Source organism: Primulina eburnea, chromosome 10 (assembly GCF_022965805.1).
Source record: "Primulina eburnea isolate SZY01 chromosome 10, ASM2296580v1, whole genome shotgun sequence".
Classification (NCBI taxonomy): domain Eukaryota; kingdom Viridiplantae; phylum Streptophyta; class Magnoliopsida; order Lamiales; family Gesneriaceae; genus Primulina; species Primulina eburnea.
Genome location: NC_133110.1, coordinates 8,515,794 through 8,587,882, shown reverse-complemented (window position 1 = coordinate 8,587,882; position 72,089 = coordinate 8,515,794). Strand labels below are relative to the sequence as shown.

The window sequence follows — 72,089 nt, the reverse complement described above, 5'->3', positions numbered from 1 at the left end:
TGAAATTTGTTTGGAGCGAGGAGTGTCAGAAGAGCTTCGATACTTTGAAGCAAGCTCTTATCTCAGCACCCGTTTTGGCTGTACCGTCAGGATCTGGTGAGTTTGTCCTTTATACCGATGCTTCGAAGCTTGGTTTAGGTGCAGTTCTGATGCAGCATGGGAGAGTGATAGCGTATGCTTCTCGACAGCTAAAGATCCATGAGAAGAACTACCCTACCCATGATCTGGAGTTAGCAGCAGTAGTTTTTGCTTTGAAGATTTGGAGGCATTATCTGTATGGAGAGAAATGCCAGATCTTTACCGACCACAAGAGCCTCAAGTATTTCTTTACGCAGAAGGAGCTGAACATGCGTCAGAGGCGTTGGTTGGATCTTGTGAAAGACTACGATTGTGACATTAGCTACCACCCGGGTAAAGCTAATGTAGTTGCGGATGCTTTGAGCAGGAAAGTCGCAGTGATGGCTCATTTGATGATGCAGAAACCTCTTCAGATTGAGATGCAGATGTTCGATCTTGAGACTTATCCTCGAGGTAGAGTTCCTCGTCTATCTGCCTTGACCATTCAGTCTTCTCTTTTGGACCGTATTCGCAGTGGTCAGGCCGCAGATGATCAGTTGGCACAGTGGAAGAAGAGAGATGAAGCCAAGGGCAGTGTTTTGTATTCAGTCAGCGACGGTATTGTGAGATACCGAGTGTAATGCCCGAGAATTATAGAATTGTTAAACCAAGATTATTAATCTTCATTAACGGGAGACTCGGAAGATATGAGGATGCATGACATGCAATGCGGGAAGGAAAGACTTGAGAAACCAGGTGTGGCATGATCAGAAAACTAGAATTTAGAAGTTTGCACAACCGCACCCGCGGTGCTAGCACGACCGCCCCCGCGGTGCGTGTGCAGAAAATGTAGTGTAAAGCCGTAGCCACACCGCACATGCGGTATTAGATGGAGCGCACCCGCGCTGATGACACCGCACCCGCGGTCTTGTAGGCAGCGCACCCGCGGTCTTTGCTTCGAACATTTTGGATATAGATCACCGCTTGAGCGCACCCGCGCTGCTACTCTCACCGCACCCGCGGTCATGCGTGTTGAATGAAGAAATAAGCCACGTTTCCCAGCTTTTGCATGCAGTATATATAGACGAAGGACGCGTTGTTTACCTCAGAAAAATCAGAAAAAGGGTCGAGGCTTTGGAGAGAAATATCCTTACGCCTTTTGTGAGAAATCCGTGTATTAGAATTCGAAGCTGAACGCAGCAGCGTGTTCCTCTCGACTAGAGCTACACAAGGACGTAAGTTTTATTACGTTTTGCAGTGTTTTGAAAATATGATGTTGCTAGAATTGCATGGGATTCAGATATGGTGTTTCTACTACCGTAGACAATGTAGAATTGAAGACAGATTAAAGAACAGACTGTTTCTATAATGTTATGATTTTCAGAAGATATTGATTTAGATTAAACACTAGATTTGTACTGTTCTTGCTTGAGGAATAGAGAGATGATTATTTTATGTGTTCTGGATAGATTATTCAGTATATATGTGAAGTCAGATCGAAGAAATCATACCGTATGCCTATGTTATGAATCTCAGCATATCTTGAGTTGCATTTGATAGATATTCATATGCTGGAATTAGAAGAATGATAATATGGTATTGATTACGAGTTCTGATAGGATATTTTTGATGTTGACATCGACGGATTTATCAAGACTATATTGTTGTACCGTTGAAACATCAGTTGATTCAGATTGATTAGATTCAGAAATGATTTCGATTATATCGTGATATTGTTGATATGAATCAGATTGTATTTTGTTCAGATATTGATCAGATTTTGTACTGAGTTGAGTATTGATCAGAACAGATTGTGTTTTGAGTTACACATTGATACAGTGTATTTATATTGTCATGTCAGATCGGATATGGACAGACTGAACTTCGAGACTTCGTCTTCCTCAGACGGGGACGACAAAGGTATAATTCATGTGATATTCGGGAAGAAACAACTCAATTGAGATCACAATTGAGTTGCCCAATAAAATCACATACTTGTTCATTGTTTTATTTTGAGATGATTATGATATATCTTGACATGATTAGATTTGTTTATAGATCTGGTATGCAAATTATGTTAAGATGATTATGCTTTGTTTACAGATCATGTTACATCGCATTAAGATGATTATGCTTGTTTACAGATTTTGTATTCATGCATTAAGATAGGACAGTCTGGAGATCAGGCAGACTTCTAGACGTTCGGCGATATCACAGCTTAGGGGAAGATCACCGCCCCTATTGTAGATGCGGATACAGATCAGGCCGAAGTCTAGGAATAAGACGTACCGTCACCCCGATTGGAGAGTAGGTGATAGATCGTCTTATTCACCCCGGGATCCCTAGAGTTATAGATCGAGTCAAGTCTAGACATGATTTGATTAGGACTTCATGCTTATATGGATGTGGCTCCTAGATCATGGGACCCATCGTTATTGCTTTCAGTTGTGCTAGCATGTTTTATGATTTAGATTGTTTATATGCATGTTTATCTGATTTGAGCTGCATGCTTAATTTCATAGATTATGAAATATATTTTGTTTATACATGATAGCATGTTTTATGAATTAGTTTGTTTATATACATGCTTACATGATTTATACTGGGATTTATTCTCACCGGAGTTATCCGGCTGTTGTCGTGTTTTGTATGTGTGCATGACAACAGGTGGGGCTGGATCAGGGTCGAGAAGATGACGAGAGAAGACGAGTTTAGCGTGGTGATTCCGGACTTATAGTAGATTGGATTTTACTACTAGAACTTTAGTAGTGAACCCTAGGTTAGAAGGTGGTACATTATTGTATTTTAATACTGAATTTGTAATTTTATTTACAGACATGTATAGTATTTAGAGTCCATTACCTTTCGCAGTTATAATTTAAAAAGAAAAAATTTTTAGACCCTGTTTTATCTTAATTGATAATTAAATCCCAAAAAGATGATTAAGAAGATGATTAACGTCCGGGTCCCCACAACAGGTGGTATCAGAGCCATAGATCTTTTAGATTGAGATAGTCAGAGTTGATAGATTCTTTAGACTGAGATAGAAGAGAATGAGCGGGGTAGATTGAATTTTCTTTCCTTGCATGTGATTGCTAGCATGAGAGTTATTGCAATGTTGATTTACATTGTGTGTGCTAGCATGATTTGTTGCTTTTCCTATTACATGTTGTTTGTTATCTGAGTTGATTGCAGCATGTAATTAATAAGCCTGAATCAGAACCGAGTCTGGATCAGAGGTATATGATCAGAGGAGGGCTGAGACAGATTATACAGATTGTGTATTGATTTGTTTGACATTCAGATATACCGCCTCGGAGATTTCCAGAAAGGGGTAGTACTTCGTCTGAACAGCTAGATGCATCAGAAGCTCAGCTAGAAGAAAAGATGAAAGAATTTGAGTTATTACAACCGCCGATTCTGAGTGGTACCGAGACATCTGAAGACTGTCAGAACTGGTTTGATGATATAGAAATCTTGTTTGATTTACTTGATTTTACAGATGAACAGAGAGTTAAAATGGTGCCTTACCAGTTACGAGAAGCCGCCAGGAGTTGGTGGATTACCAGTACAAGAATGTGGGCACAGAGAGGTACAGTGATGTCGTGGGAAATATTCAGAACTAAATTCTATCGAAGATTTTTCTCAGCTTCATACCGAGAGGACAAGAAATTAGAGTTTGAGAATTTGAGCCAAGGGCAGCTAAATATTGACGCATATATTGCTAAATTCTCGACTCTAATGCGTTTTGCTCCTCATTTAGCTGGAAATGATGAAGCTATAGTAAATCAATTTATCAGAGGGTTGAATTCAGAGGTAGTTGCATTCATGAATTTGCAACGACCTTACCATTTTGCTGACATCCTGAGTAGAGAGAAGAGAGCGGAGGCGAGCCTGATTAGACAATTGACAAGGTTGTGTGTGAAGTCACCCTAGACACAGCAATCCCCTCTTCGATATGAGCGTGGCAGAACGAGTGGGAAACAAGAGTTTTTGAAAACTCGTAAGAAGCCATTCAAGAAGTTGGGAAGTGGCTCCTCTAGCTCAAGTGGTTCGAGTCCAAGCCATACTGATGTCTATTGTAGGACTTGCGGAGGGAGAATTCCTCAGAGCAATGCCAAGGAGTGCTTGGTAGATGCAATATCTGTAAACAGCTGGGGCATTTTACTAAAGTTTGTCCCCAGAGATGGTCTCGAAGATCTTAGGGAACATCGTTTATTTGAGAAACAGACCCAGAATCCACAACAGGTACTATTCTTTATAATTCGATTGCATAGGTATTGATATATACTACTGCATTCCCTACGATTATCTTAGACTAAATTGCATTGATATATGATGTATCTGTTGGGTCTAGTGGTACTGTAGTATTGATTTCCTAGCTTGTTGAGGAAATGTTGATATCAGAGATTTCTGTGACATATTATATACTACAGTAAGATAAGAATGAAATCGAGTTAGATTATGATGTACTTGTGTTTTCTGATTTGAACGCATTATTGATATGTATATGTTGCACAAGTACAGACATATTGTAGAATTTTTCCAAAAATGGTAAGAGTAAGACCAGAAAGGAATGATCAGTGGAGATACCACGATAAGGATTCTAGATTTAGAATTCCTTTGATATATGTATTGTATATGACTCGATTAGTACAGAAAGGAGCAGATTGCATCCTTATGTATTCAGTAGATCCACTGAAATCGAGTTTAGTATTGACAGATTGGTCAATATTATACAAGTTGGCTGATGTTTGCCTAGATCAGATTTCAGAATTGTGTTATATCAGAAAGATAGAGTTCAGAATTGAATTGAGATCAGGCATTGTTTGTATAGTAGATTTAGTACAGAATGGTATTGACTATACAGAATGATACAAAATGAATTGAAGGAATATTTGAAAGATCATACTAAATATTCTGAGAATTATGATTCTTGTATACAGAAATTATTCAGATATGTATTTCGTTTGAAACAGATTGTATTCAGAATATGTGATATCTGTAGTTTGTATACCGATTTATTTGTACAGTTGAGACAGAAATCAGTGACTGTAACCGACACAGGTAACAGATATATCAGAATTAGCAGAAATGTCAGAAAGTCAGAATCGCTGGGTTTTACAGATTTTCTTATTCTCTTATTCCCTTATTAGGTTATATCTGCTTGCGTATTGTGATTACTATAAATCAGTATTTGAGATATCTTATATTGTTTGGGAGCATATTCTATTTGCAGATGAGATATGGCAGATGATGTGGGCACTGTGAAGATTGATCAGTAGTCGGAATTATCAGTATTGCCAGCAATCGTTATTTTATGAGTTTTATTAACCTCACTAGATCTGTATAGGTTGTTTTTATCTCGAATCTGATTGATATTATTGTGGTTTGCATGTATGTTTGATACAGAATATTGTAAACAGTTGAGAGCTGCAACAGTTCAGAAATGTGATCAGAATGCTCAGAATTGTATTTCGATAATCAGAACAGAGTTTCGATTAGAGCAACCGATATGTGATTTGTGGTTGTATAAGATTGATTATCTTGTGATATCAGAATGTTTCAGAATTATATAACAAAATTGATATTTATAATCAGAGCCGAATACCAGGTAGGTATTTCTTCTTTACTTTATATTATTAACTGATTGTTTATATAGAATAGTTCGAATCTGAAAGCACAGATAGTGTCAGAAATGCACAGTAGTGAGTTCAGTTTCATTCAAGTGATTGTGAATGTATAATATTCGAACAGATAGTTATGATATAGACAGATTAAATCAGTTGTAGCAGAAATTGTACAGCAAGGTTGACAGAAAGGGTACTGAATTGTATGAATTGTCAATAGAAGAAGACAGAAAGATAGGAATCAGAAGATTTATTACAGAACTGTATAGTTTTAAATAGAGATGAGAGTACATTTCTATGGCTTTCGTAATGAAATTACCGCCATTTTCTTTAGATTATGATATGATATGATTATGATTGACAGATTACTAAATCTATATCTATCAGTTTGTACCAGATTACGTACAAACAGAACCAGATGGCATAGATCAATGTCAAAGAAATAGTCAGATTGACGAGAATGTAATGATATCAGATTGTGATTTCGATGGAGTTGTACTTGTGATAGAGTATATCATAAGCTCTCTTGTGCAGATTGTTTTACAGATTGACAGATAGTCAGAATGTAGTAGCCAAATATTAGAAGATTTTGTTACAGCTTTAGTGCTGGATATTAGCACTAGTTACGATGACAGATTGTTACTATCTGAGTTATAAGATGTTAGTATTTGTCAGGATACCCGAGGGGTACTGAGATAAGTACAGTGAGTACGATAGATTCTTTGAAACAGAATAATATCTCAGAGATATGACAATGAAAAGAGAGTTAGTTCAGAACAGAATAAAGACAGCTCAGATCAGACAGACTTATCAGACCAACGTCGGATGGTGACGATTGGTAGTTGAAGACAAAGACGGAGTATACCCTTGACCGGGATAAACAGATTTAATAACAGTAGATGATACTAATAGGTTGTTATGAACTGTGATTGGTTTATACGGATGTTGTATGACCAACATGGCAAGATTGATTTTGTCAGAGTTAATTTAAGAAATATTATGATAGGATACTTCATAAATTCTTGTTCCAGACTGGAATCGGAGAGTTGAGTTTGAGTTCGAGTTTAACTCTAGTATACATTTCTTCTCGTACAGCTGAATTGATTACTTAAGAGTTCGAGGACGAACTCAGATCTAAGAGGGGGAGAAATGTAATGCCCGAGAATTATAGAATTGTTAAACCAAGATTATTAATCTTCATTAACGGGAGACTCGGAAGATATGAGGATGCATGACATGCAATGAGGGAAGGAAAGACTTGAGAAACCAGGTGTGGCATGATCAGAAAACTAGAATTTAGAAGTTTGCACAACCGCACCCGCGGTGCTAGCACGACCGCCCCCGCGGTGCGTGTGCAGAAAATGTAGTGTAAAGCCGTAGCCACACCGCACCTGCGGTATTAGATGGAGCGCACCCGCGCTGATGACACCGCACCCGCGGTCTTGTAGGCAGCGCACCCGCGGTCTTTGCTTCGAACATTTTGGATATAGATCACCGCTTGAGCGCACCTGCGCTGATACTCTCACCGCACTCGCGGTCATGCGTGTTGCATGAAGAAATAAGCCACGTTTCCCAGCTTTTGCATGCAGTATATATAGACGAAGGACGCGTTGTTTACCTCAGAAAATTCAAAAAAAGGGGCGAGGCTTTGGAGAGAAATATCCTTACACCTTTTGTGATAAATCCGTGTATTAGAATTCGAAGCTGAACGCAGTAGCGTGTTCCTCTCGACTAGAGCTACACAAGGACGTAAGTTTTATTACGTTTTGCAGTGTTTTGAAAATATGATGTTGCTAGAATTGCATGGGATTCAGATATGGTGTTTCTACTACCGTAGACAATGTAGAATTGAAGACAGATTAAAGAACAGACTGTTTCTATAATTGTTATGATTTTCAGAAGATATTGATTTAGATTAAACACTAGATTTGTACTGTTCTTGCTTGAGGAATAGAGAGATGATTATTTTATGTGTTCTGGATAGATTATTCAGTATATATGTGAAGTCAGATCGAAGAAATCATACCGTATGCCTATGTTATGAATCTCAGCATATGTTGAGTTGCATTTGATAGATATTGATATGCTGGAATTAGAAGAATGATAATATGGTATTGATTACGAGTTCTGATAGGATATTTTTGATGTTGACATCGACGGATTTATCAAGACTATATTGTTGTACCATTGAAACATCAGTTGATTCAGATTGATTAGATTCAGAAATGATTTCGATTATATCGTGATATTGTTGATATGAATCAGATTGTATTTTGTTCAGATATTGATCAGATTTTGTACTGAGTTGAGTATTGATCAGAACAGATTGTGTTTTGAGTTACACATTGATACAGTGTATTTATATTGTCATGTCAGATCGGATATGGACAGACTGAACTTCGAGACTTCGTCTTCCTCAGACGGGGACGACAAAGGTATAATTCATGTGATATTCGGGAAGAAACAACTCAATTGAGATCACAATTGAGTTGCCCAATAAAATCACATACTTGTTCATTGTTTTATTTTGAGATGATTATGATATATCTTGACATGATTAGATTTGTTTATAGATCTGGTATGCAAATTATGTTAAGATGATTATGCTTTGTTTACAGATCATGTTACATCGCATTAAGATGATTATGCTTGTTTACATATTTTGTATTCATGCATTAAGATAGGACAGTCTGGAGATCAGGCAGACTTCTAGACGTTCGGCGATATCACAGCTTAGGGGAAGATCACCGCCCCTATTGTAGATGCGGATACAGATCAGGCCGAAGTCTAGGAATAAGACGTACTGTCACCCCGATTGGAGAGTAGGTGATAGATCGTCTTATTCACCCCGGGATCCCTAGAGTTATAGATCGAGTCAAGTCTAGACATGATTTGATTAGGACTTCATGCTTATATGGATGTGGCTCCTAGATCATGGGACCCATCGTTATTGCTTTCAGTTGTGCTAGCATGTTTTATGATTTAGATTGTTTATATGCATGTTTATCTGCTTTGAGCTGCATGCTTAATTTCATAGATTATGAAATATATTGTGTTTATACATGATAGCATGTTTTATGAATTAGTTTGTTTATATACATGCTTACCATGTTTTATACTGGGATTTATTATCACCGGAGTTATCCGGCTGTTGTCGTGTTTTGTATGTGTGCATGACAACAGGTGGGGCTGGATCAGGGTCGAGAAGATGACGAGAGAAGACGAGTTTAGCGTGGTGATTCCGGACTTACAGTAGATTGGATTTTACTACGAGAACTTTAGTAGTGAACCCTAGATTAGAAGGTGGTACATTATTGTATTTTAATACTGAATTTGTAATTTTATTTACAGACATGTATAGTATTTAGAGTCCATTACCTTTCGCAGTTATAATTTAAAAAGAAAAAATTTTTAGACCCTATTTTATCTTAATTGATAATTAAATCCCAAAAAGATGATTAAGAAGATGATTAGCGTCCGGGTCACCACACCGAGGCAGGATATGGGTTCCTAGTAGTGATTCTATCCGAGCAGACATCTTATCAGAGGCCCATACGTCCCCGTACTCCATTCACCCTTGGAGTACGAAGATGTACAAGGATCTACAGCTATTGTATTGGTGGCCTGGTATGAAGAAGGACATCAGACGATTTGTGTCCGAGTGTCTGACCTGTCAGTTAGTGAAGGCCGAGCATCAGAGACCAGCAGGGTTGCTCAAGCCTCTTCCTATTCCTGAGTGGAAGTGGGAGAACGTCACCATGGATTTTGTGACCGGTTTGCCGAGGTCAGCTAGAGGATCGAATGCCATATGGGTGATTGTAGACCGTCTTACCAAATCAGCGCACTTCTTGCCTATTAAGACGAAATTCACCATGAATCAGTATGCAGAGCTGTATATCCGAGAGATAGTCCAACTCCATGGCATTCCCGTTTCTATCGTATCCGACAGAGATCCCAGATTTACTTCCTCATTTTGGAAGAGTTTGCATTCGACTGTGGGTACGAAGTTGCTGTTTAGCACAGCCTTTCATCCGCAGACAGATGGGCAGTCGGAGCGAGTTATTCAGATTTTGGAGGATCTTCTCCGTGCTTGCGTCATTGATTTCTCAGGGAGTTGGGAGTCTCACTTGCCACTAGTTGAATTCACCTACAACAACAGCTTCCAGTCTTCCATTGGTATGGCTCCATTTGAAGCACTGTATGGTCGTAAGTGTAGATCTCCTGTTCATTGGGATGAAGTAGGAGAGAGAGCAGAGTTGGGTCCAGAGATTGTTCAGCAGGCAGCAGAGGTAGTAGTAAAGATCCGTGATAGGATGAGGACTGCTCAGAGCCGACAGAAGAGTTATGCCGATCAGCGGAGGAGAGACCTAGAGTTCGCAGTAGGCGACCATGTTTTTGTGAAGGTGGCACCTATTAAGGGTGTCAAGCGATTCGGGAAGAAAGGGAAGCTCAGTCCGAGATTCATTGGACCATTTGAGATCCTCGACAGAGTTGGGACGCTAGCTTATCGTGTTGCTCTTCCGTCGAATCTGGCCGGAGTACACAATGTGTTTCACGTCTCTATGCTGAGGAAGTATATGGAAAATCCCTCGCATGTTCTGAACTTCGAGCCGTTGCAGCTTACTCCAAACCTGTCTTATGAGGAGAGACCAGTGCAGATCTTAGACAGACATGAAAGGAAGCTTCGGAACAAATTGGTACAGCGAGTCAAAGTCAAATGGCTCAACCATTCAGAGGAGGAAGCTACATGGGAGTCTGAGCCAGAGATGAGAAGTCGGTATCCCGAATTATTTGGTGAGTTTTAATTTCGAGGACGGAATTTTTTTTAAGGGGGGAAGGATTGTAGAACCCGTAAATTGGACTGCGTATAAGCCATGCATAATTCCTAGTAATTTAATTGCATGAGTATTTAAATTCTTTTCTTTAAATTTATTTATTTTACGCAGTAGTAATTGTTATCTTTTCAGTATATAAGCGATGCCGGACTGGAGATGGAGTATTGAGATAAATTATTAAAGTCATGTTTAATTATTTTATGCATTCTATGCATAATTCATGCATGATAGGATTTGCTTCACGAAATTTTAAAAGTTCGTGCATTAGAATTTTAAGTTGCATTTCACGTTCGAGCGAGGATCAGAGACCGGAGAATTTTCAGAAAATTATTTTATTACATGATTTGTTTTTATAAATTAAGTTAAAGCAATTTTAGAGTATTTTTCAAAAATGAGAATTTTTGGGTATTTTAACCCGCAGGATTTTTATTTTTATCGGTACGCTAATTTTATCGAATCGGAGGACTTTTTTAAGGGTTCGACTAATATTTTCAAAATCTTTTCAACTTGAAATATTTTTCGGGAGCGTGTTTAGATTTAATGAGCCTATTTTAAGCTTATTGGGCTTAGATTTTTTTAAAAACTTTTAATTGATAAATTAAGGCCCATTAACATTGTGTTTATTATATAATTGAGCACCTAAAGTATTTTAACCTAAACCTAATTACTTGCTCAGCCGACACCCCCTCCCCCAGCTTATATCTCCCTCGATTTCAGAGCACACCAACAAAGAAGCCTCGGTTTTGGCTTGTCTTTGCAAAGGAAAAATCCATCCGAGTCCCTTGTCTCGTTCGTGCTATTCAAAACATCATGCATGCCATGTTTCGTTTTCTTTCTGCATCATTCACGCCGTTAATAAGCTGTATGTGTGTGTGTTCGGTTCAAATAAATTCAGATCTTGCATATACCACGTTTATGTCTTCGGGTAGCATGGTTTCATTTCATAACCTTTCACCACTCACGTTTTTCTATATATTGATGCAAGGGACTGCCGCTTTTGGTTGGTAAGGAGCTGTCTAGATCGTGTCTGATAGGGCTTAAGTACTAGTGAGCAGATCCGATCGAGTTATAGCGGGTGAGGGTTGTACGGGTTAGATCGAGTCGTGAGGGAGAGCCGGCCGTACATGGCTTGATCCCAGCCTTGAAGCTGACCCTCCTGGGTCCGTGGAAGGTCTGGTAGATGGCTGGAAGCGGTTGGTCTCGTCCTGCAAGAAAAATTGAGAGGCTTGGTTTGATAGAGGGTAGCCGCAGATTTTGGAGAGATTGCATCCTCTCGTTTGTGCGCACGTTCGAGCTGCATGGAGTTGGTTTCACGGTTTGGAGAGGACCAGTAGGAGGCTAGGGTGATTTGCGAGGGCTCGAGTCGTGGCTGGAACCATGGGTGTTGGGGCTAAGAGTAGAGCGTGACCGGTAGTGCAATAGTTTGCTCGGTTTTCTTTCTTTTCGCATTATTCGTACAGCAGCTTCTCGCATTGGTTTGGCATAGTTTAAGTGATCACTTACGGCTTTAAGAATGAGATATAAAGGAGGGATAGGTGTTGAGATTAGAGGGGACCGAATGGTTGGGAGATGGAAGCCATGTGTTGCAATGTAAAGATAGAAGATAGGACCGAGAGTTAGTACATTTCTGGAAATAATTAGCCGTGTGTTAAGGGGGCTGATGTCATGGTTTTAGGAGCATTTTAATATGTTTAAGCTATGATAAAAAGTTGGGAATGTTTTGGTTAAGTTTCGGTTCGATTCGGGTTAAACCGGGACCCAGGTCCAAGTTTTAAAACAAATAGACTAAGTTGGTTTTTGGGCTCGGATTTATGTCTAGGAATACTTTTAATAAAGTTTTGGGATATTTTAAGGAGTTCGGTAAGCTTCGGGTCATTTTTAGAGGTCCAGGGGTAAAATGGTAATTTTTGGGTTTCCAGGGGCAAAATGGTCATTTTGCACCCGGGGTGAGATTTTAGTCCTAGCAGCGCCCCGAGCACAAATCATAATATTTTTAAATGTTCATGCATCACGTTTACGATTTTTTCGCTATTATAGTAATTATGGCGCATGTTTAATTTAAAGGAATTAAGTGAAGAAGTGAAGAGCACTCCGTCTCCGCCGCGCCGCGTCATTATTTTGTTTGTTTTCAGTCAAAACAAACCAAGACATGTTTATATCTTCTTTTACTCTGCAATCAAGTCATATAGGTATTTTTTAAATATCGCAAGTACATGATTTTAATGCAAGAAAATCGAAGTTGTTCATATTTAATTATGTTATTTAATTATATTACGTGCATGAAAACAGAAAATGATTATTTTTTAGATTTATGCGATATGGTTTGTGGTTCATTCACTATGTGGGAGTGATATTATTTATACGGTCGCCAGTGACCGCTCAGTTCAGGTTGGTACCACTCGGTCGCCAGTGACCGATCAGTTCAGGATGGTACCATCGGGTCTTCAGTGACCGCCAGCAAAGTTCCAGACTCCCCGGTAGTCAGTTACCGATCAGTTCAGCTTAGTGCAGTGGACACAGGCGTAAAACATAATCTCAACAGAAAATTTTATCAGTTATTTCAGTACAGGGCTCCAAGGAGCAAATATTTTTACTGTGATTATCAGTTCAGTTATGCACGTATTATAATTGCTCAATACAGATTATTTCCAGTATGCCTCATGACATGATATTTTACCCCATGCATATTTTTACTCAGATTTTACTCGTTACCTGCGATATATGCATGCTGAGTCTTTAGGCTCACTAGACTTGATTGTTGTAGGTACTGATGAGGTCAGGGCCGAGGGCGGGGACCAGTGAGCCAGCTTGGGTCGGCAGTGGTGGCACCCGAGGACCTCAGTGCAGCAGTGTTATTTTATTCCGCAAACATTTTATCAGTCATTGAACATTTTTAAATTGTTATTGTTGGCAAATAATTATTTCCTTCCGCTGCTTTACTTTTAAACATCGAACTTGATTCATCAGTGATTTTATGAATGAGGCCAGTGAAGTTCTTTTAAAAAGAAAAATTTTTAATTTTCCGCAAATTTTCAAACAAGCAGTTTTAGGGCCTTTACAGTTCTGATTTATGTTTTATATTCCGCTGCATCTGTTCAGACATTGTAATTTTATGGTTTTACATTTCCGCTGTAAAACATTTATCCTTGAGTTGTAACAGACAACGATTATTATGAATAAAAGACTGGTTTCTGAAATTCTGTACTTCTGAGGCTGGTTGTTTTCGAATGAATATTTGAGAGCAACGCCGGTGTCAACCAACCCCCCGTCCCGGGGCGTGAAATTGAAGTGGTATCAAAGCAGAACCGGGTTTCATAATCTGGGGAGGAGGAACTAGAAATAATAAGTTCTTATAGACTTCTGAAAATAAGTCCTGAAAGTTACTGAAATAAGCTACTGAAATAAACTACTGAAAGGATAGACTAACTACGTACAGTTAGGAAAATCAGTAGGGAAGTAAATCAGAATACAGTAGCATATAAAAAAAATTAGATGGAAACCAGTAGCCGAAACCAGAACCAGTAGATGGAAACCAGTAGCCGAAACCAGAATCAGTAGATGGGAACCAGTAGATCTGAATGCAGAAGACTGAGTCGGTAGACTTGGAATGCAACAGACAATGCTGGAAAAGCAGCAGACTGATTGCATAAACATCAGAGTTGCAGTAGACAGTGTATTCCAGCAAGTGAATTTAGTAGACCTTGTTAATGGCACGGAAGTTGATGTGTTTTTCGCTCAAAATTCAAACGGTCATAACTTTTGATCCAGGAGGAATTTTTACTATTAAAAGTAGGCGTTGGAATGCTCTTGACGAGGATAACCCAACCTAGTACCACTTATCATTCTAGCACCACCGACGAACCCCAAAATCTATCGTTTAGATAGTGATATCATCATTTCCGTAAAAATTTCCAAAATTTTGAAACTTTGAGGAATTTTCATTTTCAAATGGCTTAGTAATTTTGCACCAAATTTGGTACCATTCATGTTCTTGATGTCAAGAATTTTTAGTAAATTTTTCACGTAATTCTGAGATCGAAAATTTTTGAGCTATTCTGCTGTTAATTGTATAGGCAGTACTGATTCTGTTCATTCCAGTATTTGTCTATAACTCGACCTATATTCTTGAGATCATTTCTGAACCTTTACCCTTATGTTTTTGGATGTAGGATATGGCAGACCAAAGTAGCTACATTAAGAGCTTATAGAGGAAGCTAGAAAAAATAAAAGGGAATAACTACTACCTAAAGTTGGACAAAGATGAGTTAGAGCGTCAAGCAGAACATTTGAGGTGTGATGTTCAACGTTATGCTCATTATCTGCATGAGGCAGAAGAGAGGAGTAGGAAGGCTCAAGAAGAGTTTGAAACCTCCCAAGAGACTGTGGTAGAATTCATCGAGTTAAGTGATACACTACTTGAGAAGATCCAAATACTCAAGGATCAGAATCACCAACTCGTGCACCAGCATAATCAGTATAGTGAACAGACTGATGCACATAGTCATGAGTTGCAGAGTACTGTTGAAGTTCTTAGCGACCAGAATGCAGTTCTGCATGGGCATATTGAATATCTAGAAGCAGTAATAGCAAACCATGAAGATGAACCTGAGGAGGATCCCGAAGAAGAAGAAGAAGTGGAAGAGGATCATATGGATTTAGATTTGGGAGAAGTGATAGATTAGAACACCAATAGTAGTAGTTTGTAATAACATTTGTCCCATTTGTATTTCTGTTTTCGTTTCGAAGTTCAGTTGTAATTGCACTTTCTTGGGAAATCAATAAAAGTTATTTTATCCATTGGTTTCATATTTAAGTTTCAAGCAGTTACTCAATCATTTTGTTTCTTTCTTGAGTCCATATTCTGCCATCAACCTTAGAATTTTCGTATTTGTAGGAAATGGACGGAAGACCAGTAAGGAGCAATCGCAACCCTCGTTACAATAACCGCAACAATAACCGCAATGATGAGGATGCTCAACAACAACAACAACCACCAGCAGTTGGCCTCAGTCAGGTGGACTTTATGGCTATAGCCACAATCGTGGCAACTACGCTACAAGAGTTAGTGAACCCTACTGTTAATCAACCACCGCCACCACCTCCAGCTCAGAACAACGGGACTAAGCAGCACTACGAGGCTCTCCGAAGAGCAAGAGTCTCTAACTTCGATGGAAGCACCGATCCAGAGGTCGGACAGAATTGGATGAAAGAGGTGGAAAATCATCTTCGACTATTTGAGGTTCCCCAAAGGATCAGAGTAGAAGTGATTACACCTTTTCTTGTGGATAAAGCTGCCAAATGGTGGGAAGGAGTCTCACCAGCTATGATAGAGGCGAGACCTATCACTTGGCAAAGGTTTTGAGAGGCATTCCTGAGGCAGTACTTTCCGACAGCAGTTCGAGTGCAAAAGCTGTTAGAATTTGAAAGCTTGGTTCAAGAACCACACATGACTGTGGTGGAGTATTCATCTAAGTTCCACTCATTGGGAACTTACTCCCCAACCATAATGGGAGACGAGGCCTTGAAGATGCATCGCTTCAAGAAGGGATTGAACAGCCGTATTCAATCTGCCCTTGCCGTTATCGAGCCCAACAATTTTGATGAATTGATGGGAGCCGCCATCAGGGTTGAGAATGACATTAAGAGGCGTGAAGGTGAGAATAAACTCAAACGTCCTCAGTCAAGCCAGTACCAATCGGGCCAACAATTCTAGAGGCCTAAGTTTTCAAGCAACCAGTTCACCAGTGCCCCAACTAACCGAACCGCTTCTTCTCAATCAAGCAAAGAAGGAGTCAAGTGCCAAACTTGCGGATTCACACACACTGGTGAATGTCGTAGGAATTCTGGAGCTTTTTTCCGTTGTGTAAAGATGGACCATCGCATTGCTCAATGTCCTATGCTAGATCCAAGGAATGGTCCAGCAGGTGGAACAACTCCAAATAAACCTAAGGAGAACGAGCCCAATGCTCGAGTCTATGCTATCACTCAAAAAGAGGCGGACAACTCAAATGATGTCGTAGCTGGTACCATTCTAATCCATAATATACCTGTTTATATGTTATTTGATTGTGGTGCTACGCATTCATTCATGTATAAGAGATTTGCCAAGAAGTTAGGAGCTAAGACTGATAACTTAGAAGAACCATATAGAGTAGCCACTCCTGCAAATCGAATTCTAGAAACTCGCACCCTATATCGGGATATTAGTGTTCTCATAGAAGATCAGAATTTCAAGACAAACCTGATTCAACTAAACATGGTGGAATTCAACGTAATTCTGGGAATGGATTGGTTAGCCAAGAATCATGCCTTAGTAGACTGTCATGGAAAGACGGTAACCATCCAAAACCCACACCAAGAGAAACTTTTATTTCATGGCAAAACCAAAGAACGAAAGACTCTTCTTTCTGCTTCTCAAACTTGGACAGCCATGAAAAGTGGAGAAGAAGTTTACCTAGCTATGTTAAGCGAGGTAAAGAAAGAAACCACACTGACACTAGAAGAGATTCCGATAGTACAAGAGTTTCCGGATGTCTTCCCTGAATAACTCCCTGGCGAACTTCCCGATCGCGAAGTGGAATTTGAGATTAATTTAGTGCCCAATGTTGCACCAATCTCAAAAGCACCATACCGAATGGCTCCAGCAGAGTTGAAAGAACTCAAAGAGCAACTTCAAGAGTTGTTGGACAAGAAGCAAATCCGACCAAGCGCGTCTCCGTGGGGAGCTCCTGTCCTATTTGTAAAGAAGAAGGACGGAAGTATGAGGATGTGTATCGATTACAGAGAGCTGAACAAGATCACAATCAAAAACAAGTATCCGCTTCCAAGGATAGATGACTTGTTTGACCAGCTCAAAGGAGCTTCTGTCTTTTCCAAGCTCGACTTAAGGTCAGGCTACCATCAACTCAAGGTCAAGACGGACGATATTCCGAAGACAGCCTTCAGAACAAGATATGGACATTATGAGTTCATGGTGATGCCGTTCGGATTAACCAACGCTCCAGCAGTATTCATGGATCTCATGAATAGAATGTTTAAACCATTTCTTGACAAGTTTGTTGTGGTATTCATCGACGACATTCTAGTATATTCGTCAAGTGAAGAAGACCACAAAGAACATCTTCGTTTCACCCTCCAGAAGCTGAGAGAAAAGGGCCAAGTTCAAGAAATGCGAATTCTGGCTAGAGAGCGTCGCATTCTTGGGACAAATAATATCAGCAGCAGGAGTCTCTGTGGACCCAAAGAAAGTAGAGGCAATCTCAGATTGGCCCAGACCAAAGAATGCGACCGAAATTCGAAGTTTCTTGGGACTAGAAGGCTATTACCGAAAATTTGTTGAAGGTTTCTCTTCAATAGCCATACCCCTCACCAAACTCACACAGAAGAACTCTAAATTTCAATGGAGTGAAAAATGTGAGCAAAGCTTCGAGACTTTGAAGAAGAAGCTTACATCCACACCAGTGTTAGTGTTACCTATGGAAGGTAAGGACTACACCGTATACAGTGATGCATCTAAAGAAGGTTTAGGATGTGTACTCATGCAAGAGGGAAGGGTGATTGCATACGCATCAAGGCAGTTAAAGCCGTATGAACAGAATTACCCAACGCATGATCTCGAACTAGCTGCAGTGGTGTTCGCACTAAAGATTTGGAGACACTATTTATATGGTGTTAAGTGTGAGATTTTCACCGATCATCAAAGCCTCAAGTACTTGTTCACTCAGAAAGAGTTAAACATGAGACAGAGACGATGGATTGAACTCTTGAAGGACTACGATTTGACGATAAGCTACCACCCAGGCAAAGCAAATAAGGTAGCCGATGCTTTGAGTAGGAAGGATATGAACAAAGTAATCCTAGCGTCACTTTCAGCACAACCATGCCTTCGAGAGGCCATCAAAATGAGTCAAGATAGAGACTCCGCTTTAGTGAAGCTGAAAGAGCAAGCTAAAGAAGCGAAATCACCAGAATTCGAGACGGATAACAAAGGAATATTGTGGATGAAAGGACGATTGTGCGTACCAGACATTGATGACCTTCGACAAGAAGTAATGTCTGAAGCACATAAGTCAAAATTTTCAGTTCATCCTGGCATTACCAAGATGTACAGAGACTTGAAGAAAAATTTCTGGTAGGAGTGGAATGAAGAGGGACATGGCAACGTTTGTTTCTAAATGTCACGTGTGCCAACAAGTCAAAGCAGAGCACCAGAGACCTGGTGGACTTCTTCAACCTCTAGAAATTCCAGAATGAAATGGGAACATATCTCCATGGACTTTGTTGTCGGGTTACCAAAGTCTAGACAAAGTCATGACGGCATCTGGGTAATTGTTGATAGACTCACAAAATATGCACATTTCTTACCTGTCCGCATGAATTATAATTTGGACAAGCTAGCCACATAGTACATGAATGAGATCGTACGATTGCATGGAGTTCCAGCTAGCATACTGTCAGACAGAGATCCGAGGTTTACATCCCTCTTTTGGAAGAGCTTTCAACAAGCTATGGGGACCAAAACTACTCTTCGCACGACCTATCATCCTCAGACCGATGGACCAAACAGAGAGGACCATACAAACTCTAGAAGATATGCTGAGAGCATGTGTCTTGGACTTCAGTTGTAATTGGAGCGAACATCTGCCCTTAATCGAGTTCGCATACAATAATAGTTACCACAGCAGCATTGGAATGGCACCATACGAAGCTTTGTATGGACGAAAATGTCGATCACCACTATATTGGGATGAAGTCGGGGAAAAAGCTATCGTGGGACCCGAACTGATCCAAGAAACAGTGGATAAAGTTGCTTTGATCAAAGAAAGATTAAAGCTGCACAAGATCGACAGAAAAGTTGGGCTGACTTGAAGAGAAGACCCGTGGAATTCGAAATTGGAGAGAAGGCATATGTGAAAGTGTCACCCATGAAGGGTGTAATCCGATTCAATACGATGGGTAAACTAAATCCCAGATATGTCGGACCATTTGAAATTCTTGAGAAAGTGGGAACACTTGCTTATAGATTAGCACTCCCACCCGACATGTCAAGAATTCACAATGTATTCCATGTCTCGCAGCTGAGGAGCTATATTTCTGATCCAAGTCATGTTCTGGAAGCTGGACCACTTTTGGTTGAGAGCAACCTAAATGAAGAACTGAAGTATGAATAAATCCCGATTCGAATTGTGGATAACAAAGACCAAGTACTGAGGAGACGAACTATTCCATATGTCAAAGTACAATGGTCCAACCACATCGAAAGAGAAGCTACTTGGGAGTTGGAAGAAAAGATGCGAGATCAATACCCTTATCTCTTTGAGGAGCATGTGCAACCAAGTTTCGAGGACGAAACTTCTCATAAGGAGGGAAGGATGTGAGAACTCGAATTTTCAGCAGCTAGCAATTTCAGTAGCAAATGAAAATTCCAGCAGAATGCTAACAATTCCAGCATCAAGCTAATATTTCAGAAGTTGATATTTTCCAGCAGACATGTATTTTCCAGTAGACAGAATCCAGTAGCAGAAGAGCGAGAAAGCAGCAGCAGCAGAAGAGCGAAGAAGCAGCAGACAGTTACTGATTCAGCTTAGACTTGTAACTGAAGCATTAACATGGAATAAAGGCTGTTAATGGCAGATTATGGCCATTTATTTGGGAGGCTAACAGTCAGATTTTTGGCCTATAAATAGCACACTCAACTTCTGAATTGGTGTTACACAAATCTTGAAATTATAAATTGAAATTAGAGCTAAGAGAGTGCATTTTCGAAGCTGTAAAATCCAGTAAGCGAGGCAAGCAGATTTCCAGACTTCAACCGAAAAACTCTAGCAAATTACAGTAAGTGGGCTTATATATAAATATCTTGAAATCTGTTTGATAATTTTGTTTTAAAGATCAGTTTATGTATGTTGATTTCTGATATATGGTTTTGAAGCACTGAAACTCCCTAGTGAACTAATGGTAGGAATATATATTCTGAACTATTTCTGAATTCTGAATTCTGATTCTGGCCTCACCTCTTAAAGGAGAGAACATATAGGGGACTGATATCAGTTTAGTCATGAAATTCAGCTAACGTGCTCAGTGCTTACTAATTCTGATTTCTGTTCTGAAACCTGCAAATTCTGAATTCTGATTTCTGTTATGAAATACGAGTTTCTGTATATTATTGTATTAATGTTTCTGTATTAAAATGATTTTCGAAAACTGGGAGTTAATCCCGCCCTGCTTACTGAGTGACAATCATATCACTCACCCACCAAACCCATCCCAGATAAGAACGAGGAAGAGTTGATAGAAGAAGAGGAGCAACGTCAGTTTTGGGGCTGGTGATGAAGATCGTTGTTCTTAGTTCTGATTTATGTTTTATATTCCGCTGCATCTGTCCAGACATTGTAATTTTATGTTTTTACATTTCCGCTGTAAAACATTTATCCTTGAGTTGTAACAGACAACGATTATTATGAATAAAAGACTGGTTTCTGAAATTCTGTACTTCTGAGGCTGGTTGTTTTCGAATGAATATTTGAGAGCAACGCCGGTGTCAACCAACCTCCCGTCCCGGGGCGTGACACATGTGGGCCAAGAATTGATGCATGTCCCGATATGCTCGGGCACTGGTCATGATGTGAGAATACAAAGGTCCCTGATCCATTATACTATTCTTCTTATACCGTCTGGGCTAAGCTGGGAGCCCGGGTTTGCTTGAGTATGTATTGGTCTAATCAGTTTCCGGCCTAGTTGCTGCATATTCAGGATGGCTTATATAAAAGCACTTTCTTCGTCCGGGTTAGTTCTCACCTTGGCCTCCCTCGGCAGTATGTCCTACTTTGCCCCAATACAAGTGTAACCTGGGCTCTTTCCATATGGATGAAGGTTGAAAGATGAAGATAATTCAATGGAGATTAAATAGATCATGCTAGAATTATAGAGATTCTGTAAATAGACAATTTTAGTTAGAAGACTTGACCTAGGCTGGTTCGCTGGAGGAGGAGTCAAAATCCTCTTGGTGATTTATATTCCCAGCATTATTTGTTCAAAAAGCTGCCACAATTCAATTCAGTCAAACCATAAAAGCCCTACAGCCCGCCGTATAGAACTAGTCCTTAAAGGCTATTGCAGTCAAAATCACAGTACTCTCCCCCACAAACATCAATTGCAATCTGCAACTAATTTTTGACTACTTCTTACATATTTCTAGATATTGAATGCCCATTAATTCTCCAGAGACATAAATGAAAACTTTTTTTTGTCTCTTCCCAAAGTTCAAATGATCGATTTAATCATTCGGCTTGTGACATGTGATATCGATTAAGGAAATGCATGATATAAAGACGATAAATAAATATATATGGCTAACATAATGATTTATAACTCTAATCATTCGTAAAATTCAAGCTAGACTTAGATGAAACAAAGATTTTTAATCAACTAATGGACTATCCTTCACGCCAAATGGTCAAGGATATGAACTTCAAAACATGCAGGAGGAAGGTAATCGTCCATCCATATTTCATTTTATCTCTGCATAAACATAGGTATACGTTGTATGAATTTTGTGTTCAACTTATGTAATTAGGCACCATTAATTTGGTAAAAAGCACAAGTCATTTAATAATTACACATCTTTATTTCATAAAACGTTTGGAGGATAGCATTCTACGTACGTACAAATAATTAGAGTCATATATTATTATGTTATTCAGATATAAATGATCATTCAATGATTATACATCTTTATTTCATAAAACGTTAGAACACATTCTACATACAAATTATTAGAGTCATACATTATCATGTTATTCATATATAAGTCATTAATGATTACACATCTTTATATCATAAAACGTTTGGATCACGTTCTATGTACAAATGATTAAAGTCATACATTATTGTCTTAACCGATTTATCGTCATTATATTACATGTTATTTGTTATCTCATCTCACGAACCAAACGTGTTATGCTATATGGGATATGTTTCCCTCGGCAGATGTTCCATAATTACCCTAACCATTTGTTTGGGTGTGAAAATAATATCTCAAACAAATCATGATTTTAGGTCCAGGAATCCATGTGGTCAAATTAATAGGTAATGGATTTTTATAATATATATATATATATATATATATATATATATATATATATATATATATATATATATATATCCAAATTAATTTTATATATCCTCCTTAGATTTTGATACAACCATGGGATCTGCCACGTTTATTAGTCTCTGGCTTTGACCAAATTGAAAAATGAAGAATCATCTTTACCGGTGCGATGTACAATTAATGTGCATTTATAGATATTGTCTCTTCTCTTTTTCTTTCTTTTTTCCCCTTTTTTTCTGAGCTTAGGATTTATTTCCCCAGTATTTTCTTTAATTTGTCCTGGTAAAACACAACAATTTAACTGTGTATTTCTGGAAAGAGTAGGTCTCTTGTGAGACGGTCTCACAAATCTTTATATGTGAGACAGATTAACACTATCGATATTCACAATAAAAAGTAATACTCTTATCATAAAAAGTAATACTTTTTCATAGATGACCCAAATAAAAAACTCGTATCACAAAATACGGCCCGTGAAACCGTCTCACACAAGTTTTTGTCTTCTTCAAATTTTATCCTTGTTCTTCCGTTAAACTTGAAAAACATTACCTAGTGACAATTTATGTTTTTTTTAAAAAAATAAAAAAGAAAAAAACATAGTGGAGACATCCCGTGATCTATAAATTTCGAGGAATATGTTATAATTTGTGGATATGTCTGAGAACCACAAAATGAAATAACACCAGTCGCTATTGACATTCACATAATCTTTTCCTAATTACTAAGGTGGCTAATCGTTTTTGGTTATATTCAATATCGATAATCATTAACCAAACAAAAATTAATCTTAATTGTTAATTTATTAGAAAGATAATTTCCTTGTGTGAGTAAAGAATACGTAAATTTTCAATTAGAAACTGCAAATAATCAAATACCTTGTAGGCAAAAACTTGTGTGAGACGGTCTCACGGATCGTATTTGTGAGACAAATCTTTTATTTGGGTCATCCATGAAAAAGTATTACTTTTTATGCTAAGAATATTACTTTTTATTGTGAATATGAGTATGATTGACCCGTCTCACATATTAAGATCCGTGAGACAGTCTCACATGAAACTCACTCAAAATTGTATTCATGCAAAAAAAAAAAAAATTGTGTGGATAATATAAATTAATTAAGAAGAAAAAGAAAATTTATGAAAGCCCATAAATACTCTTTAATATCGACTTCTGATCATTATTTTTCTCTCCTGCAAATAAAAAATTGAATCAGTATATTGTTTTTGCTTTCAATTCTGCCAAGTAAAGCCAGCCAAACATGAAGGAAGAAGCATATATATATATATATATATATATATATATATATATATATATATATATATATATATATATATACATATATATATATATATATATATATATATATATATATATATAGAAAGAAGTTCGGTTCTCCTCAAACAAGATTTTGAAATGGACTCTTGCTCTTGTTTGAGTCCAGTGTAACGACAGAAATCTAGACAACAAAAAGGCATTAGATCATCAGCATCAGCAAGAAGAAGCTATGAAACTCAGGATGGATAGCGCCATAATCAATGGTAAAAAAACGATGGCGGCGCTATCCCTCCTGAGCTTTACAGATCCTCCATCCTATATATATACAAGTTATAAGTGCGAGTTCAAATACGATCATATAGATCGTCAATCCGAATCCTAATGTATATAAGATCAAGGGATGAAAACATATATATATAAGAGCTTGTGTTGTTTTTCTGTGGTGGGATGAGAAAAGAGAAGGCAAAAGTGTGTATTTATAGAAGGAGAAGAAGGGATGGGGAAGGGCCATATAAAATATGAAATGGGATTTCGGGGAGATGGTTGCAATTTGATGTATTGACATTTGTTGGAACAACTATTTATGTTTTAGTACTTTTTTTTTCTTTTTTTGTGATTAATTATTGTTCATTCCAACAGAATTTTATTTTAAAAATTAATTTTCTGGGCTGCCGACGACAGATATTAATTACAATAATAATATAATAATCTGAATAAAAATTCATGAAATTCCTGATTTTGTTGTATTTAATATGAGTTATTTTACGTGTAAGACTCACATGCCTAGCAGATTAAAGAACTTTTAGTCCACTACTACCTATGGTCTATCGGAAAGATTGCTTTTTACAGATTCATTTTATATAATCAAATTCATTTATATATATATATATATATATATATATATATATATATATATATATATATATATATATATATATATATATAGTTTGGTTAAAATCGAAATAACCGACCGAACCGAAAAATTCGGTTTAAATGATTCGGCTTTATCGGTTTTTCGGCATATTACGATTTCAAAATTAAAGAAATTCAGTTTTTCGGTTCGGTTTACGGTTTTGATCTCGAAATAACCGAAATAACCGAACCGACCATATTATATTTAACTATAGGGCTTTTTGTATAATGGGCTAATAAATGGACCTTAGTCGTGTGACAAGTCCAATATTGACAATTAGAAGTTCAAATTGTTATAAGCTTATAGTATTGAGATTTGAGATGCAAAATCTATGTACATTTTGGAGTCTGAGAATTAGAAATTAATGACTGTGTTTTTACTGAATAGCTACTGTTTGAAATTGTATTTCAAATTGTTATTGAAACTTAGATTGTTAAGTAATAAGTATATTATAATCATATATATTCTACTCATCTACTATCATTGTTTCTTTTATAGGTTTTGCATCAATTAAGCATTAAGTGATGTATAATTTTATTTCTTAACAAAATATTATAAAACCGTATATAATCGACCATATAACCGAACCGTATTACAAAAAAACCGGGCCAAACCGCAATAAAATGGTTTGATTTTGGACCAAATATATTCAAAACCGAAAACCGAACCATTATAAAGAAAAATTGAACCGAACCGACCGACGCCCACCCCTACGCCTGACTTTGAGAGAAGAATTCCTTCAAAAATATCCAATTTTTTACTTCATAGTTATCTTCTCATATAATTTTGATAAAAAGATAATATTTGATCATATACTTTGATATTAAATCTAATATTATATGTTTGATTCATATAATATTATGAATCCAACTATTCAGTAGGAAATCAACACAACAACAAATTAATCATTCAAGTGGTAAAGCTTTCATAATTACGAAAAGTTTTTCTCGAAAAGCCATCATAAAATTTATTACCAAATGTTGTCAACATTTTATAATAGTTGAACAAGAAAGTTTTGTTGAATTTACAAGTACTATTCAACCTGGTTTTCATAATATTTTTAGGTACACACTTAAGAAATATTGATTTTATATTTTTAAAGAATATAAAGAAACATTAAAATCGCATCTTTCAAATATTTCTTGTAGAGTTAGTTTGACAACTGATATTTAGACTAATTTGAAATATGAATCTTATCTTGTTGTTACATGTCATTGGATTGATGAAACTTGGATTATGCAAAAAAGAATTTTAGCGCTACACTACAACAAAAACGGCTTTCCGCAGCGCGCATATAAGCTTTCCGCAGCGCGCATTGCACGCTGCAAAGTTCCAAGCCGTTAAAAGTTCAGGATTATCCGCGGCGTGCATTGCTCGCTGTTGATACTATTATCAACGGCGTGCATATGTACGCTGTTAATACAACTTTCCGCAACGTGCATGTGTAAGCCATTAATAGTCATAAAAAAACAAAATTCTAGCGACGGTTTTCGTAAACCCGTCGCAAATCAGCGACGGTTCCGAAATTAAACACCGTCGCTACTATAGCGACGGTCTTAAAATAATGTGACGGTTAAAACTTTCGCGACAGTTCCAAAAGCCGTCGCTAAATTTTGCGTAAATTTAAAAAAAAAATTACTTTTATAATTTATTATATTTTAATAAAAAATTCAATTAAAAAATTAACCAAAAATTGAAATAAAAACAAATATCTAAGTCGAAATTAAAATCATATAACAAGAGAAAAATTTTAAGTGTTAAGTGATGTGGAAGACAATGGAACGGAGATCGGGTTTAAATAGATAATTTGCGCTTTGTTGCGACGGTTTGTATGTAAATTGTCGCCGATGTGTGTCTATTAGCGACGGTTATCTATTAACCGTCGCCGATTGACATCGGCGACGGTTGTAGTTAGCTGTCGCTAAATGTGGCCTGGAAGCAATTCATTTTCCACTGCATCGGCGACGGTTTGCGATAACCGTCGCTAAACGTGCAATTTTTCCGCAGCATCGGCGACGGTTTTAGATAACCGTCGCTAAATGTGGCCTTAAATCGAAATTCGAACTCATTTTTGGCAGCGTGCTAATAATATGCACGCCGTAAATAATACTATTAACGTCGTGCGATTAATGTACACCGTTAATGTCTGAATACGATTTATTTTTAACAGCACACATAAACTTGCACGTCGTTAATAATATTATTAACGGCGTGCGTTTATTGTGTGCTGTCGTTTATATAATTTATTAACAGCACACAAAAAGGCATGCTGCAAATATCACTATCCGCAGCGTGCGTTTAATGCACGCCGTCCATAGTAATAACCGCAGCGTGCTTTTAATGCACGCTGTTAATAGTATCAAGTTACTATCCGCAGCGGGCTTTATATGCACGCCGCCGATAGTACTATCCGCAGCGTTCGTTTAATGCACGCTGTTAATAGTATCAAGTGCAACACTATTAACGGCGCACAGGTGGGTGCACGCCGTGAAAAATAGTATTCGCAGCGTGCTTTTAATACACGCTGTTGATGACGTGCTGCGGAAAGTCGTTTTTCTTGTAGTGCTAGATCATTTATAATCGTCACACAACACATACATTATAGCTATATATGTTTTAAATGTTGTTAAGATTTATAGCATACAAAATAAAATAATATCGATCTCATTTGATAATGCGAGTACCAATACTCTTGCGATTAAATATATTAAAAATTCACTAAAACCAATTTTAGATGGTAATTTGCTTCATGTTTAATGTGCATGTCGTATTATCAACCTATGTATTAAATAAGCATGTGATAAGTATATGTCCATTGTAATAGAAAAATTCAAAGCATGTGAAAAATTATTACGTGAAAGAATACATGGACATGATTGGAAAACACTAGTCGAATCAAACGGAATTAAATTTAAAAAAATTTCTCTTCATGTGTGAAGGGAAATATATTTTCTTTATTTAATTGATATAATTTCTTATCTTAAATAATTTACCTAATATTGTCTTTTCTTGTTGATTTGATTGAGTATAATATTTAATTGTGGTTTTGCTTTTCTAGATAATTATGTTAAGATTTTATTGTGATATAATATCATGTGGAATATTTTGTTTTGCTTTTCTAGATATTATCTTTGTGATAAATATCTTCTAGATATAATATTTATGATAGTGATTTACATGATATGGTATTATTGATTTGTTTCTAATAGAATTCTTGTTTACCATATCTTATAGATTTCTTTATGGAAGATAAACTTGAGGAGAGATGAAAGCTATAAATAAGAGGTGATCAACGTGAGGTGATGAGAGAGAATTGAGAGAGACGAATAGAAATTCAGAGAGTTTCAGTGGAGGAGTTTTAGTGGAGGATATTTAGTGGTGGAGTTTTTCGTGGAGAGAGTTTTTCGTGAAGGTGTTTTTCGTGGGAAAGTTTTCGTGGTGGTCTCTCTTCCTCGGTCAAATATTCACTCACATGTGCACGTTCAGAATTTCAGAGAAAAATTTATTCAAGAGACGTTGTTGTTTTAAAGAGTGCTGGTTTACGTGTTGCCCTGAATGTTGTCAACATCTACAGACAACATCCGTAACGATGTTGGCTGAAGATCGTGTTTAGCTGCTCGTGTTTTTAGGGATCTCGTTTTTGCTTTCTTATTCATGTTTTAATATTGTTGGTTGTTTTTAGAAAGCTTTATTTTCTCAAAGTGTTGAGGAAATTGATTTTTGTAAAAATCACTAGTGATAGGTTTTTGTGAACGGTTAAGTTTTCTAGTGATTAATTTTTTACATAAAGCACCGCACAAGTATTTATACTTGTGCATATTTAATCTTGTCCATCTATTTCTTTAAAGTCAATTTGTGCTATAAAAGTTAATTTTCCGCTGCGTGTAGATGTTGTCCGAGATGTTGTAACATCTGGCACAACATCTAATTCTGATATAACACAAATTCAATATTTTCACATCTTATTCTGATATTTTCATTATTTCGATCATCTGTCGGAAAAAATAATCCTAACAATGTGAAACTAGATGAAATTATTTATATCACTTGTTTCATAATTTATTACGTTTTCAAGATTTAATACTTCATATTACAACAATATTGCGGTAGACTTTTTAATGCTTACTGAAGATGATTGAAATATTTTGAGTAAATGTGTTTTTTTGTTAGAAATTATTAAAGAAGCAACCGAGAAATTTTCTGGCATTAACTACCCTACTTTAACCATGTTTCTATATTTGTATTTCAATATGTTTTTATAAATTTATTGAATATCGTGATGATTCCGTTAGGCGTGATTTTTCTTAAATATGGAAAACAAATTTTTAAAATATTAGGAGAATATTTCAATTGTGCATGGTTTAGCAACATTACTTGATCCTAGTCAAAATCAAGGAAGAGTAGACATGATTTTTGAATATTATGCAAAAAATTTCGAAAAAATGTTGACGATCAAAAGAAGTCAATCATGCATTCTCTCCAAAGATTGTTTGATTTGTATGCTAGTGAACAATGTGAACTGAGTGTGCAGTCGAAGGAGAGGCCGGCAGGTCAAAGCAAAAGTGGAGCACTCAAATTCTTTCAAAGTTTGAAACGACAAAAGTTCAAAGAAAAATCAGTGTTAAAAACAAATTATAATGATATCCAAATTTATTTTAGCCAATATATCGATACTGCAAAAAATTTCGATGTTTTTTATTGATGGAAAGTAAATTCTCAACTTTATCTAGTGTTAGCGGCAATTGCAAGAGATGTCCTACCCGTTCAAAATTCAAGTGTTGCTTCAGAATTAGCATTTTCAATATGTGGAAGAACCATTGATAAACAAAGAACTAATTTAAAGCCATAAACGCTTTACATGTTAACATGCCTTCTAGGCATGCTTATCGGGCCGGTTCGACCCGGAACCGACCCGGAACCGGTCCGATAAGCCCGGAACCGGATCCGGTATGTGAGAACCGGACCCGAAACCTTGTACAAACCATTAATTTGTGGGTTGAACTGGTTCGGCATATTCTGAACCGGTTCAACCGGTTCCGGGTCCGGTTCCGGACCGTATCCGGAACCGACCCGGAATCGGATCCGAAACCGGACCCGAAACCCGAATTTCGAATTTTTTTTTAAAAAAAATTAGAATTTGGGCCAACGGTTGCAAATGCAACCGTTGGCCCAAATGATGGCCAAAGGCTGCATGCAGCCGTTGGGCTGTAAATGCAGCAGTCCAACGGCTGCAAATGCAGCCTTGCAGCAGTCCAACGGCTGCATTTGCAGCCGTTGGACACTGCAGATTTCAGTAGCAACGACTACTGAAATCTGCAGTTTTTATTTCTCAATTTGGCCCCCAAAATTGCAAATAATTTTTTTTAACCCCCAAAAATCACCTATAAATACAAGTCATTTTTCTCATTTCATATATCAATTTTCTCTCAACTTTCATTTCCCTACAAGCAATATATTTCGTAATTTACTCATATAAATATTTCGAATTTCAATGACATCATCTTCAAACCGTCGTGGTGGTCGTGGCGAATACGCTCCCGACTTTGGTGAACATTATGGCTACATCCCCGACTATGATGAAGTCGAACCTGGCCACGAGGATGAAGAACCCATGGAACTCCCCACCAAAGATGTAGGGACGTCATCGTCTACTCGAGCAAGCAACACAATTTCTACGAGCACGACGACGGCCCGTGCAAAGCGAAGCAAAGTTTGGGATCACTTTGATATTGAACAACAAGGTACAAATAACTCTTTCGCCGTTTGTAAAATTTGCAAAACGAGGTATTCTTACAAAACAGGTGGTGGTTCCGGTAGAACCGGCACTTTGAAAAAACATTTAGTTAAAATACATAAACTTGACCCCGATACGCTACAACCATTAGGTAGGGAATTAACACAACAACAAATTAATCCTTCAAGTGGTAAAACTTTCACAATTACAAAAGAAATTTCTAGGAAAGCTATCGTAAAGTTTGTTACCAAATGTTGTCAACCTTTTATAATAGCTGAACAAGAAGGTTTTGTTGAATTTACTAGTACTATTCAACCTGGTTTTCACAATATTTCTAGGCACACACTAAACAAATATTGTTTTGATATTTATAAAGAATATAAAGAAACACTAAAATCGCATCTTTCAAATATTTCTTGTAGAGTTAGTTTGACTACTGATATTTGGACTAATTTAAAATATGAATCATATCTTGTTGTTACCTGTCATTGGATTGACGAAAGTTGGAGTATGCAAAAAAGAATTTTAGCGCTTTAGAATCGTCTCACAATGCATACACTATAGCTAGATATGTTTTAAATGTTGTTAAAATTTATGGCATACAAAATAAAATAATGTCGATAACGTTAGATAATGCGAGTGCCAATACTCTTGCAATTAAATATCTTAAAGATTCACTAAAACCAATTTTAGAAGGTAATTTGCTTCATGTTAGATGTGTGTGTCATATTATCAACTTATGTGTTAAATGTGTATGTGATGAGCAAATGTCCACTGTAATAGAAAAGTTCAAATTATGTGGGAAATTATTACGTGAAAGAAGATATGGACGTGACTGGAAAACACTAGTCGAATCAACTGGAATTAAATTTAAAAAATTTCCTCTTCCAATTGATACTAGATGGAATTCTTTATATCACTTGCTTCATACTTTATTACGTTTTCAAGATTTAGTTACTCCATATTATAATAATATCGCGGTAGAAAGTTTGATGCTAAATGACGATGATTGGATTATTTTGAGTAAATGTGTTTCTTTGTTAGAAATTTTTAAAGAAGCAACCGAAAAATTTTCTGGCATTGACTACCCTACTTCAACGATGTTTCTACCTTTGCTTTTCAATATGTTTTATAAATTTATTGAATATCGTAATGATTCTGTAATGCGTGATTTTGTTACAAATATAGAAAATAAATTTAAAAAATATTGGGAAACTATACCAATTTTGCATGGTTTAGCAGCATTACTTGATCCTACTCAAAATCAAGGAGGATTAGACATTTTTTTTTGAATATTATGCTAAATTTATTGGGAAGAATGTTGACGATCAAAAGAAGTCAATCACGTATTCTCTCCAAGAATTGTTTGATTTGTATGCTAGTGAACAATGTGATGAACCGAGCGCGCAGCCGGAGGAGATGCCGACATATAAAAGCAAAAGTGGAGCACTTAACTTCTTTCAAAGTTTGAAACGACAAAAATTCAAAGGAAAATCGGTGACAACAACTAATTACAATGAGATCCAAATTTATCTAAGCCAATATATTGAAACTACGGAGAATTTCGATGTTCTTGATTGGTGGAAAGTAAATTCTAAACTTTATCCAGTGTTAGCTGCAATCGCAAGAGATGTCCTACCAATTCAAAGTTCAAGTGTTGCTTCCGAATCAGCATTTTCAGTATGTGGAAGGATCATTGGTGATCAAAGAACTAATTTAAAGCCAGAAACACTTTCCATGCTAACATGCCTACAAGATTGGTTTGCTGCAGAAAAAAGAATAGGACATCTGGCGCGATCGACGAATTTCAAAGCTCAAGCTCCGACGAAGATCCAGAATATTCAAAATATATTTTAATAAATCGTGATGAATTTTAGATGTCAAATTGTACAAATAAATGTTTAAGTTATTTTGTTAAATTTTTTTTTAATGTAATGCACATTTATTTGCATCTTAATATTAAATAAAAAATTGTCCCTTAATATTTTTTATTTTAATTATATAATAAATATAATAAAATAGAGTTAGAGTTCGGAACCGGTTCGCCCCGAACCGGAACCGGTTTATTAGAGGCCGAACCGGTCTAGGTTCGGATTGGTTCCAAGTATTTCAACTTGGAACCGGAACCGGTTCGGAACCGGTTTCTTATCGGTTCAGACCGGTTCCGAACTCACCGGACCGAGAACCGGTCGAAACCGGTCCGGTGGAACAGATAAGCATGCCTAATGCCTTCAATATTGTTTTCAGCCAAAAAAGAATAGGGCCGCTAGAACAATCGATGAATTTCAAAGATCAAATTCCGACGAAGATCGAGACTATTCAAAATATATTTTAATAAATCGTGATGAATTTTAGATGTTTAATGGTAAAAGCAATGTTTAAATTATTTTATTTTTATGATTAGTCGGTATTGTTTCAATTCAAAATATTAAATAAAAAAAAATTCATTAATAAAAGTAATTTTATATTCAAAATAATAATATTCGATCCGGACTAGAACCGGTCTAAAAATCACTGAACCGGTCCAAGATTCGGATTGGTTACTTGGACCGGGTTGGAACCGGTATCGGAACCGACTCCACCCAATTTGGAACAGGTCCGGAACTGACAAACCGATAAACATGCCTAGACCAGGTCTTATGAACTCAAAATAAATTACAAAATCTCTGTCAACCATATAGTCCTCACTATAGATTCGATGTCCATTATTGATTTAAATATATCATGTCCGCCCACGTAAAAAAAAATTAAAATAACGATATTAATAATGCTCAATTATAAATTAGATGAAATTAAACCAGTATTCCGAAATTAAACCAATATGAGTTTGGGCCACTTTTATCAGTTTTTGAGCTTCTATTTCACACATGTACTCTTTTTTTAAAGGGAAAAAAATTTAACAAATGGGAGAGCTTTTATCTTTAGCAAACAAAAAATACATCACGATTGTGAAACAAATGGAAGAAGGACCATCGACAGACGACATGCAGTACTATCATGTGAGAAAGACTCATGTCGAAATATGATTTTATTCAATAATCATATGAGAATATCCGTATTAATTTTTGTTATTGATATCAGAACATTGTGTTAGTTGATGGTCTAACAAAATCATGGGGCCGTGACTCCCGCGTTTCTTTTCTGAAATAACGGAGATTAAGGATGAACTCGAACCATGTTCCTTTTATTAATTTTTCCTCGAATGTGAACGAACTGATAATTTCTTTTGATAATGAACTCAGAAGAAGAATAATCATCAAAAAAATATGTAAATAACATACAGTTTCCCATTTAAACTTTTGACCGGATTCATGGCATAATGAATAGGGCAAAAACTTGTGTGAGACGGTCTCACAGGTCGTATTTGTGAGACGAATCTCTTATTTGGGTCATCCAAATAGTATTACTTTTTATTGTGAATATGGGTAGAATTGACTCGTCTCACAGATTAAGATCCGTGAGACGATCTCACATGAGACTCACTTTAATGAATAGATGGTCTCGCGGAGGTGTCGAATGCAAGAAAGCTTTAATTGGAATATACACGCATAATTCTTTTGTTTCAAAGACAAATCCCTGAATTATTATTAGATGTATATTTAGATATGTTGTACGTAGTTATGAACACGATCGGTCCTTTAATTTTTTCTTTCAAGAAAAATGAAGACTCGGTGTTGTTAGTATAATTAGGAATATCAGTTTTCTGTCATGCATAATGTGATCCACATGGAGAGTTCTATGTGTTTTAACACAAAATGAAATTCGTCAAATTAAAATTAAGAATGAGATTTTATATTATTTTGAATATTGTGCTCATTTGAATTAATATATAGATTTTATTAGATCGAACATAATCAAATTTTCGACACTTGAAAATTTTCGTCTAATTTGAATGTTAAATATTAAGGTTGGCTTTGTGTCAAATCCAATATTTGCTTTTATCTTGTAGATATGACGAGAATTAAACACACTATTAGCATCCTTATGACCTCTTGAACAAATAATAAAGTTACAATTTTTTAAACATTACAAAATAGATCAAACGAAAAACCTACTCCAATGTATTAAAATTTGAGATATCAAATGTTTAATGCTTATGCATTTGGGTCGTTATTTTTAGTATGATAAAATAGTTCGACTACAAAGAGATTCTATATAAGGATGTTGGAAGAGCATAATTGATGATATACTTAACCAAAGGAGATCAATTATCAGTTTTGACGTGTTGAAGTCATTATTGATTAAGAGATGGAGGAAAGAGATTGAACTCGAGATAAAGATTACATTATATTAAAGAGAAATTCTTGTATTCGTCATTTGAAGTTCGCTCCATCAGATTGGCTCTAGAAGGAAATGACCAAGAAAATGATATCCTACATATGTATCAATAAGAAATTAGATTTATTTAAAGAGATAAATTGTTATTTACATATGTTTTATTCTAATGTTGTGTGACATATGTAATGTAATTCATGTATAATATATGTTTGATAGAAGCATATATTGCAAACTTTTAATGTTTAAAGTTTTTTAATCCATGCTTATCTATATATTTGTGCATGGAATTTATTGAAATAATCTAAGTTAGTGGATCTTCAAGTTGATTTTAAGTAGGAAATTAATATGTGAGCTTAATGAACATTAAAGTGTGTTATCACTTCTAAAATATAAATATCACGACAACAAAATCTATCATTGTCGACCTTAACAAAGGTGACAAAATGAATGTATATTTGACACCATAAGATTGAGTATATGCTTGATGAACAAGATGCCTTTGAGGGTATCAACCAAATCATGCAAGACCCTAGTGTGAGTAACATTGCTCAATAGAAGAGAGATCAAGAATCTTACATAGCATGGAAAAGAAAGATTTCACTGCTCATGCAATTTTGGTTAGCCCCGTGATTGATGATCTCATTCATGAATGTGAGCTCACCGTACTGTTCATGACATTTGGGTGTACCTTAAGAAGAAATATGGAGGTACTACTGTCACTCTTATGAGGAAATTGACTATCAAGTTTGACACCTATAAGAAATAAGTCGATCACAACATGAAGCAATATTTTCAAACAAGATAAAACATGATACATAAATTGACGTCAGTTGCTCAGTTCTCTCTGATGAGAAGCAAGTTTAGGCTTAATTTGATCCCTTCCGGACAATTGGGAACATCTAAAAGTCAATCTGACTCACAATGATAACATTAAGACTTTATCTGATTTTCCTCATGTTGAACTTGAGGATGAGCGGCTTTGTGTTGCTTTGTCCATAACAAGTGATTTTGTTGCTGAATCTAGTCAAAAAAGCTTCAGGCTCTAAACGCTATAGAACTGGAAGAAAATTAAGAAGGGGAAGAATTTTTCAGAAAAGTCTAAGAGGAACAACTTCAATCCCAACCATAAGAATAACCGTAAGAGGTTTGGGAAGAAGAAAGATAAGAGAAGAAGGAAGTGTTAAAATTGTCAATCAATTGGACATTACGTTCGTGAGTGTCCCAGCCAAAAAAGTAGCACTTGATAACGCTTTTGTAAGTACTACATGTGTCTCTAGTATTATTTTTATTAATTGAATATTATCCTATGTAGATTTTGGAGTCCGGAGCAAAAAACCTTTTAACTATAGATCGTGAAGTGTTTGTAGATTTTCATCGAGTTCATTGCGACACAAGATGGATATATGTAGGAAATAATGCTAAAGTTGAAGTCAAAAGCATTGACATTGCAAACTAGATTTTCATGGTGGCCGAACACTCATCCTACACGATGTTCTCTATGCACTAGAAATTCGACAAAACTTAGCATTTGTTGTTGTTCTTCTAGGATTTTGATGTAGTTGGAACTTTAATAGTAATTTGGTTCGTATCTATTATGGTTGTGGGCATCTTAGAAACAGTTTTATTGTGTTAGATTTTGACATACAAATATTTAACTACTATATTGATCGTTGTGTTTCGTTAAATGTTTGTTCATCTAGTAATGCAATGTGGATGCTTACACTTGGTATGCTAGATTAGATCACATTGGGAAATACATGATGAATCAACTAATAAAAGTATAGTTGTAAGTATCTCTTTCTAAAGTTTATTTGTTGAATTGTGTACGTTGTGTTCCTGGTAAACCATCTGGAAAATCAATTAGGGCATAATTTCCCAGTGGGAGAGATCCTGATCACAAAAATTCATTTGATCCCAATCAGAGCAATCTTGAACATGATGATTCATTTAAGCCCCACCTTCGAAAGAGTTATACAAAATATATGCCCAAACGACATTTAGAGATTGAAATGTATGCTTATATCACATCTTAATGGTTGTCATCAGATTATTTCTTTTATTAGAGAGTTTTGATAAGATTAATCATTTTTACCTTGTCAGATAAAAGTTTTTACACCATATTGGTCTTCTCTCTTTGATGTTATAAGGGTTTGGTACCCAAGAAGGGTGGTACCGAACTCCCGCTATCCTGTTGCTAGAACTTGGTTGATGTTCTATACTTTGAATCCTTGTTTGAATCTTCTCTGAGGTTTCAAAAATTCTTCTTGTTTCTCAAGGAATCTTCAATTTGTTGTGAGTATATAATATAGTTTATTACCATAATTACGTACTATGTTTTAGATTTTCTAAGATCTCGTGAGAGTTCGGATGAATTTTGGACTATTTCTAAAGATCTAGTGTTTTGAATCACATTTTATCTTAATAATCTAGTCTGTTCCTAGTTGCTCATGGTGTCAAATATTTGTTAGATCTCCTTGTTAGAATAAATCTTGAAAATAATAAATCTTGGACATATGTTTAAACTCGTAATTTGATAAGTATATCCTCATAGACAAATAAGTTACACAGTAATAATTGTATAATATGCTTGAAATGTTCAACCTAAACACTGATACCCCTATCATGGTTCTTTATATAATTTAATAAAGAGTGAGTCTCATGTGAGACCGTCTCACGGATCATAATCTGTGAGACGGGTCAACTCTACCCATATTCATAATAAAATGTAATACGCTTAGCATAAAAAGTAATACTTTTTCATGGGTGACCCAAATAAGATATCCGTCTCAGAAATACGACCCGTGAGACCGTCTCACACAAGTTTTTGCCATTAATAAAATAGGATTATGTTGGTTGCTTTTGAAAATATTGTTTCCTAAAGGACTAAATTGGAAAAATTCCAAAGGTTTAGGGACTAATTCCAGAACATACAAAGAAGAGGGATCAAATAAAATTGTGTCAAACTATCATCAATCAATGACATGGGCACAAGAGAGTTTCTGCAGGCATGGCTGCACGAAATCACAGTCATCGGCACATAGCCGATGAATCTCGTCGTCTCCACCAGCACGGTCGCGTCTCTTCGCAGGAGCTCCATCTACTCGAGGAGCGCATCGCTGCTCAGAGCCGAGAAATCCAAACTCTCCTCCACGATAACCAACGCCTTGCCGTCACCCACGTGGCGCTCAAGCAAGAGTTCATCAGCGCCGAGCATGACGTCCGCCACTTGTCAGCCACGGCCGCTTCCGTCAAGTCCGAAAGGGATGCTCAGGTGCGCGAGGTATACAACCGTTCCTTAAGATTGGAGGAGGAGGCACGTTTCGTTGACGGGATCCCCCCTGAACTCGACAGGATTCGGGCCGATATTCAAGAACTACGGGGCGAGCGTAAGGAGCTGTCCGAGAAGCTGAGGGATATCGATGAGGATCTTGCGAGGACTAATTCTGAATTGATGGAATTGCCAGCCCTCAGGGCTGAGATTGAAGTTTTGTACAAGGAAATACAAAGAGGAAGGTTTAATGATATTCGTGCATTTCTTTATTTATACGTCCTTGGCAGTCTGCAGGTGTAATTAATTTCACAGTGCAAGATTTGTCTCTATCCCTGAGTTGAAATTATTAGAAATAATGCTGTGTGTAATTTAAAGATGTGTTCCTCATGCTTGTTGGAACTATGCAAATGCATGTTCTTTTTTACTTTTAAGTGTGATTGTTAGGTACATTTTAGTTTGAGAATCTAGTGGATAATAATATGGCACTGCATATGGTTTAAGAGCTAAGCTTTAAGATGTGTCTGGATTGTTAGAATTGAATCCTACTATTGAGGTTCAGGAGAAATATATTTAAACTTGGGCAATTGTATATTATTTCAGGTTGCGAGGCTATGATTCCTTGATATGTTGTTTATCTGGGATCAATAGTTCAACCTTCTCATCTTTCAAACTCTTCTCCTCATGGAAAACCTTGGATAACCTTGATTCCTACCGATGAGTAAAAATAGAACCTTGAATCTGACCAAGGAATATTTATTCCCTTAGCAGACTTAGTACCAATGATGTATTACAACAAAAACCTTACATGAGATCATATTTTAATGATGTAGTTTTGCGACATTTTCTAGCGTAAGATTTTGAAGGAATTTGGTTGTCCTTGGGTTTTCACTGAAAAAGTATATGCGTGTACGAGATTAAAAAAATGTAGCAAAATATGACGTTATTGATATTAACAAGTACTTGGGAGTATCGGCAGAGTAAGACAAGGTTTTTTTGAAAGAATTCAAGGAGACCAAACTCACACAACTTGGAAAATGTATTAGAAGAACTTCATTTAGTTTGTTAATGACAAATTTATTTAGAAGGATTTCTTATCCTTCAAGTACAGTATATTTATCAATAATTTCTTTTTCTTATATTAAAAAATATGAGATATTAGGTATTGTATGGAAGAAAATTTTGGAGCTTGTTGAAAGCATATTGTTGGGTAACTGCCTATAGTTTAATCCATCTTGAATTTCTGCTACTTGTGTTGATCTCCTTATTTTACTCCTATGCAGTCTTGTGCATTTTTTGTCCAAGTAATGATTTATGGTTTACTTATTACAGTTGAATCATTGGAGATTGATTTTTTCAAACTTGTGAATTTTGACTGTTGAAGCGTAAATGCGATATTAATGATATTGAATAGTTTGCTTGTTTCTGAAATCTATATAATCGTCATCTTCTGATATAATGTTGAATTCCATACTTTGGCAGTGTTTTTACCACACAAGTAATTCGTTTTCGGTAGATAATTTAATTTGGCTAATTTCAGTGCATTATCGTTGCTAATGTAATTAGAGGTGCAATTGAGTATGAAAGAAAGATGCGTGCCAAAAACTATCAACTAAGTGAAGTAATGGAGAAGCACATGATATCTATGACTCATGAAGCAGAGAAACTGCGTTCTGAACTTGCAAATGCAGGGAGGAGGGCGATGGAAGGTGCGACTGTGGTAATGGCAGCTGCCACTCCAGGTATGCATGAGCCAACAATTATTATTTGTACTTGTTTTTTCCATCTTGTCCCATTGAGATGCAAATATAGCATGACATCATGTGGTTTCAGGACCAGCATATACTGCACAATATGGAAATCTTGAAGCAGGATATGGTGAAAATTCAAGATCTGATCCTAACGCTTTTCATCAGGTTTGATGGGGTCCAATCTAAGTATATTTTGCATAGGTTACAGTCCTTTTATACCTTGAATATCATCAAGTCAAGACATTAACCAACATTAAATATATTCCTTATCTTGTCAAATAATTTTAGGCAGTAAATGCTACATTAATTAGGTCTTTTGGAAGGAACAAAGTTCCAAATATGAATCTTGTTTGATGAATATAACAGTAGGAATTATGGTTCAGATAGAGTTAAAACCTCTAATAAAATTCAGTAGTTCTTGTTGAATTACAATGCCCTGTGTAGTGTTGTAAACGGCGGGAGGAGGTGGCGGGGCGGTCAGTGACTGCCTACCGCTTCGACGCCTATGCGGTTGTATTTTTTTAAGCAATAACATTTTCATTTCAAGTCTACCGGTTTGTTTTGAAGCCCAAAAATGGTGTCTTCTACAATGGAATCTGATAAGTGAGATTTCGAGCAAGTGTTTCCATAATCTTCTTCTGAATCGGTTGGGTCTTCCAATATCAATAGGTCAATTCAATATAGAAGACTTATGGCACGTTTCTTAATGGGCTAAAGCCCGATTGGCCCAAAACAACAAAACCATAGAATCAAATGGCTTCTTCTTGTCTTCTCTTTTCAGGTCTCGAACTCATCTTCATGTCTTCCTTTAGAGTTGATATCGTATCTAGTTTTTTTAAAACTCGAAACCCTAGCTCAAACGACTTCTTCTTGTTTTCTCTTTAGACGCATCGGCCACTTCTTCTTGTCTTCTCTTTAAAGTTGTTATCGTATCTCGTTTTTCTTTAAAACTCGAAACCCTAGTTCAAATGGCTTCTTCTCTTTACACACCTCGGCCACCTGCACCGCCGCCTCGACCGTCTCACTCGCCAGATAGCTTAAGGCCGCCTGACGCAAAGGCAGAGCTGTCGAGGGCCGTGCCTAGGCGGTCGCCTCGACCGTCATTTAGAACACTAGCTGTTTGTGCCTTTATCGATTGTTTATTTTTGTAAGCTTGAAATTTCCATGGCATGGCTTCTGCTTTGTCAGGCCATCGTTGAGTTTTCTATTGTTAAATTTATTATTGTCAAAACAGGTATCTGAATTTCTTCCCACAAAAAAAAGGTATCTGAATTGTGCACATCATGGTAATTAAATTTTTGGACAGTGGTCAACGGATCCTTGAGTCTAAGCTATTATCTTCTTGAAGTGTGTATTTGTTATAATTATAATTTCTTCCATTAAAGTTTTTGGTTGACATTTGAATCTGCATTGTATTTTTTATATTATAAACTAGGAACCCGTTAGAATAATTGAATATGGTCAAACATGTGTGATTCCTGTTACTGCCTCTCTCATCTACTTGTATATCCTTTTCTATTTCCTGAAGGAAGAGGGGTTATGGCCAATTTTTCAAAATATTCGAACTGTCTCCCTGCTCTTCAATTGTCGGAGGTCAAATGGAAGAAGTATTGCATAACCACCTATCAATTCCCCCATTTTGAAAATCCCAGTTCCCCTTTTTGCAAACATATCCTTTTGCTGCTTCCTCATTTCTACAAATCCTGGCTCTCTTCTTTGCTACAAATCCCTTTCGTTGCTACAAACCCACATCAATTTGGCTTAGAATTGATACTGATACTTGATCTCAACGGGTTAAATTTTCCTCCATTTTTCATTTATATGTATGTTTGATTGGCACTACAAATTGATCATGATATTCTGATCTCAGTTTGGAGATGAATAGCTTGGATAAACTTTCCTTCGTTTTTATTTATATGTTTTATTTATTATTGTTATTGTAGCGCCCTTACCCGAGCCACTACTAAACAGACTAATAAACATGCAACATTAAACTTAATACCAACAGTTAAACAGCGGAAACCAAATACTTAATCATCTTACAACCCAAATGAAAACAAAACAATAAATGCAGTCTTACACATTAATACAACCATAACAAATACATGATTCTGAACGAGAAAACTATAAACCACAGAAAACCTCCACTGGATCACCACCTAAACCCAATTGCTCTAGCCACTGCCCTGTTCGTCCGAACCGTCCAACCTAAGACATGCCCCGTGGAATGGGGTGCCCAAGATGAAAACAAGGACGTGAGCGACAATCGCCCAATACGAGAATGTACGAGTATACAAACTGATATGATGCATGCAAAATGCAATATGCTCGGATATCAAGGATCAAGTCAAGAATCTCATGCTCAGTCTAGAGGCGCCTGAGTGTGTAGTCTCTGATCTGCCCTAGGCATGTTTTGGCTCCCACACTCATCATCAAGACGTGGACCTGCAATGTCCAGGTCATCAGAGCCCGCGGGTCCCGTCGGACACTGTAGCTCTCGATGCCCCATCGTCCGCAATACAGAATAGGGCTGAGCGGCCCCAACAAACGAGGTATATCTCAAAAGATATCAGGCTCAACATGATATGTCATGCATAATATGCCAAAGCAGTAAATCATGTATCATGCAACAGATAAATATGCAGCATATAAGTGTGTATACTATGCTTGGATATCTCAGTCAGTACATCACGTACCTCACTAAAACAATCTGACAGAAAGCTCTGAATCTGCGTCCGTCGTCAGCCCGCTGATGATGTCTCGATCTCAGTACACCGACCCTCCTCGAGTCGACACTAGCTCCGAAACTTCCCGACACCAAAGTGCCCTAGAAACTGACTAGAAAACCTAAGGTACAACTCGAACTCTCTCTGAAGAATGCGGTGAAGGAAACAAAAGAATTGGCTTGCATTTATAGGATACATCCTGACTATTTCAGAAAATCCGAACAAATCTTATCAGCCACGTGTCAGAATCTCATTGGTCTAGTTGGATTTCTCGAGATAATGTAATCCGAAGTAGGTCGGGTTATCCATTTAAAATTCGGTTGATACCAACAGCTTAATCCCGAATTATCAATTCCTTAAAACTTAATTAACAACTCATTAATTATCTCTTAATTAATACTTCATTCAAAACAAATATTCGGGTCATTACATCCTCCCCTCCTTACAAAGATTTCGTCCTCGAAATCGAAATTGAAGTACAATACAACTGAATAAAATACAACTCAAAACAAATGAGGATACTCTGAGCGCATACGACTCTCTAACTCCCAATTCGCTTCTGCAGTACCTCGACGTTGCCATTGCACTAGAACAAGTGGAATGGTCTTGTTTCTGAGCTTCTTCTCTTTCTTACCCAGGATTAAAAGCGGCTGCTCGACATAAGTCAAGTCTTCTTCAAGTTGAACGTCCGTCGGACTAAGAACGTGCGACTCATCTGCTACATACCGTCGTAGCAACGATACATAAAACACACTAAGAATGCTGGACAGATACGGCGGTAAAGCCAATCGATACGCCAAATTTCCAACACATTCCAAGATCTCAAAAGGTCCGATGAATCTTGGGGCTAATTTTCTCTTGAGTCCAAATCTCATCACCCTGCGGAACGGTGAAACTTTAAGGAAAACTTTTTCCCCTGACTGAAACTGTAGAGGTCTATGCTTGGTATTCGCATAACTCGATTGACGATCTTGTGCAGTTTTAATCCTCTTCTTGATCAATTCCACTACGTCAATCGCTTGCTGCACTAATTCAGGTCCTTGCACTTGTCGTTCTCCTACTTCGTCCCAAAACAATGGAGTACGACAACGTCTACCATACAATGCTTCGAACGGAGCCATACCAATGCTACTGTGGTAGCTATTGTTATATGCAAACTCCACAAGCAGCAGATGATCATGCCATGCTGGTCCAAAATCCAAAGTACAAGCACGCAACATATCCTCGAGTGTCTGAATAGTCCTCTCAGACTGACCATCGGTCTCTGGATGATAGGCATGTACTCAGACTCAATGTCGTTCCCAACGCTTTTTGAAAACTTCCCCAGAACCTTGAGGTAAAGCGTGGATCTCTATCACTGACTATACTTGTTGGCACACCATGATATTTAAGAATCTCTTGGATGTATAGTCTAGCCATGCAATCGAAACTATATTCCCGACTATACGGAATGAAATGTGCTGACTTAGTCAGTCGGTCCACAACAACCCAAATTGCATCACAATTCTTAGAAGACAACGGCAAGTGGGTGACAAAATCCATCGTTACATGCTCCCACTTCCACTCAGGAATAGGAAGATTCTGAAGTAATCCTCCTGGTCGTCGATGTTCATCTTTCACTTGCTGACAAACCAAACACTTGGCTACAAACTGGTAAACACTTCTCTTCATACCTTTCCACCAAAACTTGGTCTTCAAATCCTTATACATTTTCATGCTTCCAGGGTGGATACTCAACTTACTCCTATGAGTTTGAGATAAAATCTCGTCTCTCAATTTAGAATCTTCTGGAACTACGATTCTTCCTGACAGACACAAGGTTCCATCTGTTTGGAACGCAAAGCCAGATGTGTTGTCTCCGTTAGCTAACCTTGCTAACTTTTTCACCTTCGGATCAGAAAACTGAGCTTCTCTGATTTTGGCATACAACATCGGTTCAGATAAAATGCTCGTTACTCGAATGTGTTCCATTCCTTTCTTATGACGGAAGTGAAATCCCATAGAACAACAATCTTGGATTACACTTGATATGAAACTTGTCTGAAGTGCAGATAATCTCACCTTGCGACTAAGAGCATCAGCTGTAAGATTCGCTGATCTTGGATGATACTTGATTTCGCAATCATAATCCTTTAACAAATCCATCCATCTTTGACGCATATTCAACTCTGCTTGAGTGAAGATATACTTCAAACTCTTGTGATCTGTAAAGATCTCAAATCTCTCTCCATAGAGATAATGTCGCCAAATTTTCAAAGCAAACACAATCGCTGCCAATTCCAGATCATGAACTGGATAATTCTCTTCATGCTTCTTCAACTGCCTGGATGCATATGCAATCACATTACCGTTCTGAGTTAAAACACACCCAAGTTCTTGAAGTGATGCATCAGTGTACACAATGTACCCTCCTGATCCAGATGACAGAGCTAAAACTGGTGCAGTTGTCAACCGTTGACGCAGTTCATTGAAACTATTTTCACAATCATGAGTCCATTCGAACTGCACATTCTTACAGGTCAGTTGAGTCAATGGTTTGGCAATCTGAGAAAATCCTGAGATGAATCTCCGGTAATATCCTGCCAAACGTAGAAAACTTCTTATCTCTTGAGCTGATTCCGGTCGTGCCCAACTCAACACTGCTCCATGATATCGACAAAAGCTTCAGCAACATCAGCATTCTCATCTCCGGTCAACGGTGGAGGTCCAATCTTCATGAAATCCATAATGTTGACACAGTTCCTACGTCTCCTTTCATCATGATCTCGATGACGCCTTCCGTCACGATCTCTACGACGATGTTCTCGGCCAGCCTCATCGTCGTCATAACGGCCATGTCCCACACTACCGTGACTGCTTCCATCTCCTGACATCTGAAAGGAAACTAAAATCAACCTCTAAATCCTCAAAACAAAATTACTAATGTCCCAAAAATCTTTGCATGCTCTGATACCACCAAATGTAGCGTCCTTACCCGAGCCACTACTAAACAGACTAATAAACATGCAACATTAAACTTAATACCAACAGTTAAACAGCGGAAACCAAATACTTAATCATCTTACAACCCAAATGAAAACAAAACAATAAATGCAGTTTAAACATTAATACAAGCATAACAAATACATGATTCTGAACGAGAAAACTATAAACCACAGAAAACCTCCACTGGATCACCACCGAAACCCAATTGCTCTAGCCACTGCCCTGGTCTTCCGAACCGTCCAACCTAAGACCTGTCCCGTGGAATGGGGTGCCCAAGATGAAAACAAGGACGTGAGCGACAATCGCCCAATACGAGAATGTACGAGTATACAAACTGATATGATGCATGCAAAATGCAATATGCTCGGATATCAAGGATCAAGTCAAGAATCTCATGCTCAGTCTAGAGGCGCCTGAGTGTGTAGTCTCTGATCTGCCCTAGGCATGTTTTGGCTCCCACACTCATCATCAAGACATGGACCTGCAATGTCCAGGTCATCAGAGCCCGCGGGTCCCGTCGGACACTGTAGCTCTCGATGTCCCATCGTCCACAATACAGAATAGGGCTGAGCGGCCCCAACAAACGAGGTATATCTCAAAAGATATCAGGCTCAACATGATATGTCATGCATAATATGCCAAAGCAGTAAAACATGTATCATGCAACAGATAAATATGCAGCATATAAGTGTGTATACTACGCTTGGATATCTCAGTCAGTACATCACGTACCTCACTAAAACAATCTGACAGAAAGCTCTGAACCTGCGTCCGTCGTCAGCCTGCTGATGATGTCTCGATCTCAGTACACCGACCCTCCTCGAATCGACACTAGCTCCGAAACTTCCCGACACCAAAGTGCCCTAGAAACTGGCTAGAAAACCTAAAATACAACTAGAACTCTCTCTGAAGAATGCGGTGAAGGAAACAAAAGAATCGGCTTCCATTTATAGGCTGCATCCGGACTATTTCAGAAAATCCGAACCAATCTTATTTGCCACGTGTCAAAATCTCATTGGTCTAGTTGGATTTCTCGAGATAATGTAATCCGAAGTAGGTCGGGTTATCCATTTAAAATTCGGTTGATACCAACCGCTTAATCCCGAATTATCAATTCCTTAAAACTTAATTAACAACTCATTAATTATCTCTTAATTAATACTTCATTCAAAACAAATATTCGGGTCATTACAGTTATTATTATTATTATTTACAAATTTTGAGTCTGTTATACTCCTTTAGTGGTTGCGAGCATTTTTTATCTCAGTTTTTGTGAGACTCAATTAGATTTAAAATGATTTCAAAGCAATAGATGAACTTTTTAGTTTCTGTATCTTCAACTTTTTCGCCTCAATATTTGGCTTTGTACCCTGCAGAAAATTTGCTATATGTTGTTTTCGAAGATTTTTAATATCTTTAAGTTCGGGTTTTGTTCTTAATATTTAGTAAATGGGTTATAAGATTTCTCTGTTTCAGCAATATTTGGTTGGATCTGACGAATTAAAATACATTTCTCTTGCATTGATTTGGTGGGAAATTCTATATAAGTCCTTAAACTGATTGTTGTATTGCAATTGGAAATTGATGGTTTATTTTCTTTTTCATAGCAATTGAAAAGTAGAGTTGTGGTTCATCCGTTTGTTTTTAAGAATTCTGATATCACTTCTAAAAGATGAATAATTGTGATGACTTCTCAGAAGGCTCCTTGCTCTCAATCATTGCATACAATATATACTATTCATTTGTTATACTACACAAGTAACACGTGTGTCCCGGTCAGAAGTATATAGTGTATGGAAAGAGACGCTATCGTGTTAAAAATATTGTACAAGGGTATACCACCATTTCTTCGCATTTTTTTTCTTTTTCTTCTTTCTAAATTCAGTGACTTCCTCCAAAATTTTCAAGCTACTTATCATTTCATATATTAATTTATGATTTTCCCAATAAATCCTTATACCTTTGTTTTTTAACATATTTTTTTTTAACATATTACGTCAACCATTACCTATCATTGTCATAACTTATTCCTGGGACTTCATTTTTTCTTCTTCAACTCGTCTCATTTTCTTCAAAAGACTTGATTGAAAGAAATGAAATGCTAACCATGTGTAGCCCGAGTTCTTCCATTTTTTCCTTCTAGCATTTATGAGGATGCAAACAAATGTTTCATGCTTGACTCATAAATTTTATCCTATTCGCCATTGGTCATTCTCTTTTTCTCTGCTTGTATTTGATGTCAAATCAAAGGTTAAAAAGGGAGGATGGTTTTAGATCCAGTGAGTAGATACAACAAGTTGAACACAAGTTCACCATATACTGGGCTACAAAATAATTCTGTACTAAAAGTTTCTAAACTGCAACTACCTTGCATAACATGACCTTCATGGTGGTAATACCTTAGTGTTTTGGTAATTGGAGCAAAAACACCTTGATGAATAAGAGAAACAGTCGAATCTGAAATTAGCATTAATGCAGAAACTTAGAATTTATAAAGGATTATTCCTCATGTTTGTTTTTCATTTTATCAAAATTGTTCTCTAGAAATTAGGCAATAACATGGGCGGATTTAGGTTATGCATTAATGATTCTTATAAATAGATACACAAACCATGAGCTTATCAAAAGTTCCACTCCTACCAGTCTGTCTTCTCTCCATTTTACTTTTTAAAACTTTTTCCCGTATAATGTCTTACCAACTGCTCTGTTTTTCATATATTTTTTTTTAGAAACCTTATTAATCCTTTCCACGAACACATTGGGCAGAGATATACGAACCAGTGGTTCCTGAAATTGAAACTAGTCTTATCAATGGGTATTTATTTGAATTATCCGGTCAAACTTGTTTGGTGGAGTCTCCCAAGATTCGGTGACATTTATTACTTATTTAATTGGGTCTATAATTTGCGTTTGTCCTGTTAGAGCGTATTAAATATGGTTGGTCTAAAAGGGGAGTGAAGATAGAGGGTTTGAGATCTTTATGAAAAAGTTTACTTCCAAAACTCAGCTTCAACTCTAGCCAGAAAAAAATGGAATTCCAATGCCTCCAACTATTGATCATTAAAGGAGAAAAGCACAATTTGATGCATTGTAAAACTCCTGATAAACATATTGGACTCAGTTGTGTGGATAAAATTTTGATTCTGAAATTTTGGTGGGCGGTCAAAATTACTGATTTGACCAAGCAAACAAGCAAGTAGATCATGAACAAAATTAAGTTCACGAAGTTGTAGCGATTTGCAGGTGGTGTAATCTTTTCATTTCCTTTCTTCCACTCAAGAAAAAAATGCTCAAGCAATCTTTATTTGTGTTTCTCTATAATGGAGTCCGCCTATATTCCAGCAAGATTACTAATTAACTTAGACTCCACTCAAAATCTGCTCATGCTTGATTCACTTAGATCCGTCCAAGCACACACATATTTCAAGTATCATTGGTTATTTTAGTCGCACAAAAATTGGCTCTATTTGCTTAGCTATGCTATAGGCTTGACTAAGCATATGTAACTGAGAAAAACTCCTCAATATACAGTTGGATACAACTAATGAGTGTCTAAGATGGATTAATATCCTTATAAGGACTATATTCAATAAAACAGCCTTGAGGTTATAGTTGAAAGATCCTGTTAATGATCAATCTTCACTCATTTACACATGCAATCAATTGTTGAATCATCCATTATTCCGGGCAAGGGTGTACTTATCTGATTCATTTTGCTAAACTCCGCCTAATATCAGTCCAGATATTTGCACTGAAAATTTACATGCATATTTCCTTTTACTGTCTAGTAGTTGAAATAGACAACAAATGGTCACTATTAGGAGAGAACCCAGGATCTGGGGAGAGTTGATTGAGTACAAGGGTTTGAAACTCGAATTTTGGGAAATATTAGACATGGAAATTTAAACTTTTCTCATTGGCTCAATCTGCCCTTGGTTAATGCATTTTGCATTTATCATCATGAAATGATGTGAGAGAAGATCTGATCATCTGCTTCATTCATGCTTTTTCATACAGATGGTCTCTAACTGTTTGTTTGAGTTTTACTTTTTGTACTACCGAACATAATATCTATGTTGTCCTGACTTAGCTTCATGCTTGGCTAACTCTTATCCCATCTGACTTCCGAGCTATTCTTGCTCCATTTAAGTTATTCTTTTAATTTTGGAACTCTCATTGTTGCCATTGGTCTATCTTTCTTTCAGTGTGTAGGATTAGATACTGCTGTCACTTTTATTTTTCTATGTTAATAGAGTTTGCACTGTTTGTATCTTTTAAATTTTAGTTTCTGTTAGTCTCTAATCACCGCGTTGGAGCACAGCATATCTGTGAATTCATTATGTATATTCAGCTCTAATAAGCTTTTTCTATTTAATTTATGAAACAGAGTAGTGTCGCTGCTACTCCCCCGTTTGATCACGCGGCAGAATCTCACGCTCCACCACCAGAACCATATGGTGTTCAAGGACAGCATGTACATGGGTTATCGTTCGAGGGGGCTCAGTGAATTCAATTTTTTTGTTACGCTTCGCTAGGTGGGTTGGGGCCTAAGCTTAAACTGACGCATCTGCAACCAGTTTATAGATATATTAGAGCTTTATTTACTTACTCCCATTCTCTTGGGTGACAGGTACAGAATTATTTCCCCCCAAAAAGAGCATTAATATTTGGATTATAACTTTCAATTTTTATATTTTAATATCAAGTGGTGCAATCATGTCGGTTTGGTAGATGTTTACTCATACAAGCAGTGTCATTGTCCACTGAACACGTGACATGTGTGTTGAGTGATAATCATGGTCGCTCATCCATACGTCATGGTCGATCGAATTATCATTATTTATCCACTCAAAAACATGTGTGTAAACAAAATCTTCATTCTCTTAGATGACATGCTTTGAAGTCGATGGTATCGTCTTCCCGTTAAATGAGTGAGTGATTGAATTATATATTAAGCGGTGCAATCGTCGTTTTAAATGGCTAGTACCTTGTAACAAGCCATTTATTCCCGAACTATAGGGAAAAAAATATAAATGTACAATATAAAAATATATCTTCATTAGGTAAAAATAACTCTTCATTTAACCCCGTTCATCATCCAATTTTTATTCTGTATTCTGTATTTTTTTCCCATTTCCCAAGTCCTAAATCCCAAATTCGTTCCGGCAAAAATTTATTTGAGACGGTCTCACGGATCGTATTTTGTGAGATGATCTTTTGTTTAGGTCATTCATGAAAATGTATTACTTTTTATTGTGAATATCGGTAGGATTGACCTGTCTCACAAATAAAGATTCGTGAACTAACACGAAACTTACTCATTTGTTCAACATGTGATTTCATTTTCTTTTATTTATTTGCTTATTTTTTTATGGAATACAAGACTTTGATGTAGTAAATGATATATTTCATTCTTTATTATTAGTATTTTGTCATTAATGAAAAGAATATTTTATTCTTAAATATTTTTAATTAATTTCATTTTATTTTATAATATTGATATATTTAAATATGGAGCCTTTATAAACTAATTTATTTTTCTTGATTAATCTTTTCCTTGTTCGATAATATTATATTAATATTATTGATATTAATGATAAGTTCTTTAGATATTTTATTACTATCAAAAGAAGTTTTGTAAACTATTTACAACTTTTTAGTGAATATTTTGTTATGAAGCACCACACTTGTATGTTGTAGATATGTGTTTCAACATTTGCACATAACACCTAAAATCTGAGACAAACTATCTAAATATTTTATGTTAAACAAATCAATTCTCAATTAAATTTATTATTTTCTTGAGCAACCCTTTTTTATTGATCACACAATTTAATTTATGATGCTTGTTTAAATCGCTTTTGTGTATATAAATAAATAGAATAAATAAAAAACATTTATTTTGTGCTTTTGGCTCAATATTTTGATTTGGCTAAATAATTTCATTTTGTTTTTCACTTCTTGAATGTTTATATGTCACACAATCGGTATAAATAATAATAAAATTGATCGAGCAAAACTTGCACTGTGAATTCCCCAATAAAATATGATTTTGTATGCTCAAAAAGTAATCGCAAGTGCACGATGTCAAGTAATAATATAGTGTATGTGAATATGAGTATCGTTCCGCTGAAGACTGTATTTAACAATTATTATTTTAGTTATTAAAACTTTAGCGACGAAAGGTGATTGGTTGTGTTATGACTAATAAAATGCAAGAAAATTAAATAAACAAGTTCAAAGATTAAATGATAAAATATGATTGCTAAATCGATTGATTAAATTTCAAATGATAAAAGAATTTGTTGGGAATTCTGGTTCACCTACCCCTTATTAATTAATTAATTCGTTCGATTGTGTTCTACGCTTCCGACAGGATTTCCTATTCAATTGAACACACTCTCTCGAGCTATGCCAAACTAATTCACTCAATGAAATAATTAAATGTCTTTAATTATTTATCAAGAATGAATCGCATTTCGATTGATGAAATCCCCTAGTTCTCGACCCTAAGGACTATGACTATCGGCACGTATCCAATTTCATATATCTATGCAAATTGTAGATCCGCGAATTATACTACTAGTTCTTATCACAAGTTATTCTCTCGAACTCACTCGCGATATAAAAACGTTGTTAAAGTTAGCTACGCTCTAACAACACAATAAAACAATAGTATAACCAAGAACAAATCACAAATCGAAATATGAATTAACTAGATCAAAGTTTTGGGGTAGGATCCCCTTTAATCCCAACAAATATGAAAAGTTAGCTACTAGAATTCATAATTAAAATCAGCAAAACAATGTTTAAATAAGAGAATAAACTTGAGATACTAGATGTAGCGAAATCTGCGAAGAACGATGCCCGGAAACCGTCGAATCTTCAATCCAAGTGCCAAAGCTCTCCAAAACTCCTTGTCCTCCTCCAATAATGTCTGAATCTCTCCCAAAAACGTCTAACCCCCCTTTCCATTCCAACCATTCTCCCCACTAAGGTAAGAAATCGAGCATGAAATCTTGCCAAAAATAGATGGCGCTCGGGCGGTAGAAAATTACCGCTCGAGCGCCACACCTTCTGTGAATCTCCTTGGGAAGTGCAGCATTCGCGCTCGGGCGGTAGAAAACTACCGCCCGAGCGCCGACCTTTCTCTCGAAGTTCTTGGGGTGAGTGGCTCTCGTGCTCGGGCGGTAGAAAACTACCGCTCGAGCGCCAACCTTTCTGTTGCCTTGGTCACCTTTCGCGCCCGGGCGGTAGAAAATTACCGCTCGGGCGCCACTCATTCTGTCTGTTGCCTTCTCATTTGTACACTTTGCTCCATCTTTGGTTTTCCGGTCACTTTTACCTGCAAATTCGTCACAAACCAGTGAGATATGATAGAATGCAGATGTTTGCTCAAAAATGAACAACATGTAACTAAAATGCATGCATGCACAATGCAAACACAACTAAAACTAATGCAATAAAATACGTAAAAAATGACACATATCAACCCCCTCATACTAACCTTTTGCTTGCCCTCAAGTAAAATAGGTTAAAGCACGAGATACTAAACAAACTCAACAACCACAAAATTACTCAAACACGAAATAACTAACACAATTAAATATCAATGGTGAGTTAAAAAATTTTATGCTCATGCCTCAGTGATCCTTCTCCCGTACAAATCATAATCAAGTCAAATCTCAAACGAATACTCATTCTCATCTACACATAAATCTTGACACTAATTTGAACGTGTGTGTGTCATGATGGGTCTAGTCATCCGTATTTCAAATATATCAATTATCCAATCATGCGAGTCACTCAATTTAACACTTCAATACAAGTCTCATTAGCATGCATCCCCGTGTCCATTTATCACTAGCCATTAATTGAACTTTATTCAACTTTTTAAGTGTAGATAAGAGTGTCGAAAAGAAGGAAAATAAGCTCAAGTGGCTAAAAGTTGGGAGTACACCGATCATTTTTATTGTGCAATCGTCAAGACGTTTCGTCTGACTTTCCGCGTCTCCTTACATCTCCAACTTTTAGCCTAGGAATAGAATTTCATTCCTTTTATTTCGGCTCCCCCTCACCTTACATCTCCTTCTTCCTTCTCTTTTTCTCTCTCTTTTTTTTTTTTTTTTTTTAAATGCACAATTTTCACACATGTACTCCCTAGGCTAAGAACATAATCTTTTGGATTACAGCTGGTTAGGAGTATGACATTTTAATTCAGTGCATTGGAAAATGTAAAGTTCAAGGCAAAATAAATTTTCTCATTCGAGGTCCCAATTAGCGACTTATTTTCACGGGTTTACATGCTAAATCAACTCATAAATGGTGCCTTTCAAGTTAACCACACAAAACTTTCAAATTTCACCATTATTCCTACAAACTTCTAGTCCCCACACATATGTGCTTAAAAAGTTCAAACTTGAGCCAACATTCATGCTTTAACAATCAAGAGTACCGTTCATGAAATGACCCGATCAATACTATTGTATACTAACAATCTGACCTCATCATTGGCGCATAAATTATGTCTTCTCACCATAAACGACACTAGACAAAATAAATGCAACGAATAACTAATCAAACATAACAATCTACCCCCCTCATACTCGAGTTGTGCAATGCCCTCATTGCACAAAACGAAACAGACACTAAGAATGCAAACACAAATGCAGACTAAAAATATGAAAGCTAATAACCATGGTAGACTGAAACAATGATAAGAAAGAAAAACAGAAAAGCGGCAAAGAAATAAAAGTGCGAAGTAGGGGAAACAGTAAACTCCCCTGATCAAGCGTCATCCTCATCATACTCCGGCGGTGGCGCTCCTGCGGCTGCCCCCAGCTGAGAGTAATCATACTGGAACTGGAATGGGGGAGGAGGTAGCGGAGTCGGTAGAATGGTCGACGGGTCAACACCCCCGTGCACAAGCAAAGATCGCATCATAGAGTCAATGTGAGATAGGTGGTCCGTGACATACGAGTTAAACTGACTCTGATGTGCTTGGAAGGCGAGATTTTCATCCATTTTGTCATTCTGCGTTCGCCTGCGGGGTTGTGGTGGGAGGCGGCGTGGAATGGCAGTGCTAGATCCACCGGCGTCCTCCTCCCGAGGGGGAAATGCACTGATTCGCTTAGCTCGTTTCCGCTGGAGGTCTTCGACACAAATAGGCTTCATGGGCTGCAACCACTCCTCATCATCGCGAAATACGACTCCCGCTCTAGCGCACAACTCGGAGATAATGGTGGGGAAGAACAGGCCCACATGACTGTTGTGGGCACTCAGTGTGATTTGTGAATTGATGAGTGTGCCCACGTTGATGGCGTATCCCTCGGTCAAAGCATAAAGCAGCACCGCCCGCTCTTTCTGGACCTCGCTCTTATGCGAGACCGGCATTATTCTCCGAGCCACAAATAAATACCAAAGGGAAACTTCGGTTTTCAAATACTTCTCGTCAAAACAACTCGGCGAGCCGCCCAATGGTTTCCATAGTGCGCCCGGATGGCACAATGTGGCGAGAATCGTATCATAATTCGGGTTAGCAACTAATGTCTGGAAGTGGGAGTCGTCAACCTCCGCTGTCCTTAACAATGCATTGATCGTTACCGAGTCATACAGCACATGTTTACCCCTAACAAACACCAACCCATTTCGCCCCTCGGCTGCATTGGCATAAAATTCGCGAACCACAGAGACTACCGTCGCCTTAGGTTGCTCACCGTATTGTTCCCAACCACGCCTTTGCAAATCAACAATAATATCCAAGTATCGGTCCTCTAACTGTCGCCGCACTCCCCTCTCGGCTATTGGGTTGCGATGAATTTTCGCATGCTCGTATCGAGCCCTAGCCTCCATACTAACAAAACGGTGTCTATCAAATGAGGATGAAGAGCTAGAGGAGCCGGGGTTACCTTTTTGCTTTTTGGGAGCCATTGTGTTGGACAAGTTGGATCTTTGAGTTGGAGAATGGTGTTCTTGCTTCCCAAGGGAGATTGTTCCTTGTTGCCGGAGACTAGAGTGGATATTGAAAGCCTGCACCACAAAATTGAAAGAACGAAATGAGAGTAGTGAGGGATTTTGTGAGAGGGGAATTTGGGGATTAGGGATTTTGAGAGGGGAAATTTGTGCAGAATGAAGAAAGGGGAAGGGGATCTGCGCTTTAAAAGTCTTCGCGCTCGAGCGGTAAAATATTACCGCTCGAGCGCCGAGTCCTCGGGAAAAAATTATTAGCGGCAAATGCTCGCGCTCGAGCAGTAAAATATTACCGCCCGAGCGCCAAGCTCTCTGGACTTCTGCATTAGCTTCGCGCTCGAGCGGTAATAAATTACCGCCCGAGCACCGAGTTCTCGGGAAAAATTCACATTTCACCTCTTTTTTTTTTAAAAGAAATTAACACAACTGGAAAATAAAAAAAAAGCTGACACGAAAGAAAAAGAAAATTAAATTAAATGCAAGAGAAGGGAAAAGAAGTAAGTTCTCAATTTATCGTCGAGAGCTAGACTGTCGGTCTGTCTCAGTTCGGCGTGTCTTGGAACCGGGTGATTCCAAGTTGTGGCTCAATTGTGCCACCCATGTAGTGCTTCAGTCGCTGGGCATTGACCGTAAATGCCCCATCCTTCCCATCTTTCAATTCTACAGCTCCCGATGGATAAACTTTCGAGATCACGAATGGACCGGACCATCGCGACTTCATATTACCGGGAAACAAGCGCAACCGGGAGTTGTAGAGCAGAACACTTTCACCCTCCTTAAATTCTCTCTCGATGATTCTTTTGTCATGAGCCTTTTTGGTTTTCTCCTTGTCAGACAGTGCAAGAACGTAAGCCAAATTGCGGAACTCCTCCAACTGGTCCAATTGAAGCAAACGCTGTTCACCTGCATCAGTAAAATTAAAGTTCAGCGCTTTTGTTGCCCAATATGCCCGATGCTCCAACTCGACAGGTAAATGACATGCTTTACCAAATAACAAACTATACGGTGTAGTGCCTATAGGTGTTTTAAAAGCAGTCCTATATACCCATAGAGCATCATCTAACCTCACCGACCAGTCTTTCCTACTGACGCCTACCACTTTCTCCAGAATTCTCTTTATCTCTCGGTTCGACACTTCCACTTGACCACTCGTCTGGGGGTGATAAGGGGTAGAGATCTTATGTGTGACACCATATTTGCTTAAAAGTTTTTCAAAGAGTTTGTTGCAAAAATGAGTGCCACCATCACTAATGATTGCTCGTGGTGTTCCAAAGCGGTTAAAAATGTTTTTCTTCAAAAATTTTAGAACCACTTGAGCATCATTAGTGGCGTATGCTTCTGCCTCTACCCACTTAGACACATAATCCACCGCCACCAAAATATATTTTTTCGTGAAAGAACTGGGAAACGGTCCCATGAAATCTATTCCCCACACATCAAAAACCTCACACTCAATGATATTATTTAAAGGCATTTCGTGACGGTTAGAGATGTTACCTGTCCGTTGGCATTTATCACATGCTAACACATAAGAACGAGCATCTTTAAAGAGGGTTGACCAATAAAAGCCACATTCGAGTACCTTAGATGCCGTCCTCGTTGGTCCAAAGTGACCACCTACCTCACGGTCATGGCAATGAGTAAAAATCGATCCCATCTCTTCCTCCGCCACACATCTCCGAATCATAGAATCTGCACAAATCTTAAACAAGAAAGGTTCCACCCAAAAATAATATTTCACGTCCGAAAAGAATTTCTTTCTTTGGTGAAATGTTAGATTTGGGGGAGGTGAGCCTGTAACAAGAAAATTCGCAAGATTTGCATACCATGGACAATTTTTTACCTCAAACAACTGCTCATTAATCTAGACAAATGATCTGCACCCACATTCTCAACACCCTTCTTATCTTTTATTTCCACATCAAATTCTTGCAATAATAAAATCCACCGAAGTAAGCGTGGCTTTGCATCTTTCTTTGCAAGTAAATATTTAAGGGCAGAGTGATCAGTAAACACAATTACTTTCGAAAAAACAAGATAAGCATGAAACTTGTCAAGTGCAAACACTACTGCAAGTAACTCTTTTTCGGTGGTGGCATAATTCAATTGTGCTTCATCTAGAGTCCTACTTGCATAGTATATGGTGTGAAATACCTTGTTTTGTCTTTGTCCGAGGACAGCACCTACCGCAGTATCGCTAGCATCGCACATGATCTCGAAGGGTAGATCCCAATCCGGTGCCACCAAAACAGGAGCCGTCACTAAGCGCTCTTTCAACTTCTCGTATGCCTGCAAACAATCAGAATTGAAATCAAAAGGCACATCTTTCATGAGTAAAGAAGATAAAGGTTTCGCAATTTTACAAAAATCTTTGATGAAACGTCGGTAAAAACCGGCGTGGCCTAGAAAGCTTCTAACTCCCTTTATGGACGCCGGAGGTGGTAAGTTCTTGATAACTTCAACTTTCGCCTTATCCACCTCTATTCCGTGCCCCGAAACCTTGTGCCCTAGGACAATTCCCTCTTGTACCATAAAGTGGCATTTTTCCCAATTAAGCACCAAGTTTGTCTCCTCACATCTCCTCAACACTACCTGCAAGTTCTGCAAACAATCATTAAAAGACGAGCCAAAAATCGAGAAATCATCCATAAATATCTCAAGAAAAGTTTCAATCATATCATGGAATATAGCAGTCATGCATCGCTGAAAAGTGGCAGGGGCATTACACAAACCAAATGGCATCCGTCTAAAAGCAAAAGTGCCATAAGGACAAGTGAAAGTGGTTTTCTCTTGGTCCTCGGGCGCAATCATGATTTGGTTATACCCAGAATACCCATCTAAAAAACAATAGAACTCATGACCCGCTAACCTCTCAAGCATTTGATCAATAAAGGGAAGGGGAAAGTGGTCTTTACGGGTAGCATCATTCAATTTCCTATAATCAATGCACACACGCCATCCCGTAATAGTCCTAGTGGGTATTAATTCATTATTTTCATTTGTGATAACAGTAATCCCACCTTTCTTTGGCACACACTGAACAGGACTTACCCATGCACTATCAGATATAGGATAGATAATACCTGCGTCGAGAAGCTTAATTGTTTCAGCCTTTACTACCTCTTGCATCTTTGGATTTAATCGTCTTTGAGGTTGCACAAGAGGTGAGTACTTCTCTTCCATCAAGATCTTGTGCATGCAGACGGATGGATTTATTCCTTTGATATATGCCACCTTCCACGCAAATGCACCCTTGTGCGCTTTCAAAACTTCCAACAGCTTTTCCTCCATCACATCTGTCAAAGCAGCAGAAATAATGACAGGTAAAGTGTTATTCTCACCTAAGTATACGTACTTGAGGTGTGGAGGCAACGGCTTTAGCTCAAGCGTTGGTGGATCCTCGATGCTTGACCTTTGAGGGGTCAAATCTCTTCGTTCCCCTAGATCCTCCAATCGCATCCTCATTGGCCTTCTCCATGGTTGGTTGGCATTAAAGTGTGCCACAATTTCAGCTCTTTCTTCGTCTAACTCCTCTTCTCCCAATTCAGTATTGATAGTGGCCTCCAAATGGTCCCTAAGAGCATCCTGCACATAGTTGGATACAAGAGAGTCAAAAGCATCAATTCTAAAACAACTATCAGAATGCAGTGTGTGCTTAAGTGCATTAAAAACATCAAATGTAATCTCTTCTTCGCCCACTCTCAATCTCAACTTTCCCTCTTGCACATCAATAAGTGCCTTGCCAGTCACAAGGAATGGTCTCCCCAAAATGAGAGGCATCTCGGTATCCTCCTCCATGTCGAGCACCACGAAATCGGCCGGAAAAATGAATTTGTCCACCTTCACTAGCACATCCTCAACCACTCCGCGGGGGTACTTGACAGATCTGTCAGCCAGTTGCAAGGACATCCTCGTCGGCTTAGGCTCTCCCAACCCAAGTTTCCTAAACACAGAAAATGGCATCAGATTAATACTTGCACCAAGATCACATAATGCTTTATGAAAAACAACATCACCAATCATGCAAGAAATAGAGAAACTCCCTGGGTCTTTTAGCTTAGGTGGGATTTTGTTTTGCACCAAAGCGGAGCAACTTTCAGTTAAGTTGATTGTCATATGATCCTCCAACTTCCTCTTATTTGCTAAGATATCCTTCAAAAATTTAGCATAACTAGGTATTTGCATTAGAGCATCGGCAAAGGGAATATTGATATGCAACTTTTTAAACACCTCGAGAAACTTACCAAATTGTGCATCTAGTTTTGCTTTTTTCAATGCAGCAGGAAAAGGAGGAGGTATAACAATTTTTGGTTGTGTAGTGGGTGCTAGTGTAGGGTTAGAAGACTTACCTTTAGATGTCGCCTCTTGTTAATCCGGCACTTGGCTTTTCTCTTTTTCTCTAGGCTCCAAAACTTTCCCGCTCTTCAACTCAATGGCATTCACTTGCTCTTTTGGATTAGTCTCGGTATTACTTGGCAAGGTGCTCGGCTCTCTACTTGCTATCATCTTGGCCAACTGTCCAATTTGATTCTCGAGCCCCTTTATCGATGCATCTTGGTTTTGGAGTCGAGTTTCAGTGGAAGAAATAAACTTAGACATCATTTGCTCCAAGTTGGACTTTTCTTCTCTAGGAGGATCGGATCTGTACATCGGTTGTTTGCCATTTTGTTGTCCTCCTTGCGTTCTATTCTGACTGTTTTGACCGCCCCACGAGAAGTTGGGATGTTGCCTCCACCCAGGATTGTATGTGTTTGAATAAGGGTCATTCCTTGGGCGGTTTTGGACTCCCACTTGATTCACCGGTGCCTCATTTTGCACATAGAAGGGATTTCCATCTTGACAATCTTTCACATAGTGCTCTCCTCCACACTTTTCACAGAATATCTCTTGAAGACGCATAGCCGTGCCACCCACATTCAAGCCGTCTATTTTCCTGTTTAAAGCGTCAAGTTGTGCAGTAATAACAAAAAAATCAGTTACCTGGTGAACTCCGGCACTTCTCCGCTGGTTGTTCCTGTCAGATTGAGGATGATAGCTGCTAGCAGCCATCTCCTCCAACAACTCATATCCTTCTTCCGCAGTCTTCCTCAAAAGATTCCCATACGCAGCAGCATCTATCATAGTACGATTAGGAGTAAGTAAGCCATAATAGAAGGTTTGAACGACTAACCCAAGTGGCAACTCGTGATGTGGGCATCTTCGTAATATATCTTTGAAACGCTCCCACGCCTCATATAGTGACTCTTGATCGAACTGAGCAAATGTTGTGATGTCTGCCCGCAGCTTCATGGTCTTCGATGGAGGAAAGTATTTGATGAGAAACGCCTTCGCCATGTCCTCCCATGTAGCGATCGAACCTACAGGTAAACAATTCAACCAAGCTTTAGCTTTATCACGCAAAGAGAAAGGAAATAAACGCAGTCTAACAGCATCATCAGAAACTCCATTAAATTTAAAAGTATCGCAAATCTCAAGAAAATCCGTGATGTGTGTGTTTGGATCGTCCACAGCAGTTCCTCCAAATTGGACGGTGTTCTGAATCATCTGGATAATGGCTGGTTTGATTTCGAATTGGTTTGCCCGCACAATCGGCCTCACAATGCTGGGGTGTGCACCATCCAAAGAAGGTTGGGCATACTCTAACATTGGTATGTGGCGTGGCATCTCAATTCGTCTCTCGTTTTGGCGCTCCGCCTCCTGCTCTTGTTCGTGCCTCTCCATCAGTTCCTTAAGTCTTTGCTGTTGTCTTCGCCTGCGGAAAGTCCTTTCAATTTCAGGGTCACACTCAAGCTCCAAGTCAAGTGACTTTGGCATGCACCGGAAGAGATATCTGAATTAAAATATGGAGTGTTAGTTCAATAGAAATAAAATACACTAAAGAAAATAACTAAAAATATAATTGTAGATTAACAGTCCCCGGCAACGACGCCAAAAACTTGATCGAGCAAAACTTGCACTGTGAATTCCCCAATAAAATATGATTTTGTATGCTCAAAAAGTAATCGCAAGTGCACGATGTCAAGTAATAATATAGTGTATGTGAATACGAGTATCGTTCCGCTGAAGACTGTATTTAACAATTATTATTTTAGTTATTAAAACTTTAGCGACGAAAGGTGATTGGTTGTGTTATGACTAATAAAATGCAAGAAAATTAAATAAACAAGTTCAAAGATTAAATGATAAAATATGATTGCTAAATCGATTGATTAAATTTCAAATGATAAAAGAATTTGTTGGGAATTCTGGTTCACCTACCCCTTATTAATTAATTAATTCGTTCGATTGTGTTCTACGCTTTCGACAGGATTTCTTATTCAATTGAACACACTCTCTCGAGCTATGCCAAACTAATTCACTCAATGAATCGCATTTCGATTGATGAAATCCCTTAGTTTTCGACCCTAAGGACTATGACTATCGGCACGTATCCAATTTCATATATGTGTGCAAATTGTAGATCCGCGAATTATACTACTAGTTTTTATCACAAGTTATTCTCTCGAACTCACTCGCTATATAAAAACGTTGTTAAAGTTAGCTACGCTCTAACAACACAATAAAACAATAGTATAACCAAGAACAAATCACAAATCGAAATATGAATTAACTAGATCAAAGTTTTGGGGTAGGATCCCCTTTAATCCCAACAAATATGAAAAGTTAGCTACTAGAATTCATAATTAAAATCAGCAAAACAATGTTTAAATAAGAGAAAATAAACTTGAGATATTAGATGTAGCGAAATCTGCGAAGAACGATGCCCGGAAACCGTCGAATCTTCAATCCAAGTGCCAAAGCTCTCCAAAACTCCTTGTCCTCCTCCAATAATGTCTGAATCTCTCCCAAAAACGTCTAACCTCCCTTTCCATTCCAACCATTCTCCCCACTAAGGTAAGAAATCGAGCATGAAATCTTGCCAAAAATAGATGGCGCTCGGGCGGTAGAAAATTACCGCTCGAGCGCCACACCTTCTGTGAATCTCCTTGGGAAGTGCAGCATTCGCGCTCGGGCGGTAGAAAACTACCGCCCGAGCGCCGACCTTTCTCTCGAAGTTCTTGGGGTGAGTGGCTCTCGCGCTCGGGCGGTAGAAAACTACCGCTCGAGCGCCAACCTTTCTGTTGCCTTGGTCACCTTTCGCGCCCGGGCGGTAGAAAATTACCGCTCGGGCGCCACTCATTCTGTCTGTTGCCTTCTCATTTGTACACTTTGCTCCATCTTTGGTTTTCCGGTCACTTTTACCTGCAAATTCGTCACAAACCAGTGAGATATGATAGAATGCAGATGTTTGCTCAAAAATGAACAACATGTAACTAAAATGCATGCATGCACAATGCAAACACAACTAAAACTAATGCAATAAAATACGTAAAAATGACACATATCAAAAATCGATTCTTAATATTATTTATTTTTACTCAATATCTCTTAACTATGCTTTGAAGGTAGTGCATGTGATAATATTTTTCTTCCCTATCAATTTAGATAATATTATCTTTGGGATCTCAATATTTGTAAATGGCTGACTTCTATTTTAGACTCTATTTTTTAGGTAATATATTTTTTTTGTAATTTTATTATGTTAAATCAAGATCATGTCCCGAAGCCACTTTTTTAATATATGTCAAATATACTGAATATTATTATTATTTTATCAGTAAATACTAAACATTATACTTTTTATATATATATAATTATAATATAATGAGTTTGGAAAAAAAAAAGTTCCCTCCAAATAAAAAAGTCTAGCTCCGTCCCTGTGCATAATCCCTTTCTTGATGAAACGTTTGCATGGAAACTATGCCGGCACCGCCTAAGTCCGCCGCCATCTCCAATATTCTGTTGCGTCTCTTCTCTTTCTGCGTTCTAGTGCTGCTCGCACGCTTTGCTTACGTTATCACCGTCAAAGGCCAATGTTGCGAATCCATCGACTTTTGTTTCTTCCCTCAAACCACCATCTCGGAGGCTGATGCGACCCATCTCCGCCGCTCCCACTACGCTTCTATTTTCCGAAACCTCATCACCGAAGGCTTCCTTTCCAAGAATTCTAATTCCCTCTGCATTGCAACTCCAGAGGGCTTCGAGATTGATGCGTTGAAAGAAATTGGAGTTGCTTCTACTATTCAACTCGCTGAGGGGTTCAACCAGACATTCAAGAATCACACCTTCGATTTCATTTTCTCGAGCGGTGTCGGTTTGGACTGGATATCGAGACAGGTCCAGTGTGCTTTCGAAGTTTCAAGAATCCTGAAACCAGGAGGGTATTTCGTGGTACACACTGAATCAGCCAGTGATGCATACGGCTTCAACTCTTTGCTTCAATTAGTCGACACTTTTACATTGATTAATTCCCATGAAATTATCGATGGGTTGGATTCTTCTTTGAGTTGGGAACTTGTGTTTAAAAAGGATGATAAAATTTTCTCTCACACAGAAAAAGGGCAAACTTATAATGGCATGATTGATCGAGAATGCTCGGTTCCTAGGCATAAGCTTGAATTGATTGAAAATGCAGAGCCTTTGATTGAAGAGGAGCCTTTGAAACCTTGGATAGAATTGAAAAGAAATATCAAGAATGTCAAATATCTATCTAAAATGGTTGATATAAGTTTTAAAAATAGGTACGTGTATATCGACGTTGGAGCGAGGAGCTATGGATCCAGCATCGGGGGATGGTTCAAGAAGCAGTATCCAAAGCAAGAGAAACCCTTTGAAATTTACGCGGTAGAGGCCGATAGTGTATTCCACAAAGAGTATACATTGACGAAAGGTGTGACACTGTTGCCTTATGCGGCTTGGATCAGGAACGAGACACTGTTTTTCGAGATTTCTCGCGAACCAAGGCGAAAGAACAAGGAACGTCGGGGTCGAGGGATGGGCAGGGTTCGACCCGTGCAACCTGCTAGTAATTTCATCAGTGATTCGAACAAGATAAAAGGCTTTGACTTCGCGAAGTGGCTGAAGAGCAGTGTGACGAATAGGGATTACGTGGTGGTGAAGATGGATATTGAAGGAAGTGAGTTTCATGTGATTCCTCGTCTGATCGAGACGAGAGCCGCCTGCTTGATCGACGAGATGTTTGTTGAATGCCATTACAACAGATGGGAGAGGTGCTGCCCAGGAAAGAGGAGTCCCAAGCATCACAAGACATATGCTCAGTGTTTGGAATTGTTCTCTTCTCTTCGGAGGGTTGGAGTTCTTGTGCACCAGTGGTGGTGAGGATATATTTTGTATAGATCATAGCTACGAGTAGTCGGAGTAAGAATTTAAATTTCCTCAACAAACTTTAAAAATATTAATAGAAATCAAAATTTTACGAGTTTCACTTTCATGTAAAGTCTGTAATTATATGAAATCAGGTGTGGGTCTAGGAGTAAGACGAACCAATAAAAGTAAAATGACAAATATTCCATCGGTAATATTTAATTGAACGTGTGTCGTTTTTGCATATTTTATTATGTTAATTTTAATCAATTATGACATAAATTTAAATTAAAAAGTCTGTTTTATCTGTTTTAGTTATATTTATGCATATTATTTGCTCCTCACATGTTCGGTTGATTTGTAGATGGACTTACTAAAAAAAGGAAATTATTGGCTAAAGTGCGAGGACGGCGCACTAGGGTTACCCACCTCAGCGCACAAGAGAAGATCAGCGACGACCTCACGCTAGGGAAGGTGTTTTTACCCGCCCTCAGCGTGCCTCGCTCGCGCTAGGGCGGGTGATTTATCTTGCCCCAGCGAGCAAAAATGCAATCAAGTCGCGCTAGAGTGGGTGTTTTCGCTCAGCCCAACGCAACGCGATATGGAAATAATAGCAGGACGATTTATTTTCTTTTGTGGTGGATTTTTGGAGTGAGATAAATGATAGCAGCAACCTTAATATAGGTTTTTTGGAGGGTGGATTTGGAGTTTTGGGATCGGAAGAGGCACAGAAAAAAGCTGCCGAAAAGCAAGAAGACGGAACGGAGCAAGAGAACTCAATCGAAAAACAAGAACTTAATAAGCGTTTTTTCTTTTCTTTTTTTTTTTTCTCTTTTTTTATTTGGGATTAAGGGGATCCTATCTCCAAATGTTTAAGTTGGGAATTCTTTTGAAGATTGAATTTGGTAGTGTACTCAGTCAAATGAGTTATTTAAGGGGAGCAGCCTAAACCGTGAAAACGAGGTTCTGGTCCAGGTCATTTCGGGGCAAGCGGATCATTTGTTTAAGTATACTTAATTATGTTATTGATGTTTCTTCCAACTTTGGAGTATGATCAACTTCAAAGAGATTTTATGTGTTAGAATTGCAATCGATGAGAGATTTTATAAAATGATATAATAACATAATTCGTGGATCTACAAGTTACATAGACATGTTTGATACATGTTGATAGCCATAGTTCAATATGTCGAAAGCTAGAGATTTTCACGGTTCATTAATACGATTGCATTTGCTAAAAACAGAATGGCACTTGGTTACTGTATTTTGTTAATTAGATTAGTATAACTCGATATAGTATATTGATAAACTAGGGAATTCCATCAAAAACATGACTTAATAATTGAAATTCAATCATTAGAAGAGATTCGATGGTATGTCAACTAAGATCCTAACAATTGTTTGTTTATTAATTTGATTTATATTATTTATTTATATCGTGTTTGTAAATTATTTTATTAGACCTTCGATTTAATTTATTACTTAATCTAATTTCTGTTTTAATTAACTAAAGAATTATGTTTAAGTTAAATTTGTCTAATCAATATCTATGGGAACGATACGTGTACTTCATACATTATATTATACCTTAACTCATGTACTTGCGATTCATTCGAGCATAAACTTTTATTTTATTTTATTTGAGATTTACTATACAAGAAATGTTCGATCAATATCGTATATATGTTTTTAACAAAAAAATATAAAAAGAATTTGACGTTCCCTAAAATTTCAAAGTCTTCAATGATAACGACAATACAAATATTTTTAGAAATTCATCTTTCAATAAATATCATCAATGCATCCGAGAGAAAATTGTCTTCTATTTTACTTTGAACCCTAGTTTGGAAGATATTCGTAGCTGAGAATGATCACTTTGTACTCTATAATAGCTGAATGAACTGGAAGAGTACTAAGCATAAACACAATCTATGATAAGTAAAACATTCATGAGGTTACATGCATGATGATCAAGCAAAACTTGCACTATGGAATCCTCAATAAAAATATGATTTTGTATGCTCAAAATTAATCGCAAGTGCACGATGTCAAGTAATAGTATAGTGTACGTGAGTACGAGTATCGTTCCAGTGGAGAATGTATTTAACAATTATTATTTTCAGTTATTGAACATTTAGCAACGAAAATTGATTTGATTGTTTTAACACTACTGTTCTTAAATAATTAAACAAATAATAAAGGATTCAAAACTAAATTAATAATCAGAGATAGTATCCAAAATGGTTGAATAAAATTCAATAAGAAATGGATTTGTTGGGAATATCGGTTCACCTACCCCTCGTTAATTAATTAATTTATTCGATAATGATCATATGCTTCCGACAGGATTTTCTATTCAATTGAACACACTCTCTCGAGTTATGCCAAACTAATTCTACTCAATGAAGTAATTAAATGTCTTTAATTATTTATCAAGAGTGAATCGCATTTCGATCTATGAAATCTCCTAGTTTTCGACCCTAAGAACTATGACTATCGGCGCGTATCCAATTTCATATGTCTATGTAAATTGTAGATCCACGGATTATACTCCTCGTTCCTATCACAAGTTATTCTCTCGAACTCACTCGCAATATAAAAACATTGTTGAAGTTAGCTACGCTCTAACAACACGAAGAAAAACAATAGTATAATCAAGAACAAATCAGAAATCAAGATGCAAATTAATTATATCAAAGTTTGGGGTAGGATCCCCTTAAATCCCAACAAATATTAAAGTTTAGCTACTAATATTCATAAGTGAAATCAGCAAAACAATGTTTAAAAGATGAAAACTAAATCAGAAATACTAGAATTGTCGAAAAACACGAAGAACGGTGCCCGAAAATCCTCGAATCTTCAATCCAAGCGCAAAAGTCTCTCCCAAGCTCCGAGCCGTCTTCAATGAAGTCTGAATCATCCCCCAATTCGTGCCTCCTTCCTTTCCATATCTCCCCTTCTCCAAAATAAGGTATAAGATCGGACAAGAAATCTTGCCAAAATTAGGTGGCGCTCGGGAGGTAAAGAATTTCCGCTCGAGCGCCACACTCTCTGTAAAACACTTGGGGTATGCGGCTTCTCGCGCTCGGGCGGTAGGGAATTATCGATCGAGCGCCAATTCTTCTGTAAATTTTCTCTTCTCGGATCCCGGGTCGCGCTCGAGCGGTAGAAAACAACCGCTCGAGTGCCGACCTCTCTGGAATTCTCCTTGGCCTTTAACCTCTCGCGCTCGAGCGGTACAATTTCACCGCTCGAGCGCCAACTCTTCTGCACCTTATTTCCTTGACTTGGCACTTGGCTCCGATTTTTGTTTTTCCGGTCATTTTTCCTGCAATTTCGTCACATCCAAGTGAGACACGATCACATGCAAATGTTTACTCTAAAATGAACAGAATGTAAACGAAATGTACGCATGCACAATGCAAACACACACAAATTAATGCAATAAAACACGTAATAATCACACATATCAACCCCCTCATACTTGAAAGGGGATCGGTTACGGTGACCGGAAGCGCAACGGAAGTTAAAAAATCGAATTTTCAAGAATAAATTTTCGGCCACCATGATTTTGTTGTAGCAAATACATTTAAACACCATTCATAATGTCATACATAGGGTGTTTAGAAGTTTTACCTATCAATCACAAGGATTGATGTGTGGCTCCAACTTTGTTGTTAAACAACAAAGCTCTTGAATGGCATGAAGAAATGTACAAGCTTCCTCCTACCTTGAATCTTTCCTTCAAATTAAGCCCACCACCAACTAGGTAGATCCCCTCATATTTTGCACTAGAAAAATATGAGGATTTTTCATTTGAGAAGAGAGTGTTTCTTCAACCATTGAAGAAAGAAAAATTGGAGAGAAAGTGAATAGTATTTTCGGCACTATTCATCCTTGGAGAGAAGGAGAGACCTTTTTTTGGTTGTGGGAAAAGTAGTGTCAAAAAGGTGCATGCTATGCCTTGAAAACTCAAAAAGTAGTCTCCCAACCTTTCACCTCCCATGCATGCATATTATATGGTTTTTATCAAAATAAAAACCATGGACTAAATTTAATTATCTCAAACATATTTGAGACTAATTAAACATTACTTGAATTTACCCAAGTCCCACTAGTTAAATAATTAATTTAAATTGAGCTCTACAAGACTCAATATAATTTAATTAATTCAACACTTGAATTAATTTAATTATTTGGACTCTACTAGGTCCACCAGGGTTTAATTAATTCAACACTTGAATTAATTTAATTTAGTCCATAATAATGTTTATGAAAATCACAATTTTCAAATACATTATTCACTTGGCCAAATTTTAATTTAGGAACACTTCCATAAATTAAAATTTACATTTCTCTCATAGAAGTCATACTTCTATTTTTCTTTACACTTATAAACTCATTTATAAGTCGTTCAACATATTGAACTATTTTCTCCTTTATAGAAGTCATACTTCTAATTTTCCTTACGCTTATAAACTCTTTTATAAGCCGTTCAACACATTGAACTATTTTACTTCTCAACGGGATCTAGAAAGCTAGTACTTGTGTGGCCCTCAATGGTTCATTGATACAACTAGCCGTGGGTTCACATCTCCATGTGATTCGGACTAAACATATCCTTATATGAGCATACCCCAATTGCTCCATTCTTACTTATCAACTCCTTGATAATAAGAACGTCAGAACTCAAGTCTGATAGTACCCAACCAATCATGTTAAACGCCTAGCAGCATCGCTTACATGATTCCCTAGGTATCAAATGATAGTGCCTGCAAGAACCATTCAATTATGGTTAGCGTACAGTACGGTCCCTTCAACTCATATATCCCGATCGATTCGACAACCATTGGTTTATCGAGAGTTGTCAATGAATCGATACTATGTGTCATGTCGTAGTTGCATCAATGGTGTAATCTATGAAACCCCTTTCATAATTACCACCATACTCTGGCCAGAGATTTCAACCTACTAACACATAGGATATCCATACCCGAAGGTAAGCGGTGAATCCCCGACTACAATGCATCGACTCCTATGTGTTTCGACAGAACACCCAATCTTGCCACCTGATGACCCATAAGAGTCGGTAAACAAGTCAAAGTGTAATTCTAGCACATAGAGTCTCAATGTTGTCCCGGGTCATAAGGACTAATTCTGTACAACCATAAACTAGGACATTTCCACTCGATAAGTGAGAACCACTTGGGAAGTCCTTTTATGGAGGGTTGTTCAGTGCACTCTACAAGGAGCACCTATCTGCATGTTCGGACATCACAATGTCCCCTACCAATGAAACATGGTACTCACATCGCAGATACTAGTCTCGAACTCTAGCGGCCTATATCCTTCTTAGTGGCGGCTGAATCGACTAGGAACCGTTTAGAATATACAGTATTACAAATATGAGTTTCATGATACTCATCATATGAGCATCTCATATTCTTTCTACCATTTGTATATTCAAGGGCTTTATCTATGCAACTAGCATGGGTATACAGATAAAGATATGCCAAAATAATAATATCAAATATTACTAAAATAAAAATTGCTTATACATAGAGTTTCATTGTGAACACTCGGCCAACACTTGGCTCGACGGGCACCTACTCTAACAATCTCCCACTTGCACTAGAGCCAACTACCCATATGCTTTAAACCCATTGATTCGCGATGCTTGTCGGATAATGGTCCAGGTAAAGGCTTAGCTAGTGGATCAACAACATTATCTGCGGAGCCGACTATGTCAAAAGACACCTCTCTACTTTCCACAATCTCTCCGAGGATGTGGTACTTTCTCAATACATGTTTGGACTTCTGATGAGACCTAGGCTCCTTTGCTTGAGCTATAGCTCCCGTGTTGTAACACAACACCGGGACAGGAGCAACTCCATTAGGAATGACGTCCAACTCTTAGACGAAATTCCTTATCCAAACCGCCTCTCTTGCTGCATCTGATGCAGCAATGTATTCGGCCATTATGCTGGAATCCGCAGTATTGTCTTGCTTGGAACTCTTCCAAGAGACAGCAGCACCATTGAGCATGAATACAAACCTAGAGATTGACTTCGAGTCATCGATATCGCTTTGAAAGCTAGAGTCGGTATAGCCTTCCAATTTTAGTTCTCCACCCCATAGACCAAGAACAATTTATTGGTCCTTCTCAACTACTTGAGGATGTCTTTCACAGCTTTCCAGTATGGAAGACCAGGGTTCGATTGATATCTACTCACTACACTTAGTGCGAAAGCCACGTCAAGACGTGTAGATATCATCCCATACATGATGCTACCAATCGCAGATGCGTAAGGAACGCTTTGTCATCGCCGCTATCTCTGCATCAGTCTTGAAAGACAGACTTGGATAGGGACACGCCATGACACATTGGTAGATACCCTCTCTTGGACTTATCCATCGAGAACCTCTTCACGATGGTATCAATGTATGTGGACTGGGTGAGACCAAGCAATCTTTTCGATCTATCTCAATATATCTGTATCCCAATACAAAAGATGCTTCACCCAAGTCCTGCATCGAGAACTTACTCGCTAACCATATCTTAGTTGATTGCAACATTCCTACATCATTCCCAATGAGTAGAATGTCATCAACATAAAGCACAAGGAATGTCACAGTACTCCCACTGACCTTCTTATACACACAGGGTTCCTCATGATTATTAGCAAAACCAAACTCTTTGATTGTACTATCGAATCTGAGGTTCCAACTCCCAGATGCCTGCTTTAGACCATAAATAGATCTCTGAAGTTTGCATATCATATGCTCACTTCCGATAGATGTAAACCCTCCAGGTTTGAGACATGTAAATCTCTTCCTTAATATCCCCATTAAGAAAGGCTGTCTTGACATCTATATGTCATATCTCATAGTCATACCATGCAGCTATGGCTAGCAAAATCCTTATGGACTTGAACATTGCAACTGGTGAAAAGGTTTCCTCAAAGTCAACTCCTTGTATTTGAGTATATCCTTTTGCCACCAATCGCGCCTTGAAGGTCAATACCTTCCCATCCGCCCCAAGTTTCCTCTTGTAAATCCATTTACACCCTATGGGAACAATTCCCTCAGGTGGATCCACGAGATTCCACACTTGGTTCGAATGCATGGAATTCATCTCAGATTCCATTGCTTCAAGCCATTTAGGATGAATCGGCATCAGATAATGCTTCCTTGAAGGTCCTTGGATCACATCCATGGATAGGCTCATCATGGCCCTCTTCAAGAAGCAGACCATACCTCATAGGTGGTCTCGAGACTCTCTCGGATCTTTTAGGAGCTTGTATCTCCTCACTTGGCTCTTCGGGTGTGTGTTCTATAATTGTGGGTGTCTCTCG

General features: G+C 37.7%; 2 protein-coding genes and 1 non-coding gene across 3 annotated transcripts; all 3 read left to right on the top strand.

Moving 5' to 3' along the window:
- The first annotated feature begins 37,798 nt into the window (after window positions 1-37,798).
- Window positions 37,799-50,276, top strand: LOC140803031 (protein FLC EXPRESSOR-like). The gene is made up of 4 exons (XM_073158710.1): window positions 37,799-38,344; window positions 39,666-39,841; window positions 39,933-40,015; window positions 49,949-50,276. The coding sequence occupies exons 1-4, from the start codon at window positions 37,839-37,841 to the stop codon at window positions 50,066-50,068; spliced, it is 885 nt and encodes a 294-aa protein (XP_073014811.1). The 5' UTR covers window positions 37,799-37,838; the 3' UTR covers window positions 50,069-50,276.
- Window positions 50,277-60,709: 10,433 nt separating this feature from the next.
- LOC140804087 (small nucleolar RNA R71) lies at window positions 60,710-60,815 on the top strand. Its single transcript, XR_012112046.1, has one exon. It is a non-coding gene; the product is annotated as a small nucleolar RNA R71 (small nucleolar RNA).
- Window positions 60,816-63,330: 2,515 nt separating this feature from the next.
- On the top strand, window positions 63,331-64,917 carry LOC140842857 (uncharacterized). The gene has a single exon (XM_073211058.1). The coding sequence runs from the start codon at window positions 63,331-63,333 to the stop codon at window positions 64,747-64,749; it is 1,419 nt and encodes a 472-aa protein (XP_073067159.1). The 3' UTR covers window positions 64,750-64,917.
- The last annotated feature ends 7,172 nt before the right edge of the window (window positions 64,918-72,089 follow it).

Coding starts and splice junctions, on each gene's coding strand:
- LOC140803031 (XM_073158710.1), top strand. CDS start 37,839: ATGGCTGCACGAAATCACAGTCATCGGCACATAGCCGATGAATCTCGT. Junction 38,345..39,665: donor AAGGAAATACAAAGAGGAAG/GTTTAATGATAT, acceptor TAATGTAATTAG/AGGTGCAATTGAGTATGAAA. Junction 39,842..39,932: donor AATGGCAGCTGCCACTCCAG/GTATGCATGAGC, acceptor ATGTGGTTTCAG/GACCAGCATATACTGCACAA.
- LOC140842857 (XM_073211058.1), top strand. CDS start 63,331: ATGCCGGCACCGCCTAAGTCCGCCGCCATCTCCAATATTCTGTTGCGT.